This window comes from Peromyscus maniculatus, chromosome 4 (genome assembly GCF_049852395.1).
Source record: "Peromyscus maniculatus bairdii isolate BWxNUB_F1_BW_parent chromosome 4, HU_Pman_BW_mat_3.1, whole genome shotgun sequence".
In the NCBI taxonomy this organism is placed as follows: domain Eukaryota; kingdom Metazoa; phylum Chordata; class Mammalia; order Rodentia; family Cricetidae; genus Peromyscus; species Peromyscus maniculatus.
Window position 1 is genome coordinate 122,337,177 of NC_134855.1, and position 71,089 is coordinate 122,408,265.

At 45.1% G+C, this 71,089-nt stretch overlaps 2 protein-coding genes and 1 non-coding gene across 6 annotated transcripts; 1 reads left to right on the forward strand and 2 right to left on the reverse strand.

Annotated features, from left to right (window-relative positions):
• Positions 1-19,785: 19,785 nt before the first annotated feature.
• Positions 19,786-39,346, reverse strand: Snx5 (sorting nexin 5). The gene is made up of 14 exons (XM_006984461.4): positions 39,198-39,346; positions 38,879-38,961; positions 30,396-30,500; positions 29,672-29,782; positions 28,240-28,361; positions 27,263-27,386; positions 26,499-26,594; positions 24,804-24,909; positions 24,640-24,715; positions 24,044-24,083; positions 23,865-23,951; positions 22,837-22,996; positions 21,237-21,322; positions 19,786-20,474 (listed from the first exon to the last, which is right to left on the reverse strand). Exons 2-14 carry the CDS (start codon positions 38,927-38,929, stop codon positions 20,424-20,426), a joined length of 1,215 nt encoding a protein of 404 aa, XP_006984523.1. The 5' UTR covers positions 38,930-38,961; positions 39,198-39,346; the 3' UTR covers positions 19,786-20,423.
• On the reverse strand, positions 34,811-35,049 carry LOC121829238 (small nucleolar RNA SNORD17). The gene has a single exon (XR_006072020.1). It is a non-coding gene; the product is annotated as a small nucleolar RNA SNORD17 (small nucleolar RNA).
• Mgme1 (mitochondrial genome maintenance exonuclease 1) lies at positions 39,341-49,159 on the forward strand. 4 transcript variants are annotated; one of them, XM_006984462.4, is made up of 5 exons: positions 39,341-39,559; positions 40,383-40,950; positions 46,120-46,336; positions 47,409-47,541; positions 47,811-49,159. In XM_006984462.4, the coding sequence occupies exons 2-5, from the start codon at positions 40,446-40,448 to the stop codon at positions 47,970-47,972; spliced, it is 1,017 nt and encodes a 338-aa protein (XP_006984524.1). In that variant the 5' UTR covers positions 39,341-39,559; positions 40,383-40,445; the 3' UTR covers positions 47,973-49,159. The 4 variants fall into 4 exon arrangements, with proteins under 4 accessions (XP_006984524.1, XP_006984525.1, XP_015858449.1 ...); XM_006984463.4 differs by having other exon boundaries at positions 39,341-39,502; XM_016002963.3 differs by having other exon boundaries at positions 39,419-39,872.
• The last annotated feature ends 21,930 nt before the right edge of the window (positions 49,160-71,089 follow it).

Here is a 71,089-nt window from a genome sequence, read left to right on the forward strand (position 1 = left end):
CCCTTAAAAAAAATAAAAGTAGAAACATATACACAATATAACAAAAATAACCTGCCGGGCTGTGGTGGCGCACGCCTTTCATACCAGCACTCGGGAGGCAGAGCCAGGCGGATCTCTGTGAGTTTGAGGCCAGCCTCGGCTACCAAGTGAGTTCCAGGAAAGGCGCAAAGCTACACAGAGAAAGCCTGTCTTGAGAAAAGTAAATAAATAAATAACCTTAAATCTGTATCAAGATACAAAAATATCTTAAACAGAAGTAGAAACATATACACAGTATAACAAAAATGACCTTAAATTTGTATCAAGATATAAAAATATATTTTTTAAAATAAAAATATCTTAAACAGAAGTGGAAACATATACAGAGTAACAAAAATAACCTTAAATTTGTATCAAGATATAAAAATATCTTAAACAGAAGTAGAAACATACATACAGTATAACAAAAATGACCTCAAATTTATATAAATTTGCAGGGCGGTGGTGGCGCACACCTTTAATCCCAGCACTCGGGAGGCAGAGGCAGGCAGGTGGATCTCTGTGAGTTCAAGGCCAGCCTGGTCTACAGAGCTAGTCCAGGACAGGCTACAAAGCTACAGAGAAACCCTGTCTTGAAAAACCAAAAAAAAAAAAAAAAAAAAAGTATAAATTTACAAAAATCCATATCAATGTAATTTAAGACTAGTAGATGCTTTTTTAGTTTGAAAGTAGATTCAAATAATCTATTATTTAGAGAGTTTGACCTTTAACTAGGCATCCAACTCTTTTTTTTTTTTTTTTTGGTTTTTCGAGACAGGGTTTTTCTGTGTAGTTTTGGTGCCTGTCCTGGCTCTCACTCTGTAGCCCAGGCTGACCTCAAACTCACAGAGATCTGCCTGGCTCTGCCTCCCAAGGGCTGGGATTAAAGGCGTGCGCCGTCGTTGTTGTTGGTGTCGTCGTCGTCGTCGTCGTCGTCGTCGTCGCTGCCGCCGCCGCCGCCACCACCCAGCTTCCCCCACCCCACTTTTTATTTTTTATCATATCCAATAACAACTTGTAACCAACGCCCCCCTGAACGATGACAACCATAACCCAGTGAAAGACCAAAAACCATCCATCCCACCTCTTGGGAATGTGGGTGTCATATTCTTAAAATTGCTTCCTGCTGTCTGGGGGGTGATGGCATTTCTATGGGACCCTGAAAAAAGAAGTCCTGGGAGTGCTGGCTGTATTGTCAGTCTCTAAGTAATGGAAAAGCATAGGGCTTATCTGAAGTCCTGGCTGGAGAAGTGCATGAGGATGGACCATCTCAGCCAGCCACCTGAGCAGTTTGTAGTCCAAAGTCGATCTTTGGGTGGTGTTTATTGGCTTAGTGGCATATCAAAATCCAGATAGAATCATCATTGTGGGGTCCCATCATCTTTTAAGAGACTTCAGAGATTGATGTTAGGAATGTTTATTATTCACTATAGAAAACTTAAACATTAAATGTTATATGCTGTAAATTGTAAGGTTGTTAAAGGACCATGATCTATTAAATACATCTGGGATATTCTGGCTTAATTCCTAAATATCTGTTTAAACTCAAGCCTGAAATCATGTACAGGAAGCTAATGAAGCCCAAGATTAGAATTAGCTAGTACTTACCATCAATATCAAATCAGAAAGTTTAAATTTTGAGATAGTACTTATACCTTAAGAAAAGTTTTAAAGAGTCTACAGAACATTCCTCTAGTCTCAGTACTTTGGAGGCAGAGACAGGAGAATTGCAAGCTGGAAGCCAGCCTGGATAACATACTGAGACATTGGAAAAAAAAAATCTAAACATGTAATTTACATTTGACCCAGTGATTGCAACTGTACTTTTTTAATTATTCTATAGAATAAAAATTTATGTTCAGACATAAAATATACAGTAATATTAATTCAAAAAGCCTTAATTGGAAGAGACAAAATTAGAAACAAACCTATATCTTTTAAAAGGCAACTTGTTAGAGGAACAATGGTACATCCATGTCATGGAATACTACTCTGCAATACAGAGGAATGAATTCTTGATAACCTGATACACTCTCCAGAGAATTATACTAAATGGAAAAAAAATTGGGGGCTAGAGAGATAACTCAGTGTTTAAGAGCTCATGGTGATTTATCACAGCAATAGAAACCCTAAATGAGACAGAAATTGGTACCAGGAGCGGGGCATTTCCTTTACAGACCTGACCATGTTGTTTGGGGAGGACTGTGGAAGGACCTTCAACTTTGGGCTAGAAAAGCCACTGAATATTCAAAGCTTGGTGAACTATTCTGTGAGAGTTTGGGAGATAAGAATGCCAGAGCAATGCAGATGATGGATTGTGACGTTTCAGAGGGAAATTCGAGAGTCCCTTAAAGACTCTATCAGGGGCCATTGACTATTTTGAGTTAAGAATCTGTGGTTCCAGGGGCTGGAGCGATAGCTCAGCAGCTATGAGCACTGGCTGCTCTTCCAGAAGATCGGGATTCAATTCCCAGCACCCACATGGCAGCTCACCACTGTCTGTAAACTTGTTCCAGGGGATCGGACACCCTCACAGAGACATACATGCACATAAAATAAAAATAAATTATTAAAAAAACATTAGAAAAATTAATGGTGATTAAAAAGAGACCAGCACTTAGAAGGCAGAGGCAAGAGGATCTCTGTGAGTTCAAGGCCAGCCTGATCTACAAAGTGAGTTCCAGGACAGTCAGACTATGCAGTGAAAACCAGTCTTGAAAACCCAAGAGAGAGAGAGAGAGAGAGGGAGGGAGGGAGGGAGGGAGGGAGGGAGGGAGGGAGGGAGAGAGAGAGAGAGAGAGAGAGAGAGAGAGAGAGAGAGAGAGAGAGAGAGAGATGGGGAGAGAGAGAGAGAGCTGCATCATTGAGACAAAATCTTACAGGAAGTTTTTCCTCAGAGTCAGCACACAGAAGCTGTGTTCCAGATGTGGCCAAGACTGTGCCTGGTGCTGGCAGCCAAACTTAGCCATTTGTAAGCATCTCCTAAGGGTACTGGTTTTGAAGGCATGAAGGGGTTATGGAGAGCAGCTGAGGCTTGACACTGAGAGAGGACAGGAGAGGACATTAGTGAAAGTGCAGCCTTGGTGGCTGTTGAAGGCCTGGGACTGAAGGGATCACACCTCTAGAGAATAGAGGCTTGGCACCATGAAGAGAGCCTAGGAGAGGCTATCGGTGCAGAGGAAGGCCAGTTGCAGCAGGAGACCCCAGAGTTTTGGAGATGCCAGCACCGTGGTAGGAACGCAGTAACTATTGAGTGGAGCCAGCCGGAGTTTAGGAGACCAGCTGTGTGGGCTGCAGAGGATGGAGCCAGATGGTGACTCAGGCCCTTTGGAGGAGTGCACAAGATCATGAGTGGGTCCCAGATATGGGACACTGAGTTGTTTATGCTTTGGGAGTTTCATTTTGCTTTGTTCATGTTGTGACTTTGCCCTGCTTCTTCCTTCTTGAAATAAGAAAGTGTTTTTTTTATTTTATTTTACAGGAGTCCACAGTTGAGAGACTTTGAACTTTTTTTTTTTTTTTTTTTTTTTTGCTTTTCGAGACAGGGTTTCTCTATGTAGCCCCTGGCTGTCCTGGAACTTGCTCTGTAGACAAGGCTGGTCTCTGCCTGCCTCTGCCTCCTGAGTGCTGGAATTAAAGGTGTGTGCCACCACTGCCTGGCACCATTTTCTTTAAAAAGAAAGAAGAAAATGTTACCACTTCAGGAAGGAATACATAGGCCCACTGTGTATTGTTTCTTAGAACTAAATGTAAATGAAGTTTATCTATGTCAAAATAAAAATGTCAATTGAAAAAAAAAATCAAATGGAAGCATTAGAAACTAAAGAATATTTTTCAAAAGCAGATCTTCATGGGACTGGGGACCTGGCTCAAGGATTAAGCACACATACTGCTCTTACAGAGGACCTGAGCTTGTTTTCCAGCACCCACTTGGGGCAGCTCACAGTTACCTGTAACTCCAGCTCCAGGGAGATCTCATGTCGCTGGCTTCCATGGGCACTGCACTCATGTGCACACATAATTAAAAATAAAATAAGTATTTTTCAAAAAGTTACTAATAAAATTAATTTTTTAAAAGTAGAACATCAACAAAAACTATTTTTAAACAGATCAAAAAGAAAATATAAGCAGCCTCCATGGTATGGCACATGACTTTAATCCCAGCACTCAAGAGGCAGAGGCAGGTAGAGCACTGAGTTCAAGGCCAGCCTAATCTACAGTTCCAGGACAGCCTGGGCTATACAGAGAGCCCCTGTCTCAAAAATAAAAATAATAATAATTTTAAAAAAGCAAGATCCAGGCTGGAGAGATGGCTCAGAGGTTAAGAGCACTGACTGCTCTTCCAGAGGTCCTGAGTTCAATTCCCAGCAACCACATGGTGGCTCACAACCATCTGTAATGAGATCTGGTGCCCTCTTCTGGCCTGCAGTCATACATGTTGTATACATAATAAATAAATAAATCTTTAAAAAAAAAAAAAAAAAAAAGCAAGATCCAACATTAACCTAAGTGTTCTGACCTCTTTTTTTTTTTTTTTTTTTTTTTGGTTTTTGGAGACAGGGTTTCTCTGTGTAGCTTTTGCGCCTTTCCTGGAGCTCACTTGGTAGCCCAGGCTGGCCTTGAACTCACAGAGATCTGCCTGGCTCTGCCTCCCGAGTGCTGGGATTAAAGACGTGCGTCACCAACGCCCGGCTGTGTTCTGACCTCTTAAGAATCCTCATTACATGTCAGACTCACTGAGTGTGAGCTGCCGGGCGGGACAGCTGCTGTCAGATCATAATTACTTGGGGTTTCTGTATGTGATTAGCATTTACAAGTGGATTGGGTAAAGAGGTCACCTTCATCAATGCAGGTAGATGGACAAGGGATAAATTCACTGTCTATGTGTAAGGCAAGGCATTCAGTATCTGACCTTGGACACAAGAGAGGGTCCAGGAGAAATAAAGGGTGCAAAGGAGACTATTTCAGAATTTGGCAGAGACCAAGAGTCATCTAACCCAATTTTTACCCAAATCCGTAGGTTTGAGAAAAGCTCCATCCTATTTCTAGATCGTGGGAGAAGTCTTCTAGCTTGTCAGCACTTTACTTTCTTAGTTTGCAGAATGGGAGTGAGTGTCTGTAGTGGAACCATCAGTGCCTCCTAGCATGCTGCAGACCCTTCCCAGCCTGTGCACGACTTTGCCTTCATGCTCACAGGAAGGAAAGATTCAGCATGCTCCAGAGCATCACCAACCAGGGACCAAGAGGAGCTATGAAATAGACTCCTGGGGCTGGAGAGATGGCTCAGTGGTTAAGAACAGTGGCTGCTCTTCCAGAGGACCCAGGTTCAATTCCTAGCACCCACATGGCAGCTCATAACTGTCTGTAACTCCAGTTCCAGGGGATCCAACACCCTTATACTGATATACATTCAGGCAAAACACCAATGCACATAAAATTAAAAAAAAAAAATAGACTCCTGGACTCCCAAGGCCAAGCAGGTCAGAAAAGCTATCCACATGTCTCCCAGAGTTCGACAGTGAGCTTGAACTCCCATTGCTCATAGTGATAATGCCATCAGCTGTCCTCTGTCATGTTCCAATTCTCCGTGAACCTCTCCCCCTCCCATATTAAGTACTTGTGCCTGTATTCTTGTCACAGGGTCAACTTCTGGAACATCCCAAACCAAGAGACTTCCCTATGTTCTCAGAGTTTGGTTGAAGTCTTGGCATTGTTCCGTATGCAGGCAGAAGGAGGAGGCACCATTCTACGTGAGTGGGTATTCAGAAGCTTTTCCATCCATGATGCTTATGTAGAGACTTAGTAAGAGGGACATGCGCAATAAAACATGGAGACTGGGCACGTAACTCAGAGGTGGAGCCCTGGCTCCTGACTAGTTTAATGGCTCCCAACAGACCCATAAATTCAGCCTCTGACTTTCAAAGACCCAGCCCAATCCACCAAGCAGCAAAAGGATGTGCTGAGCAGCATTGAGGCAGAGTACCACATTCCCTGTCAAGTGAGTGATATGATCTGTAGCCTGGAGAGAATTATCTAAAAATGAACCAAGCAACACTGTAGCAAATCCTGGGGCATTGCCTGGAATTAGGAAAAGATGGAGTTTCTTGAAAGGATGCAGAAGCTCCAGAAGGCTCCCAATGGCTGGGGCTGAAGGAATATGAACAAGAAAATAAATGACAGCATCACACTGTGACCCATAGGATAAAATACATATCCATGAGTTCACACTGAGATACATTAATATTTGGTTAAATAAATTGCTGGAGAAGTGACAGCTCATCTTTGGGACGGAAATTCAATCAGTCAATATGGAAAGGATGGAGGGGAGGGGAAAATCGACATTAGGCAAATCACAGTGACTGGAAACAAGAAGGTTCGAGAAGAAAAGTGATTTGCAAAGCCTCAGGTTATCTCTTCCAGGAGACTGCTGACAACAGCGGCCAGAGCAAAGGGGAAGTAGAAACCCCAGCACAGAAGAAGCCCCTAAGAGACTCCCTTGGCCAGGAAACAAGGCTGTCATTACAGAAGGGTGACCCCAATGCCTTGTGGTCACAGTGCACATCCTGGCACAGTGACCAGGATGCACGACCTAATGAGAGACCCCAGCAGAGGGTATTCAGCAAGGCAGCCAGTCATTTCTCTCCAGGGTTGGGTCCTAAAGGTACCAAACGACAAAGGAAAGGCTGCAGATGGTGGACAGTAAAGACAAAAAAGTTAACTGTATTGCAAAGGTCGACTCTTGCATGGAGCCTGGTGAAGGAAAAGGACAGTAATGAGGAAACTGGTCCAAGGCTTGACTAAGGGTGCTGTGCCAAGGGTCATTTCCCAGATCTGATCATATTCCTGTGGTTTTGTGAGGTTAGGGGTAAAAGGAGGAATGTGGTGAAACACTGTACTGACCTTGTAACTTTTATTTTCTTTTGGTTTTTCAAGACAGGGTTTCTCTGTGTTAACAGCCCTGGATATCTCAATTTGTAGACTAGGCTAGTCTTGAATTCCACCTGCCTCTGCCTCCCGAGTGCTGGGACTAAAGCTGTGCACCGCCACACCTGGTTATTTTCTTTCTTTTTTTTTTTTAAAAAAAAGATGTGTGTGTGTGTGTGTGTGTGTGTGTGTGTGTGTGTGTGTGTGTGTGTGTACAATTTATGTTCCAGTGCCTCGGAGGCCAGAACAAGGCATCTGGTCCCTGAGCTAGAGTTACAGGCAGTTGTGAACCACCATGTAGGTGCTGAAAATACCCCAGGTTCCTGCAAGGACAGTAAACACTCCCAACCTCTGAACCATCCTCTAGCACCAAATTCTTGCAACTTTTCATTTCTTGTTTTGTTTTCTGTGTACCAGGATCAGAACCTGGGGTACTGTGCATGTCAGGCCAGTGCTGTGGGACAGTCTGTATGTCAAATTGCTCTGATTGGTCAATAAATAAAACACTGATTGGCCAGTGGCCAGGCAGGAAGTAGGTGGGACAAGGAGAGAGGAGAATTCTGGGAAGCGGAAGGCTGAGAGAGAGAGACACTGCAGCCGCCGCCATGACCAGCAGCATGTGAAGATGCCGGTAAGCCACCAGCCACGTGGCAAGGTATAGATTTATGGAAATGGACTAATTTAAGCTATAAGCACAGTTAGCAAGAAGCCTGCCACGGCCATACAGTTTGTAAGCAATATAAGTCTCTGTGTTTACTTGGTTGGGTCTGAGTGGCTGTGGGACTGGCGGGTGACAAAGATTTGTCCTGACTGTGGGCAAGGCGGAAAACTCTGGCTACAAATGGCGCCCAACGTGTTGGCAAGAGTTTCTACCTAAAACCTGAGAAAAGATTCTAAAATGGAGCTAAAAACAGCTTCCTAATTGTCTCTCTCTCAAAGGAGCGGCAGCTGCCGGTTTGAGCTACTGGCGGGTTCCTAGCGTGCGAGCTTGATCTGCAGTATGGCGGGAATGAGGCCTCTGCAAGTGGCACATTAAGCTGCGTGGTGGATTTAGCCTTTGCTAGTACAAAACAAAAAGAGGTTTCTGGGCTACAAGCTGCTTGCATAAAAGCATAGACCCACGATGGCTCCCAGAGCTGGCAGAAAACGTACCACCGCCATGTTGGGAAGCTGAAGTGGGCGGAGCCAGCAGCCGCAGCGCTGTTTCAGGTTTAAAAGGCTGAAGTTTAAAGCAATAGGCTCAAGGTAATATAAAAAATAAGCCATGTAAAGATGGCTACCACACAGAGAATCTGGATTATGTTCTCTTTGATATTTGTAACTGAAGAAAAACATTTGATTGCAAAAGCTGTTGAGTTATGCAAAAATGTGTATTTTAAAGGTACCTTAACTTCAAAATTTGGATGTAAGGATATGTTGCTTTGGAAAGGAGGCTCTGCTTTTGTTCTTACAGAAAGCCAGAGGCTATGGATTTGTTCCAGATTAAGATACATCAGGTTTGACCAGCCAAGACCACCTGAAAGATCTCTGATGACACCATGACCCAGATGATTCAACATCCAGAATCGTTTCAAGGCAACTGGCTCAGACAATACGGTCTCACGGACTACTCCATGATCCTAAAATTTTCTTTGTGTCCCCATAAGATACAGCACCCCCCTCCAGCAGGAAGTAGTAAGAGAAGCTACGCCCAAATTCCCAAATATACCAAACTGACTTTGGAGATGTGTAAAAGTTAAAACCTTCCTTTTAAAAAAAAGAAAGGGGAAGTGCTGTGGGACGGTCTGTATGTCAAATTGCTCTGATTGGTCAATAAATAAAACACTGATTGGCCAGTGGCCAGGCAGGAAGTAGGTGGGACAAGGAGAGAGGAGAATTCTGGGAAGCGGAAGGCTGAGAGAGAGAGACACTGCAGCCGCCGCCATGACCAGCTGCATGTGAAGATGCCGGTAAGCCACCAGCCACGTGGCAAGGTATAGATTTATGGAAATGGACTAATTTAAGCTATAAGCACAGTTAGCAAGAAGCCTGCCACAGCCATACAGTTTGTAAGCAATATAAGTCTCTGTGTTTACTTGGTTGGGTCTGAGTGGCTGTGGGACTGGCGGGTGACAAAGATTTGTCCTGACTGTGGGCAAGGCGGAAAACTCTGGCTACAGGCCAGGGTTCTACAACTGAGCTAATTCTCTAGCCTTCCTGTTACTTCTTCTACTACTATTTTTTTTTTTTTTTACCCCGAAGTACAAATTTAATAGAAACGAAGAGGGAGAACAATCCAGCAGCAGTGGCCCAGTTTTCCAGCCGCGGCTCACTGTTTGTGTTGAATGGCGCTTGACACCAGGGCAACAGAGCTCAAAATATTTTGAATGTGGGAGAGAAGAGGTCGGGCTCAAGCATTTTCTCTTTAAACTCGCTCCCTGAGCTTTGGAAGAGGCAAACTCACAAAATCCCAACTGACTAGCTGGGGCAGGAAAGACGCTGGGGTTTGGTCCGGGACCTGTCACTCACTGATGAACAGCATCCGTGACCCCACATTCTCGGGTCAGGCCCACATCCCCGCATCAGCCACCGCCAGGCTGTGACTCCCCCGAAGGTGAGGTGCACATCTGCTGTAAAGTGCAGGTCCCTCCCTGGCCGAAGCCTCTTTGCAGCTTGTTCAGAGTTGGATCCAGAGCTTGTGCCGAAGCCAGCAGTGTCTGGGGCTGTGAGGTGGATTCTGAGAACCTCTATTCTAGGCCGTATGACTAGAGCTGAGCTTCTCAAGCATTTTCCACTCACAACCTCTTTGGCTTGGAAAAAAAAATTTTTTTTTTGGCCTGAGAAATTTTTATAAGACCCTGGGTATATAAGTATATATATTCTATATGTGTTTATAAAATAGGTCTAAGTGGGGGTAGAGAGATGGCTCAGAGGTTAAGAGGGAGCATTGCTTCTTTAGAGGATCCAAGTTTAGTTCGCAGTGCCCACATCGGGTAGCTCCAGAGGAGCTGACGCCCTCTTCTGGCCTCCATGGACACTGCACTCATGTACACAAATCAGGTACCAACACACACACATACATATAAAATTTAAAAAATAAAATCTTTAAAATAGGTTTGCAAATCAAACATTTGCTGATAATAAATCATAAACAAGTTTACTTTAGGCCAGGCATGATGGTGCACTCCTTTAATCTTGGCTCTGAGGAGACACAGGCTAGTGGATCTGGGAGTTCGAGGCCAGCATTGCTTATATAATAAGACCCTGTCTCAAAATAAAAAGGCAGGGGTTGGGGTGGGGCTGGAGAGCTGGCTCAGCAGTTAAGATGCTTTCTGTGACCTCCAGAATTCTCGCATGCCCATGGTACACAGACACACACAGACACACACACATACACACACACACACACACACACACACTCAGGCACGCACATAAAATAAAATTAATAAATATTTTAAAATAATTTTATTTAAGAACTTATTTTTTTTAAAAATCCAGCAGCAGGTAGGCTCTATGAGTTTGACACTAACCTGGTTCCAGCCAAGACTACATGGTGAGACCCTGCACAAAAAAATAAAATAAAATAAAATAAGCTCTCCCAAGGCATCCAGTCCTAGTGGAAAGACAGGCTTGCTTTGAAGCCTCCCTGCAGAGAGTAGATAGCTCCTGCTCCACCCTAAAATGCCCAGCAGGAAGGAGTTGCAAGACAAGAAGGAAGGGCAGCCATGTCTGCCCCTGCCCTTTACACAAATATCAAGCTGTTTGAGGCCAGAAGAGAAATAAATATTGACAAAAGGATAAATAGCCGCTGGAAGGGACTGGATCCTGTAAAGGACATCCCAGGAGAGCCCAGGAGAAACTTGAGGCCCGAGCTGTCTTCCCCAGGGACCTCTCTCTTAACTGAGGCCTTCAGTGCCTTTGGATGAGTCTAGAGTCCCTGAGGATTTTGAGTCAGGCCTCCAGAATCTCTGGGGAGTGCCACCTTCTCTGGAGAGAAGGCCCTGGGCTAAATGTGTCCTGCTACAGCAGTGAGTGTGCCCCTCTATCCACAGACCCTGGCTCTCGAGGATGCCTGGGCTCAGCGCTCTCATCAGAGGCTCTGGGTTGCTGGGTTAGAAGGTCCCCACTCAATCTCTGCTCAACCTTGGGATGTACTCCAGAAGCAGTTTCTCAAACACCTCCTTGAATTGGAAGCTTTGAGGCCTAGAAGAGGAGGTCAGGGTACAGAGAGAGGACAGAATTTTCTATAGTTCCCCAAGCTCTGAGAGGCTCAGGACTAATGTCCCAACTTCCATGTGGCCTCACATAACCAGGACAACAGGAAGCAGGCAAGGCTGGGGAGCAAGCATGGGTACCCCAATCACGTGGGAGAAGTCTCCTTCCAGAGCAGGGAATGTGTCTTATCCATCCATAGAGTCTGAAGCCCCAGCTTCCTGCTCACCTAAGTGTGACTATCCACCAAGTCTGTCCCACCCCAGCACGGTGGCCAGCACACGACACAGAAGATGGAGGCAGGCCTACAGATTCTCTTTGGGATGTCAGGCCTGCCTTCCCTGCTCTGCAGCCCTGACAGCAGGAGCACATGCCCACAGTCCCTGCACAGGCTGCCTCTTCACGGCCTGCCGGGTGACATACCTTTCCAAGGAAAAATGCTTTGGGTCCGGCCAAGCGCTCTGACCAAAGCTGTGTGCAGAGGGTGAAATCAGGACCAGAAAGGCAGGGACTGGGAATAGAGGAGAGATATCCTGTGGGAGAATTAGGGTTTGTTATCTCCTCAAACAGGACAATGCCTGAGTCAGCTAACCCAGCCTTGGCCTACTTCAGGCCTCACACCTCTGCCCACCTCATAAGCCGGCCACTCTCACAACCAGAAAGCTCTCTGGAACCCAGTCAAAACTCGGCCTCTGTCCCATCTGCCGGGTTGTAACTCTGCCTCATTGTTCACGGATAACACCGAAGGTTTGTTGGCTGCTCTCACGACCCGTCAGCTAAGTCAAACCCCACCTACCTCCTGTTGGTGCGTAACTGGTCCTGCACTCTCCTTTCTTCATATATAGCGTATTTACACCAGAGGTTCCACGCCAGCTGCCTACCCAGCTGCAGGCACCTGGCCTTCCCCACATATGGAACATTCTCTTCTTGATTCCCCAATACATCCCCATTATCTACCATTCAAAACAATAGGCTGGGCTTGGTGGTGCCCGCCTTTAATCCCAGCACTCAGGAGGTATAGGCAAGTGGATCTTTGTGAGTTTGAAGCCAGCCTGGTCTATATTGAAAGATCCAGGGCACCCAGGGCTACAGAGAGAACAAGACAGCAAATGAAAGAAACTGTAATACACCTCCCCAAGCACGGAATCCCAGAAGGCAAGCTGCAGGTCAGGTCTCTGTCTTCCTCTGTGACCTTCAACGGAGGAGAGGTTTATTTTGGCTCCAGCTTTTGGAGGGCTCAGGCCCACCTCCTAGTCTCTCCCCTTCCCCATCTGCAGACAGGGATTTTACAGTGCACCTTACAGTGCCTTTCCAACTCCCCAGGAGGAGAGTCCACTCTGAGGTTTTTCATCTCAAACTTTGCATTGAGGCCTGACATGTCCCTAAGGCAGGGAGACACAAAGCCCTCCCCAGAATCAGAAGCCTCCGACGACCCTAGCTCCTGAGCACGCTGACTTTTATGTAGTTTTATGTAGAGCAGCCATAAGGACAGAAAAGAAAGGACGAGGCCTTGGGCCTTAGCCTCAGCCTGCCTCCCCTCAGACATGTGAGACCAAGGATGAGGCATAAGGAAGAGGGTCTGGATGCGAGGAAGACCGGAGTTAAGCTAACCTCACTCCCTTCTAGTGACCCTCTCGTCACAGCGTCAGGGGTTGCCTGGTTTGCGGTGTTCGCCGTCAGCGATCACTCTTGATGACACCTCAGACGTGTGGCCGCTCTGAAACCGTCGTTTACACTGTCATCTAGAATTGGGAGGCAGCCTTGCATAGCCAACGCGGTTGAAACCGCCTACCTTTAGGGGTGCGCAGAAGTCTAGCAAGTGAGATTTTGACCTCAGAGGCCCCAAACTCCACCCCAAAAGACTTCTCCAGCCCCTTATTTTCTGAACACACACACACTATGAAGAGTTGTGATGTCTGCCTTTACACACTCTCTCTCTCTCTCTCTCACACACACACACACACACACACACACATACACACAAAGGTTAAGACGGTCAGCTTGTCTAAAAATGTTTTGTTATCCATCCTTCTGAAATTATGTCCTTAAATCGAGCATGTTCATAAATGGGCCCAACGTCACATGACTATATAGAAGCTCCCAGAGTCAAATCTCCACTTCCTCTATTGGAGGGCACTACATTGAATTAACTGGGCAGATAGCTACCATCTCCCCCTTTCACATCTTGGCTGTACATGTTCTGGCTTTGTACTCACCAAGATGCAGTCCAGCACATTCAATAATCACCTAATACTAAATCTCCATCACTAGGCGTTGCTGGGGTGGCAGCCACAGCTGCTTCTTGTGTACTAGTGTTTCGCCTGCACGTGTGTCTGTGCTCCACGTGTGTGCTTGGTGCCTGGTGTCCACAGAGGCCAGGAAAGGGTGTTGGGTCCCCTGGATCTGTAGGTGCTGGGACTCCAAACCCAAGTCCTCTGGAAGAACAGACAGTGCTCTTAACGACGGAGCCATCTCTCCAGCCCCTGCTGGTGCTTCTTATGGATTATCTCCTTTGAAGTTCACAGCTCCTTCCTTCAGTGAGACAGATATCTATCCTCTCATCTGAGACAGGACCAATGGCCCAAGTGCCTCTCAGCAAGTCGGGACCAGACCTTCACACCCTGACACTCTCTATATTTAGAATACGGGAAGGGACAGATTCCACATGGCTCACTGGTGTCAGGGAGAGGGGCAGTGACAGGACCATAGGAAGTCTGGATGGTTTGAACACTGAGTACTTCCTGGAACCCTATTCTGCAGGAGGTGCCACACAGGCACAGGGAACACCGTGAGGAAAAGAAGTAAATGTTAAACCCCAATGTGAAGGCAGCAAGACAAGAAAGGGCAAAACCTAGGGGCAGCAATTCCACACACAGCTGGGGAGGCCATTTCCTTCTGCTCCCTTCTAGAAATACCCTGCTGCCCATTCCTTTTATGTCTCTGTAGTTCAAGGAGTAATTAAAAATGTACTTAAAGGGGCTGGGGATATGGCTTGGTGGTAGAGTACTTGCCAAGCGTGTGTGAGGGCTTGGGTTTCATGTCCAACACGGGGTGGAGGTACTTAAAACAGCATTTTGTGGGAACAGACAGTTGTCTCCTGCTCTTACCAATCTTACTTTTGGGCTTTACAAATGAGCCTCTCCATTGGACAGCCAGCAGCAGGAAAGCTGACCCTTCCTCGGGCCAGAGAGCAGCTTCCCAGGGATAAGAGACAGCTAAGGAGGCTATGAAATTAGAGACTAGCACTGAGTAGATTACAGAAATGAAGCTGCAGACCAGGAAGCCTGTCATTAACTCAGCCTGGAAAGAGGCCTGGCTAAGGGATGAAAGCCAAGGAAAAGGTTGTTATATACTTGGGATTGAGCGGAGGTTACTGGAGTCCCTCCAAAGCCTAGGGGTCCATAGCCTTCAGGTCAGAGCCTGTCCCTTCACTGCTGGAACTGGAGTCCCAGATACATCTGGGGTCTTGGGCACCTGGCCTAGTCCCCACACCTCATCTTCCTCAGCTGTAAAATGGAGCTGACAAATCTCAACGCACAGATGACATTGAACGCACCAAGTGGTCCCAGCCCTGGCCTTGGCTCACGAGAGCATGCATACCAACCCACTAGCCATACTGGTGCCCATCTGTAATCCCAGCACTCAGACAAGGAGGTGAAAGCCTACGTGGGCTACAAAGTGAAACTCTGTCTCAAAAACACCAAATTAAAAACAACCAACTACAGTGGTAGAGGGGTCTCCTCTACCACCAAAATCTAGGTGAGAAGGATTGGAGTGGGGGCCCTGAGACTGGCTAAATGGAGTGTGGGTGGAGCAGACAGTGTTGAGGACTTCCAATTACACTTGCTAAGAAGCCCTGAGCACCAGGTGCACAAAACTGGCACCGTTTCATCATGACAAGACCTGGATGGAGGCCAGACAGGGCTGAGCAGAATGGTTTGTCCATGTTACTCAATGTTGGGGGCTTCAGTTAAGAAAATATGAACATCACAGGATTTAGCTGTGCCTGGATCTGGGGCTGGCAATCTATCTCAATGGTGGGGCATATGCTCCACAAGCATGAGGTCCTGGGTTTCTAATCCCTGGTACACACATGTGAACATACATATGCATGCTCATCAATGTGCATGTGCACACACATACTCGAGCAATGTACGTGCCCCTAAATTAAAATGCAAGTAAATTTAAAATGAAATTTAAACTTTTGCTCATTTGCACTAGCTACAATTCCTTAGTATAGAATTGCCAGACTCATCAAATATATATATATATATATATATATATATATATATTTCCCAGTAAAAATTTACATCTCAGAACAAAAAATGTCAAATACTACATGTAATATATTACACTAAATACTCTGTGTGTTACCTGGAATTCAAATCTGACAGGGTGTTTTGCATTTTACCTAAAACCCAGCATTCCCTCTCACAGCAAGAGGCTCTGCTATGGAGACCTCATCACTCACTCAGGATGACCTGAAAGCCAGGACTCAGCAGGAGACAGGCCTTACCCACACGTGGTTGCCTCCTCACTGGGTTCTAAGAGGAAATAACCCCAAACGACTTTCTCTGCTCTGAACTTGGGAGTTGCCCCCCAGCATCCCTTCATGGCTTGCATTCACGTCCCCAGAGCAGACTCAGATTCTAGAGTAGGCAACAGTGGGGTCTGGAAGGTTACTTGGACTGACTGAACCCAGCCCTAGGCTAGGCTGATTTAAGACTCCAGCCAAGTTGTTGATGGAGAAGTTGGTATGATCCCACTTCCCCTTGAGCTCACCCCAACAAGGACCCTTCCAAGTAGCAAAGTGTGCTCAGCCCTCACGCCTAACTCTGAGACAAGTGGCTGGCAGTTTCAATTCTCCTGCTGCCGCTGACATTTTTCAGACTATGTGCAAGGAAGCCAGACACCACGCAGACTTTGGACAGATACAGAGGCCTTCTGGAATTCAGCGCAAACTTGCATTCTTCTCCAGCATTCAAGGAACAGGCCAAACTCTGCTTCACCTGACTATGTGGTCTTTTTACACAGCCTGTGCACACTCTCACTGGCCCCTTCCCCATCTCTATGGGATACTTTTCAGATAGTCTCCCACTTCCCAGCCAGGATCCTGCTATCATCAAATCCAAGAAGCCTAGAGACCTGTGGTGGCTGGAGCTGGATCCAGCCTGACTTGTAAAAACCAGCTCTAGCTTGGTGTTCCCACTCTCCAGTAAGGCACTAAACCACTCTGCATGACCTCCCTGAGCTAATAAGCAGGGCAAGGCAGACATGAAGTAGGACTTATACGAACTATGCCGAGAAGCTTTGGGCCTGGGTCACTGACACACTACCTGACCAGGAAGCAGATGGCATTTGCTGCTCTGGACTCTTCGTTTTGGGGTTATCCATCAAGAGGGCAAATTGTTCCCTCCTATGGTTTTGCCAACATGAAGGACCCAGGCCAACCAGCAAACACACAGCCCTAGGCCATTTCTGATCCCACCTAAATTATAGGAAAGACCTGAGACAAGTTTGAGGTCAACAGTCCCAACAAACAGCCATGCACTCACATTACCTTCACAGCATGTTAGGTGGAAGCCGGAACTCTCTAAATCACCCCCCCCCCACACACACACACTATAAACCCCTCAAAAAGGTGCTTTGTTCTATTCACCAGATGAATTACTGCATGAGGGCAGGAACTGGAACCCAACATCAGGACTACATAGACTTTTTCACCGAAACTAAAATCCAATAAACTAACAAACTTTTCCTTTGTAGATCAGGCTGGTCTCAAACTCAGACATCCACCTGCTTCTTAAAGGTGTGTGCTACCGCTGCCCAGAAACTAACAAACTAACAAAAGGAGGGTTGAGTAAGGGGAGTAGATGAGCTGCTAAGAGTGCTTTTGGGACAAGCCTGGCAACTTCCCTTCAGTTTCCCAGAAAGGAAGGACATCTGACATCCCAAGAGTTGTCCTTTGACTTGTGACAAGTGCCCAGGTCCACACAATAATATTCAAAGTTTCCTAGGCCTTTGGAGACATTCTGGGGATTACTCCAAGGGGAGAGGGGTTGGGACAGAGCTCAGTGGTAGACCTAGTTTATACAATACCCTGGGTTTGATCCCCACCTTTCTCCCCAAAATGCCCTCTATTCCATACTGAGAGAATAGTTTTTAACATCTAGAAACTATGCTGTGTGGTGATATTGTGTTTCCCAAAATATCGTGTACCTTAATAAACTTATCTGGGGTCAGAGAACAAAAAAGCCACTAGTTAGGCAGTGATAGTACACACCTTTAATCCTAGCATTCCAGAGATAGAAATCCCTCTGAATCTCTGAGTTCAAGGCCACATTGGAAAAAGCCAAGCATGGTGACACACGCCTTTAATCCCAGAAAGCCAGCCTTTAATGCCAGAGAGTGGTGGTAGAAAGCAGAAAGATATATAAGGCATGAGGACCAGAAACTAGAAGCATGTGGCTGGTTAAGCTTCAGGCTTTCCAGCAGCAGTTCAGCTGAGAGCCATTGGGATGAGGACACAGAAGCTTCCAGTCTGAGGAAACAGGACCAGCTGAGGAACTGGCAAGGTGAGGTAGCTGTGGCTTGTTCTGTCTCTCTGATCTACCAGCATTGACCCCAATAACTGGCCTCGGGTTTGATTTTATTAATAAGAACTTTTAAGATTCCTGCTACAATGCTGGACCATCATGGACCATTTCTGCCCAAGGTGTGTATATGGATAGAAAAGAAATCTGTAAATATTTGACTGCAAACAGGTCTTTTTCATTGTTCTGTACTGTCCCAATCAAATATGTACTTTTGTGGTTCACCAAGGCAAAGGTTAACCAAATCTGCAGTCAACACTGGACAACCCACCCACTACTCAATACATATGCATTGAGGTATACTGGGCAGGTGAGAATGTCCCTGGACCTATCATTTCCAGCTGTGCTTCCCCCAGACAGGCCACATGGCCTGGCTTTGAATCCCTATTACCTCACAGCTGCTTGATGAGTTCCAGAACATAAGGGCCTTAGCCAGGAAGGCTCTTGACTAGGAACCTCAGGCTCCCTGGCCTGGTTAGACAGCATACCCTGTACTAGTGGAGGGGTCAGGTGATTGGGCATTTCCTTTCCTGTCATGATTGACATTTTAGTTACATGAGCTGAAAAGCTTTGGAGACCAAGACCACCCAGCCCTGAACTAGGCTTTGCCTACCGTCTATAGGCAGAAAACTGAACATGGAAGCCTTGCTTAACTCTTCCTCTGCTGGAAATATTCCAGTGAATATGACCCTTTACAGAAGAGTGGGACAGGTAACTCAAATGAATCTCCAATGCACAGCGAGGAAAGACTAATATAGAACTCAAGCTCAATTGAGTGCAAAGCAAAACTTACCCTTTTAAATTGGTGTGTGAAGCTTCATGTATCACAAGCATACAGTTGCCAGTCTAATCCAGAACTGGGATATAGGTAGTGTGCAAGCTGCCTGATGCACTGTACTTTTTCCCTTTGGTTTCTTGAGACAGGGTTTCTCTGTGTAGCTTTGGTGCTTTTCCTGGAACTCACTCTAGACCAGGCTGGCCGCAAACTCAAGAGATTTGCCTGTCTCTACCTCCCCAGTGCTGGGATCAAAGGTGTGCGCCACCACCACCCTGCTTCATTTTCTCTCAACTTCCTGACCATGGTGTTTGACCCCTGTAACCAGACAATCTTCTTGTCTGCTGTTTGTACAACTTGAGCATTCTGGGAATTTCCATAACATTCCAAGTGGCCCACCTCCAAAATCATTTCCTGTCACCACTTTGGGAGGAGGTCTAGTCAGTCTATAATCCCAGCACTCAGGGGGTGGAAAGGATAAGAAGACTACCTTACTCTAATTTAAAAAAAAAAAAAAAAAAAAACCCTCACTGTATGTCCATGAGAGAGCAGTTCTCAAGGTGTGCCCAAAGCCCACCTGTACTCTTGGCTTGCTTCAGGATGCTGGTAAGTCTTTTTTTCTGTTACTTCACTTAGTTCCCAAGCACCTTGAGAACCCACCCAATGACAGCCTTAGTCGTATACTTGTCTCAGGTCTAAAGTTTCCATTCTATCTGTTCCTGCCAGGATCAACCAAAAGGGCACTGAATAAGTACACAAGGCTTCAATTGACTTACAGCAACTCTAGTTCATCTAACATCCAGGTAGCTTGGCAGTGACTGCATACCAGGCAGGAAGCAGAACTAGGACTCTATCATACATGCATCTTAGTCGTCCTGTCTGAGGAAAATATATGATCGCATAGCTACTACTCATGTAGCTGTGGTCTAGGTACCCACTACCACCCACAATAGAGAACTGCTTAGCAAAGCTCTGAAGGTATCAGTCACAGCAAAGAGCCAAGCTGCACAGTACTCCAAACTGAGACTAAGCCAGACTTGCTGGTACACCATAATGGCAGAACTCTGGAGACTGAGCTGAGGCAGTGGAATCCTGCATTCAAAAACAAAACAAACATTGCTCATGGTAAGGCAGCACACAGCTTGCTTGAAGCCCTGGGCTCAGTCCACAGAGAAGACAGGTAAAGATTACAGATTGAGCAGACAATAAAGCCTTTCCACCTGTGGAAAACCCAATAGCATGCTCGAGACGCACTCTAGTCTTGTGTTTTGCAAAAACACTCCATATGGTAACATGATTATTTTATTATATACTTTATATAAAAACACCCCAAGTCCAAACACACATGCCCCACCATCAGGGAGTGTCAGAACCCCAGATTCTCCTTTTCCCTCAAGCATTTATATCCCAGTCACAAAAATGGAGCTGTGAAGGGTGTATAAAGACAAATGAGATCTTGCTTGTTACTGTACAAGCATCTGAAATGACCTTGACAAGAGGAGCAAAATCTACCTAGTTAAAGAACATTGCCTGAACCTGCCAACAAGCAGTTACTATTTCTTGTAATTGGCACCTGACATGTCTGTAAGGGCACAGGAAATGTTGAGACAGACACGAGCCAGGCTATTGCTTCTCAGAAGGCACACATCTCCATACCATTTATTAGTAATTCCTGACAATCTATAGGAGAATCTGTGAGATTCTACCTACTTTGAGGTATTAAATGCATAAGAAAAAGATTAGTTATGTCCAAGTAACATGCAATGAAAATTTAAACCAACATGGTTAAATGTTAAGATTTTTAGAAATCAAAATATTTATTCACATGATTTTTAGACTAGTCAAAGCTATTCTTCTGCAGTAATGGTTTAAGTGCAAGTGACGCTGGCTTTCACATTGGCATTCTTCAGAGTGGAGACAGGTCAGTTGTTCTTGAATAAGTCAATGCAGCTCTGCAAGAGGGAGACATTGTTCTAGGGGGAAAAAAGTATGTGTAAGTTAAGGAAATAAACCCTCTTGAAATCTGAATCTGAAGTAGCCAATCCAGCTGACCCTTTCCTCCAGGACAGGTTGCCCCAGACTAACCACAGTATCCCTGAAAAGTCCAGTAAGGATTGCTGTTAGTGGAGACCAAATCTATGCCCTTCATTATTGCTAGGGCACTGATCTGCCACTGAGCCCAACCCAAACCCAATTGTAATTTAAATACAGGTGTCAAAATTCTTTAACCCATAATTCAAGTAAGACCCCAGAGTTTCTCTGCTGAGTTACCAAGTACATGACAGGCCAATGACTTTTTTTTAGTAGGTGAATCTGTGAGCTCCACACCAGCTGCCAAGGCTATAAACAAAGCAAGTTCCAAACCATAGCTATAGTTCAAAAGTCTCAAACAGAAAATGAAACTCAAGATACCAAAATGCCCCCCTTTTGGTATGTGTGATTGAATGGCAGTATTTCACTACATAGTCCAAGTTGTCCTCAAACTTGAAATTCTCTTGCTGTTATCAGCCTTACTACTACTCAAGAGACTTTAAGGTCTGTGCTACCACACATGGTTCAGAAAGAGCTTACTAATAAAAATCATGGCAGGAACTGACAAAGTGGCCTGTCAGGTCTGTGAGAAGAAGGCAAAAAAGAATACTCTAAACCTCAAGTCAACCCATCTCCGCAGCAGAGGGAGTATCAGCTGGCAAATGAGCAAGTCCCTAAAATGTTGGGTTAACAAAGGGACTCACTCTGGCATGCTTTATTTCCAGTTCAGACATTTCAATTAGGTTCTTTCTAAACGCTGCCACTCTCTTCCGTTTGAAGTTTATCAGTTCTGTGGGAATAAAGAGTTAAAATTACCAAACTCTAAGAAAGCTCAAGTTCCCCACTCATAGCTTCCAAATAGCCCCTTTCACAAATGACCTCCAGCACTTCCTTACACAGCCATTCAAGACACTAAACACCACACAGCACACTGCCTGCACGTGGGTCAGCATGCCTTGGTTAAAGAACTGGTAGCCCAGGATTGCCCAAATTTGGGATAATCCTTTCCTCCACTTCCTGTACATCCTTGGTAGGATTCTAGGCATGGATCACTATAAGGTAGGTAAACCTTATGAAAACTTGAGGGATAAGGATGAATCAAATCCACTGTCCTATCATAGCTACAAGTATGCATCTAAGGAGGTAGATACAGTCTAGTACTTAACACTGGTTTTGTTTCATGCCCATCAAGACAAGATACATACATGAGAGCCTCCCAGACCATACCTTGTATTCAAGCCTCTTTCTCAGACAGTGCTGGTGAGCTCCAGGCTAACACACATCTTTAGGCCAATCTCATCTGGGAGTGTGCTAACAAAGGGGATAGACCCTACCTTATGCCTCACTGACCGATTTCTACTTTCATAAAACCCACTATTACTGTCTCTTAGTGTTGAGGTATGAACTTTCCTCAACCCCTACCATGTTGTTGCTTCTTATTCCACGGTGATAATTCTAACACATCCCTATAATAACTAATACACTCCCCATTCCCCAATAATCTCAATGTTCTGCTGCGGAACAATCTTTCTGTACACTGTAAATATGTATTACTATCACTGGTTAATAAAAACTGACTGGCCAATAGCTAGGCAGCAAAAGGTTAGGTGAGACTTGTGGACCAAGAGTGCAGGGAAGAAGGGTGCAGTCACGGGGAGTCACCAGGAAGCAGAGAAGCAAGATGAACATGCTGTGCTAAAAATAGGTACTACAACATGGCAGATCGTAGATAAGAAACATGGGCTAATTAGATGTTAAAAAGCTAGTTAGTAACAAGCCTAACGTATCAGCCGAACATTTATTGTTAATATTAAGTCTCTGTGTGATTATTTGGGGAGCTGGCCAGCAGGACAGAAAAACTATTCCATCTACAATGTCCTTTCATAATTATTTACTTAGTTATCTTCTGAGTCTTGTCTGCATGTATGTGTGTTCATCATATTCATGCCTGGTGCGCACTGAGATTGGGATTGGAAGCGGGTAATCAGTTCCCGATGGAGATGCAGATGGCTATCAGCCACCATGTGGGTGCTGAGAATTGAACTCTGATACTCTACAAGAGCAGCTAGTGCTCTTAGCTACTGAGCCAACTTTCTTGCACCTCCACAACCTAACAGAAACAGCCAAGTTTTCTTTAGTATTAAAACTCATCTTTCTTGTGTTACTGGGGACAAGCCCATAGCCTCAAAACATGAGGCTGTCTACCAGAACTGCACACCAGCCCTGTGGGGATGGGGGGTTACTTCTGCATAATTTGTAATATTTGTTTCCAAATAAAAATTGAATACAGAAGAAATGCTCAACCTTCTTTTGCAGATTCAGAAAGTTGTTCAAACTTCTGGCAGCATTCCTGCTGGTGAGTCTCAGCCAACTTGACATCTTTGCTTTTTAACCGAGCCTTGTCCAAAGCTTTGTTTGAATTCTCATAGTCAATTAGGGCTTTTGTGCGTCTGTATAAGAGATCCTGGGAAGCAAATTAATAGCCATGATGTAATCTCCAGAGAACAAAAGAAAAACATCATGTGTTGAAAATGAGTGTCTAGACACGCACACAAAGTCTAAAAAGTAGACTAAAAGCACCAACACTTTAAAATGGCAAAAGGTAAGGCTGTAGCCCATTTCTCTATCTAGCACTAAGGCTTTATTTTTGTTGCTATGTGTTAAGTACCTGCACACACGAGTCTGAAGGCACCAGATCCCTAGAGTTAGAGGTACAGGCAGTTGGTTCTAAATCACCTGACATGGGTGCAGGATATCGAACTGCTAGACCACCACTCTAGCCCTTCATCCAGCATAATCTTAAACCTTCACAAGGGATTGAGGATGTAGCTTAGTGGTACAGTGTTGCCTAGCATACTCTAAGTTTGATCCTTAGCAGCACCAGAAGGGAAGGGGGAGTGGAGACAAACAAACTCCATCTCTAAAATGAGGGTGCCCAATTCCCAACATTTTTTGAAAATCTTTGATGAAAACTTCCTTCTTGTTAAATCAATAACTGAGGTTGTATCAGAAAATGGAGCACAGCATATCAAACATGTCTATTTACTGCTAAGTAAGTCAAAGAGAATGCCACCTGACCCTCAAACTGAAAATCAGCACTAGGAACCCACCTAACTTGAAATAAAAGCATGGGTCTAATACCATGAAACCTATTGTTTGAGTTCTAGGCCAGTAAGAGGCCCTGTTTAAAAGAGGGTAAAAAGTATCTCACCGCAGGCAAAATTCCACATGTTTATTCTCAGGACTTCACATACATGCATGCACACACAGTCACAAAATAGACATCTTAAGCATTAAATTTCTGGTTGGGCAAGATTAATGGGCCACCTTACCTTTGCAGCCTCTATGTTGAGCATGTAGTATCGGAGGAGCTCTGTCAGTTTTAAATCTTCATCTGATGAGACTCGACCTTCCACTTTCTGGTTTAAACAAGTAAAGGTCACCAGTCAGGCAGAAATCAAATCTAGGGACCTTAACTAAATATTACCAAGACCAACACAAAACTTCTTACCCTCAGTTTTTCAAATAGCTCTGCAACCTTCAATAGGTACCTGAAAGTATACAGAAGGTCACAGTTCTCTATGACATACAGAAAGTTATCAATACTTAAAACTACCAGTCAAGAATCATACACAAGGTTAGCAGAATGGTGGTGGTGCACATTCTTAGTATGGGCATTTGGGAGAGACGCAGGCAGAACTTGGAGTTTGAGGGCCAGCCTGGTCTACAGTGTGAGTTCCAATGAACAAGGGAAAGGCATTTAAGACTTGGATGCTGGAAACAACATTTGATCAGACTATGTTCCGGGACAGAACTGAAACCAGCATTAATACTTGAGGGGTTTTTTGTTGTTGTTGTTGTTCTGTTTTGTTTTGCCAAAGACAGGGTCTCACATAGCTCAGACTTGCCTCAAGATCACTATAACTGAGCGTCACTGATCCTCCTAACTGAGTGGTGGAAGTACAGGCATGTGGCACCAACCAGGGCTTTGTGAATGCTAGACCTGCCCTGGACTCCTTTCCATTGTACCTCACTGTAACATTTAATGAGGTCTATGGACTGAACTAAGTAAGGCCCTTGCATAAGCTAGGGAATCACTTTGCTTACTTTTTGATGACTGTGGGTTCTTCTAAGGCGAGGCTATGCAAGCAGGCTGCAGTGTGGATGTAGTCATCAGCAACATCTGGAGAAAGAAGCACAGACCTTGTTATCTGAGAAGACCATAGACAGCAGAGCTGTAAGTGGCCAAGCAGAGAGGGAAAGGTATTTACTTTTGTGACATCTGGTCATCTTGTCGGCTTTAGCACAGGAATCCTTGATCCTGTTGTAATAGTTAATAAGGAAGTTCTTCTCTTGTTCAAAGAAGTCATCCACCTCCTAAAAAGGAGGAAAAAGGAACTTAGTTAAGAAGAGGAATATGTTTTGTATTAGAGAAAATATGGGCAATCCAGCACATTGGTAGCTGAGGTCCAACCACCACTGAAATGAGTCTAGCTTGGACTGTACAGTGAGAACCTGCCTCCAAACCAAAGCGGTTATTAACAATCGTAATTTTAACCAGTACATACTAGATTATCACAAGACTTACATACTTACAATTCCCAAGACTGGTAAAAATAATCAAACACTAACAGGTTGCATTAGCAGAGAATCATTTTGAAAAGCAACTTTGTGAATGGCCAATAAATACTGATATCCTCCACAACCCAATTCTTGTGCTGCAGCTCTTGGGTGGGACACTGCCACCTAGCCTTGAATATCATTTGTATTTGTGTAGGTTTGTATCCATGTTTTTGTTTTTTATTTGGCTGATTTCAGACCGACAATTTTGGTGCCTGACAGCCCTTGCCAGGAACAGCAACCGACCCACAATGCATATGCATAAAACCCACACCATGTTGTCTAAGACACTCCATTTCCAATCTTCCCCTTCTCTCAGTACCTGTGTCCTATGCTCCCTTCTCAAGCCCTGGAGAGGCAAAGCCAGGTACCAGATAATAACTGTCAAGATCATTATTTACAAAGAACAGGAAGGCACTAGGTGTGAAGAAATTAAGGCATGCATGAACAAGAATGGGAATTTGTCATTATCTTCTAAAGCAGCCCTGCTGGTTCCACAAACAAAAAGCCAAGCAGACAATGTTAATTGTAATCTTGACACAATCTAAAAACAGTCATTTCAACATATAGCAACGTTAGTAAACACATCTTCCTCTTGTACTAAGTACGTAAAATCTAGTATCTGTAAAATTTAAAATCTAGTTTCCACAAGGTCTGGTGGCAAACACTTTTTATCTCAGCAGTTGTGAGGAAAAGGGCAGGTGGAGCCAGGCCATTCGAGGCTGCAAAGTTGAGTCCCTGTCTCAAGGGAGAGAGAGAAAACACTAGTTCCTTGTGTCCAGCTAAGCTACATGTTTTCACTCTCACCTATGGCTGGCACCAACGCACTCTGCGGTTCTTGAATAGTGGCTTCCATGCACACTAGGAAGTGATGCAGCACCACAGAGCAGCCATCCTTATTTTCAGACAGGGTCATGCCATGTTCCACAGGCTGGTCTACCTCCATACTAGGTTCTTATTCCTGTCATAGCATGTTCACAGCTTACTTTCTTTTACAATTGAGAAACTGACATCCTTCCCCAGAAGACTCAAGAATGGAAAAGTTAACGTTGGAGAAAGAGTATTCTGAGGAAATAAATTAAAGTTAAGCTGCCAGACATGGTGGCCCATCTTTAACCCAGCACCCAGGAGGCAGAGGCTAGCAGACAAGTCCCTGGGTTCGAGGCCAGGCTGGTCTAGGACAGCCAGGACAACACAGAAACCTCGTCTTGAAAAATCTGAAAAAGTAAAGAAACCATTTCCTAAGAAATGTTTAACACCTGATTAATAAACACTCCCCTTCTCCAAAGAAAACTCATATACTCCCACGAAACCAAGACTTTTCTGAAACAGCCTAAGCTTCTTACCTTCACTCCAGAAAAAAGGACTTCATCAGCACTCTTCACCACACTTTTAAAAAAGCCACCAAACATCTCTTTGGTATTTTTCCGCCTAACACTTAGCTAAAGGAAGGAAATTCCAAAAGGACAGTTTATGATATGGCATGTTTCTGTTACTATTTTAGTAATCACACAAGTAACACGTTTTACTAGCATAAACACACCCAAGGTACTTTAATCCTTTCTCAAACAAAATCTAAAACATTAAGTTATCTATTCTCAAAGGCTAACCTAACATTTCTGAACCATGGAGGCCCCGAGTCCTAGAGGCTTTTCAATTGTTGGTAGAACTACTATTTGATACTATTGCTATCAGGCTTCAAGAATTTAAAGATATTTTTTCCCCCTTTAAGACAGTGTCTCACTATGCAGTCTCAGCTCTCCTAGAACTCACTATATGTACAGACTCACTGGTCTCCAACTCACAGAAATCTGCTGGGATTAGAGGCTGCATAACCTAGGCTTGCTTAATATAAGTAAAGAAACATGCTTTAAAAAATAACAAAATAAAGGTATAATCAATTTCAATTCTTCCAATATTAAAAGGAGGAAAATTATTCTAAGGGAGAAGCCGTTCTCTTTCAGTGGGTTTTTAAAAAGTGACCTCTATAATGGATAAGCAGGAAGAGAAAACATTGTTTCTCCACACTTTTTCTGTATTGATAAATTCAAACTCAAGAAGCTCCTATTTTAGAAGTATTTCAACTATGGAAATGGAAAAATTGCCTTACATCCTGATCGTATTCCAGGAAAACATGAAAGTTTCGGTCTTTACTGAGAACAGGGTGAGAAGAAAGCCGCTGAAGAAAGACTTCATGGGAAGACACAGTCTTCTTAAAGACAGCGAGATACTCACTGAAAAAACATGTGCACAAAGAATTCAGTTAGCATTGCTCAGTTCCTGCTCAATACAGCTCGCTCCTTACCTCCACTCTTTTGCTCATGATCACTAAGGAAAATAATGCAACTAGACTCGACCTAAACATTATGATTCAATTCAGTAGCTAATTAAATAAGGCAGCTGCCATTCTGGAATTCGTAGACTGAACTAAAGAAGGTAAAAAGTGCTGCAGTGGTAGCTGAATTTGTTGTATCCAGTCTGAGACTCCAAGCTTACATGCAATTACTGCTGTAATCAGCAAGAACAAGATCTTATTCCTGTCTTTAAAGATTGAAACCTCTTTCATTCTGCAGGGACATGAGTACCACTGTTAGTGCAGGCCTGATAATAAAGAGTTGTCGAAATAGGCTAATGGTGGAAGGGAGTGCTTCTGAGTCAAGATAAAGAAATCCAAGACAGACAGACAGACAGACAGACAGACAGACAGACAGACACACACACACACACACACACACACACACACACACACACGCAGAGATTTAAGGGAAAAAAGCACACAGTACTTCTAACGTTTCAGGCACACTTGCTGGCTCATAACTAGCTGGTTTGTGTGCAAACTTTAAGGTGTTATAATCTGTGAACCTGGCCTCCTCTTTCAAGGCAACTATGTGGTCATTCAGAAGATTCTGCAACAAACAGTATTTGCTACCATCTAGCAAAGTTCCAGAAGTACATCATATAACCTGTCAAAATCTACAAAATGTAGTTTAGAAAATGGCAATAGGCAACACATAGATCTATTTTGAACATCAGTCCTTCCCATTTGGTTCCCGTGCACTTCTTACGAGAGCAAGAAAATTCACTTACGCTTCCAGTTCTTGCTTCATCTTTGCAAATTCTTCTTTTGTCATAGATCCTTCCCCTTCTCCCAGTTTCTGCATCTTCTCTCGAGGGCCATCAAAATCGGGCTTTGTAGGAGCAGGAGGGATCTGTAGCAGAGGCAGGTAATCTTACCCCAGTGGCCATATATGGGGTACTGTCATCTCATCAGCTCTGCCAATACAGATGGCCACCCCAGTCAAGCTAGCTAAAAATCAGCTCCCATTTCATACAAACTTTATTCTTTCTAATCCTTTGAAAAAGAATTAGCCGGGCGGTGGTGGCGCACACCTTTAATCCCAGCACTCGGGAGGCAGAGCCAGGCGGATCTCTGTGAGTTCGAGGCCAGCCTGGGTTACCAAGTGAGCTCCAGGAAAGGCGCAAAGCTATGCAGAGATAGTTCTAGGATAGCCAGGATATATAGAAAAACTGTCTAAGAAACAGAAACAAAACTCCTCCTCACAGTAGAGCATTGATTGCTCTTTTCAGTCTTAGACAGCTGGCAAAGCACCACAGCACACACACGCTGTTCCACTGTCAGCTCACAACAGGCACAATTAATGCTAACAACTAACCATTAAGAACGAGGCTTCCTCACACCAAAAGGAATTCCTCCATTCTCAAAGATTCTCATTTTGGTGCTGGAGATCTAACTCAGGGGTAGAGTTCCTACCTAGTTTATTTAATACTCCATATCACAAAACCAAGTTTATTATGTTTTAATTAACAGAACATTCTGAGCAAATATCAAATATCAACCTAATTCAATGTAAAAAAGTTTCAGCCAGCTACGGTATAAAGCACCTCAGAGCAGAGACAGGACTTAAGAATTCCAGTTCCTCTTAGGCTATGAAATCCACTGTCAAAGAATCAGAGAGAAATCACTACTGGGCAGATTCTTCATTCTGCCCAGTTGGACAGGACACCTATTTCAATTCATTTAAAAACTACCCATAAGCTCTGCCAACTGTCTCCATCACTGTAAGCACCACTAAGGAATTTTACTGTATGCTAATGCTCAGGTTTCTTGGAAATAAATCCTACTGGTACTTGGTGTGGCTGTGGAGGGGAGACAGAGGGCTGGAGAGATGGCTCAGTGGTTATGTTCAATTCACAGCACTCATGTACTTACACCCACCATGAACTCCCAGCTCTAGGGGAAAAGACACTTTCTGACCTGTGGGCATCCACACTCGTACTCACACAGACACATTTACACATAACTAGAGAAAAACCAAAAATAAAGTTAGATAAGACTTTGTTCTACAATATACCAGCATAGACCTCTGTGCTCATCTCACCACTCCTGTACTAGCACATTTTTAAATGTTGCCAACAACAGTTAATAGACAAAAAATAAATGAAAAATAGGCAGAAGAAATGAGACTTTTTACAAACCACTGCAAGACACAGAACTCACAATAAGTCCGGCATAATCTGTTGTTTCAGTAAGAGTGTCGTGCAGCCACACGAAGTCTTCATGTTGCCTTGTAACAGAAAACTCTGGGCTCTGAAATGTGGGCAGTGTGGTCTGTAAAGAGAGGGAGGAAGTAAGTGGTAACCCACCATCTGATTAAAAAAAAAAGGCTTTAGATCTCCTAGGCTGCACTATGGGAGTATCACGATCAGTATCACAAACCTAGGTAGCTCAAGTCTCATTCATCTCTAGGAAATTCTTTTCACAAGCCCTTTTGAAGCTCGCTGTGTGTGAAACAGCAAAGATTAGTAAAAGTTCTAAGAAGTTAATAATTTCCACAATGAACCCTCCCCTAGTCATAAAAACAAAACAGCAAGCATATTAATGTTAAATGTCTTCACTACAGTTTACTATGGCTCTGGAAATTGTCCTTGGCTTCCTTTTCCAATGATTTACCTCATATGCAAATGAAAACCAAAAGGGAGAGTCAAAGCTGTGGAAGCATCTGTGCCTACACATTTGCTTATTAAGGGCTCCACCCTAGCAGAAAGGAAGCAACAGTACAACACTGAGCCCTCAACAGGCAAGACAGAAGCTCATGTTTTCAGGAGTTTGCCACACTGCCCCTAAAAGCAACCATTTCAATCAACTCATGAACTCTCTTTGCACTCTTCTGAAAACTCAACCCAGTACTAGCAGTTACTGCTAAGGTTATTCTGTCACTTACCTTGGTGTGTACTGTAAATTTGACCTTATCTCTCTCACTGAGTGCATCAGGTATGTCGATCTGAAGCGAAGGGTCAACATTCAGGTCCACAGACACAGATCTCAGCTGAAATACATTTTAATTATTAGACTTCCTACCGGTAGAGGGAGCCAGCAAGCATTCTTTTTAATGATGTGATCTATGGTAGGCTGCCCACAGGCCAGACCATCCCAAGATCTAAAAGGTCTACACAGATCTCTGTGAGTTCAAAGCCAGCCTGGTCTACATGGTGAGACTGTCCCCACCCTCCATTACCCAGTAAAACGGTCCACACTAGCTCAGACTGGCATAGTCGGAGATGGCACTCTCAGGTGTAAGGATCCTGAGTAGAAAGGTAACTAGACCTCTACTTCAATCTGGGAACTGAACCTCCCTCCAGTACCACCATAACACAAAACAATAAACATAACACAAACCCTAATGAAACAAAGCAAACTCTTTCAAGAAATAGATTCACTAGATCCAGCTGTTTTTCTTCTTTGCACAGAAGCGAGTTTGGCAGGCCCCACTCGCAAGATCAGCTGGGCAACACAAACTGGACTTGATGCAGGAAGAGAAAAAAATCTCAAAGTTGGGTACAGGAAGAGATGGGAGGGTGGTTATAGAAGGATCTGGTATGTATGAATATGTTCAAAATATACTGTATGAAATATAGTTTTAGAAAGCATTTTCAAAAACCAGGTGTTTAGAAATGTATTTAACTACCCAGCGGTGGTGGCCCATGCCTTTAATCCCAGCACTAAGGAGCCAGAGGCAGGTACATCTGTTGAGTTCAAGGCCAGTCTGCTCTACAGAGTGAGTTCCAGGACAGCCAGGGCTACAGAGAAACCTTGTCTTGGAAACAACAACAACAACAACAACAACAACAACAACAACAACAACAAAAACTTTATACAAATGCTACCATATCATCATACCCAAACAGTCCTGACATCTTAGCATAAGCACTTTTGTTTTCTCAACTACTCTGTTCAGTTTCTTACATGCCCATTTGAGATCCCTGTAGACAGTCTTTAGCTAAGCAACATGCATATTTATGACATAATATAGAATAAGCGTACCTACGGAACATGAGTTTTATTCTATAATCAGAGTATGTCAAGAGGTTAGACATATTTAAAAGCCTGAAGGCCAAGGGACTTTTTAATCACAATTTTGCTTAGTTCTGACATTTCTGATAAGCAACCTTCCTTCTGAAAGTTAGTTACTATTAAGTAGACACAGCCTCCAAAAATCATCAACATATAAACTTCAAAGGCAAACTGTCATTCCATCTTTCATGACTGTTATGGTCAGGTGGGATCTTAGGCCTTAGAAATGGCAGCACTAGTAGGTATACAAGGGCAGCCAATCTCTGGGACATTTTCTAGAACTCAGCAACAATGTCCATACTTCTGAGTAATTTCCTTATTCTCTCCCTTTTTTTTGAGACATGGTTTCATGTGGGGCCCTGGTTGGCCTGGCCTTGAACTCAGAGATCTGCCTGCCTCTGCTTCCCAAATGCTGGGATTAAAGGCATGAGCTGCCACCACACCAGGCTCATTTCCTTATTCTTTAAAAAAAAAAAAAGTCAGAAACCTCGGTTACTAAAGAGTTAACATGCTTTTCAGTGGTTGTCAACTTAGTTTCTTATGCTGCATGACCCAAAGAATAAAATTATTGTAGCTACTTCATAACTGTAATTTTGCTTCTGTTATGAATTGTAATGTAAAAATCTGGTATGCAACCCCCAAAGGCTGAGAACCGCTGTAAATGTTGACAAATCCTTAACCTTTGCTCATGAGTCTAGCAAACTCAGAAGCCTAAAAAACTCATTGGACTACCTTTGACACTATGGTAGAAGGACCCAGGGGGGTAAGTGATCAAGTAAATAGGGTTTAAGTACTATAGGCAAAGTGACAATGGAGTCCACCACGGAGTAACTATCATCTGGTTCTATCTTCTTACACTGACATCACAAAGGGGTATATAGCTCCTACCACTTACATCCACACACATCAGTAAAAAGTTGTGCAATGCTCAGAACTAAGTCAGCACTTGTATCCTCATTCCAGAACCACCAAGCAGATTAAAACATTAGCATTCCTGTTTATGCTTAGCTAGCAAAACCAACACCCAGTAGTCCAAAACCAGACAGCATTTGCTAAATAAACCATGCCCAAGGGTAGAAGGGTGGCAACCTTCTTGTCACCTACTTCATCAATCTTTGAAAACTATAATGCAGTTAATTATACCACACCCCTCCACTTCCTTCCTTCAAACATTCCCATATACTCCTCATTCTTCAAATCCATGGTCTCCTCTTTCAATGGTTACTTACAAACACATACATGCTCCTAAATACACAGGTACACCTCACTCAGTCTATGTTACATGTGTGTTTTCCTAGGAGACACAATCCCACAGTAAACTTCCTGTTGCTTAGGCTCTTAGAATCTTCCTGTCCCCTCCTCTTCTGCAATGATCCCTGAGCCTTACAGATACAGCAGTTGGGACTGGCCTCCATAACTACATTTTGATTGGTTGTGATTGTTCTATAATGGTCTGTCTATTGTAAAGATTAGTTCCTTAATGAGGGATGAGAGCTACACATACCTGTAGTTACAAGGAGAAATGTTTAGAATGTAGTTAGGAATTACGCTGGTTTAGTTAACTGTCTGTGCTAGGTTCTCCGCCAAACTCATGACTTCATTAGGCTTGGTCTCCAATATCAGGTATTAGGATCCCTAGAGGGGATCCTAAGTTTAACTAGAGCTGTTGGTGAGAAAGGCACCAATATACTGCACTCTTAGGGTTATAGTGCCGTGCTGGTCATAATTGTTTGTAGTTCACAGACACCAGTTAGGTAGGAATGTTGACTGCTTCCCTCCTTGAAACTTGCACAGCACCTCCTGGTACCAGGAAAGCTAGTCCTCAAAGAAGTCTTTCCTATCAGGTCAGTTTTCCAGCTCACAGGGCCTCGGTCTGAAGTGTATGGTGTCTTCAGCAATAGTATGGACTTTCCACCCCTGGAAGAACCAAGGGCAATACCAATAGCCTATATTTTGGGGAGTCTCTTAGACTGTCACTGACTCTTGGGGGTACTGTCAGCCTAGACCCCGTGAATCTTCTAAAGAAAAATTAATTTTAGTGTGTGTGTGTCTGTTCCCTTGTTGCTGAGGCCGCATGAGATCCCCTGGAGCTAGTGTCACAGGCATGAGCTGCTGACATGTGTACTGGGAGCTTAACTGCTAGACTCTAAAAGCAAGCCCCATTCAAGGCTGAGATAGTCCCTCCCTTTCCCTGAATCTTGAAGCATGAAGGTACTGGTTATTCACAGTATTGGCCAATTATGGGCCTAATTTGGGGCAAATGCCTTGGGGATAGAAGGGAAAATTCATTTACATCAGAAGAGAGAAGATAACCATGTGGTAAGCATACTTCAGAACCAAACCCAACCTTGGGCAACCCAGATTTTTAATCAGTTACCTCTTGCTGAGACCCCTTAAGCTATTTGTAAATCAAATCTAAAACAATGCCCACCCTCACATAAACTTTGTACTTCCCTATATTTACCCACTTCACAGAGGTCAAGAATCACTGTTAATTATTGCTGAAGGCCTGGTGCTCGATATGTAGACCAGGCTGGCCTTGAACTCAAGATCTGCCTGCCTCTGCTGGGATTCAAGATTAAAGTATTGCTTATTGGTCAAGCAGCTTTAAAACTGTTTCAAGTACAGGTCACCAACGGTAACTGCTCAGGTTGTCACAACACTTGCACGTTCTCCTTTAGACCAGTGTCCCTCACTCAGAATGCTTTGTTAATCTAGCCCCATTTAGTACAGTGTTAAGTCATACAGAGCCAAGCAGTGCATGTGGATGTGTTAAGAGGCCAGCCTGGTCTGAGCAAGTTCCAGGACATCTGGGGCTACACAAAGTAATCCTGGGGTGAGGGTGGGGGAGCCATATACAGTGTCATTTCCTATTATTTCCATTTTATTTTATCATTAAAAAGAAATTTATTACAAAAAACTACTTGTTTATATTTAAATTATTTTTCTATTTCCCATTTCTAATGCAGAAAAATATACATACCACAGGAAGAACAGTCCTAAATTCAAATGTTGATATTAAGTGAATCAAGTTATCAGTCCTACTGTTTACTCCTACCCTGAAGCTAACTAACTTTATGTAATTCATCTGTCTGTATGTATTCTATCAATACTGTGGTCCTAGCGCACAAAAAGCAACTGAAGTATCCACAAGCACTATACCAACTCTCCCTTTAAACGGCTCAGCCAGCCAGGCCACTCTCCTCTCACCTCCACAAGTGGGAGATGCATACTCACGCAATTAATGTAATAACTTATAAATATGAACTAGAAGGGCTGCAGGAAGTGATCAGATTTGCACCACTCATCTTAGTGAGATGGAACCCAGAGAGACCCATCCCTGCTGACACTAGCCACTCTTACCAGTGTAGTCTACCATCACACAAGCAATCCACAGTAGAACACTGCAGACAGCAGGGCATTTGGAGGCTACTCAGCCCTAAGTCCCCAGAACAGGAACTAAGGCTGGGAAGAAGGTCAGTGCAGCGTACTCAGCGAATGGATAAACAGAATCATCATTTCACAAGGCTGCAAGCCCAGTTCTAGTCAGAATATGCCAAATTGCTGCCTTAGGTAATTCCCGTCAAGAGATCTTAGCTATTTGGACTATTTTCAAATAATCACAAAAGATTCCATTTTCCTCTTTTAGAAGAAGAATCTTCAATGGCTTACTGGAAATAGGTGCCAGGGCCAGCACGAAGGCACTTGTGGCCAAGCCTGATCATCCAAGCTTGATGCCCAGGACCCACACGGGGGGGGGGGGGGGGGGGGGGGGGGACAAACTCCCACAAGTGTCCTCTGACTTGTGTCCACAAACATAAAAAATAAAAAGGGGGAGGGAGGGTACATGTTGGCAATGAAGGCACTTTTGGAAAGTTAGTGCATACAGAAAATTTTCCCAATTTAGGTATTACTTAAGTAAGCTTACCACAAGATGTCTGCCCTGTAGTTCCCTCCCGATTACAAAGAATGAAACTGTTTCCTCAAAAAAAAAAAAAAAAAAAAAAAAAAAAAAAAAAAAGCTATCCCAGCACTCCGGAAACAGAAACAAACTCGAGTTTGAGGCCAGCTTGGTCTACAGTTCCAGGACAGCCAGGGCACAGAGAAACCCTCTCTCAAAAAATAACAAAATTACAAGATTGTAACCACACTACATTTTTGAACTCTTGATAATTGAAGACATTCAGGTTTCTACCTACAAAACTGTTCTCACTTAACTGCTCAACATAATGCCCAAACAGCATAATTTTAAAGTGTGTGTGCTTGCTACTATTCTACTAGGCAGTCTATGCAGACCAATATCCTGGATCCTCTAGCTTAAGCTTCCTGAGTAGTATGCTAGGGTTGCAGGTATGGTTAGCCACATTCAGCAACAGTAAGACCAATCAGCAATCCATTTCTAGGTGAAGTGGAATTCTGGCCCACAATGTTTTGTGAGGGCTGTAGCAAAAGAACCTCAGGTTCCCCAAATACAAACCTAGCATACACATCACTCACAAATAGAGTGAACACAGCTGTACTGTTGACATGCTAAATTAAATGCAGAGAACTTGTTAAAGTTCCTCATAATATCTGGAAAAGGTCTCCAATGCTCAACAATCCAAGTTTAATGTAGTATTAAACCTTCACAACCCATCAACCATACATTTAAACCCTTGCAATAAACTGGCAAACTTCACCCTTCTCATCACATCATTTTAGAAAGCTAGTTTAACCTCAGGATTGCTTCTCAACTAAGGGTAAATTTGCTCAGTGCCAAAGGACATCTGACAATGCTGACAGATAGACAGGTGACTACTGTCATCTCTAGCCATCTACTATGGAAAAGACAGGCTCCCAAAACACAATTTCACTAGTGCTTAGGTTTCATAGAAAGCCCGACTTATAAGCACTAGATCACAGTAAGTCAAACCCAGAAAAATTCTCTAAAAGCTGGCAGACTTCTTTCTGCAGCCAAAACCTGAACACCATAACCGGCTGAAGTATACACAAATGGGACACTAAGACACCATGTGCAAGTTGCTGATCCAGAACTAAGGCGTGGGCAGCTTTGAGAAGCCACACTTCCTGAGTCATATGACTACAGTGTGAAACTTGACTGCACAAAATTGATAAATTTAGACTTGCTACGGTACTGATCAAAGTTCAAGACTGTCTATAACTAACAATCACAGTTAATTGAAGTATCTATAGAGAAACAGCAGCAGCAGTTAAACTTACAAATTTGTCACTACGTACATCTAAGCAAATGTCCTTCATTAAGTACGTTAGTGCAAGTTCCAGTCAAAATTGTTATAGGCACTAAGGATTGGCTTCAGGGCATTGCTCATGTTAGACGAACAAGCTACCACTGCTACATTCCCAGCCCTCTCTAACAAGGAGAATCCCTAGTTAAAAATGGCAGCAGAATACAAAGTGCTAAAATAGGCTCAACTTTCAATCTCATTTCAGAGTTTTCCTTTTTTGGGACAGATCTCCATACAGCCCCACTATCTACCAGGCTGGTCTCCAGAGATCCTCCTGCCTCTGCCTCCCAAATGCTGGAATTAAAGGCATGGGATCCCACACCCTTTCAGAGTTTTCTTCTTCGGAGGCAATGGGTCACTATCTAGTCCAGGCTGGCCTTGAGGGAGCCTTCTGCCTTAGCAAAATGGAATTACAGGCCATCTAGTCAAAATTGAATACCCAGGGACAATCACAACACCCCAACACAATGCTGCTGCACTTGATTTACCCTAATTTAGACGGATCCCACCAATACACACAATGAATCTACTATGATGTCAAATACTTAATGACTTTCTGTAACTGGAAGCCTGACAAGAAAGGTGTGCCAGGTGGTGGTGGTGCACACCTTTAATCCCAGCACTCAGGTGACAGAGGCAGGTGGACTTCTGAGTTCGAGGACACCTTGGTCCACAGAGCGAGTTCCAGGACAGGCTCCAAAGCTACAGAGAAACCTTGTCTCCAAAAACAAAAAAGCTAAGTAATTAGAGTACTTAAAATTGTAAAATATATTAGTTGACAAAATTTGCCCAACTTGGACTCCAGTTCCATCTTGACACTTGCCAAATTTCCTTCAGATAACTCCTGCCATCTAGACCAGATCTGCCACTGCCTAGTACGGTTCAGGCGACAAAAATGAAACCACGTGCTAAAAGCAGTAATTTATCTCAGTATTTCTCTAACTCAAAACGAGAAGGAAGCAAAAGCTGTGTAATTTCCTCCACTGTAGGTATGTGCTTGGCTTGCACTCACTAAACCCTTAATCTCCAGTTTTGCTGGATCAGGGTGATGGTGAACGCACTTTTAAAATCTATTAGCAATTAATATACGTCATTTTACATAGCTGATTCTGCTCCAAGCTACAAGGAAACAGGTATCAGAAAACGAGAAAAAACAGCCATCAAAATCCCACCCAGCACCTGTTATAATAAATGATAGGAGAAAGAAAAGTTGCTAATTCTTCTAATGTAAAAGAAATAAAACATCACCTACCAAGCTCTATCTCAATACAGTACCCTTGTTCCAACAATACCGTTGTTGGGTCAATCCAACTGGTGCTCCAGACTGGCATTTACTTACTAGATGAAAGTTTGTCCATTCAAAGATACGTAAGAACTCCTAATATTTTTCTAGGATTCCTTTTAAGCTCATTTGTTGGGAAAACTATACTGACGATTCTGCACACAAAATCTTGACCCATAACCTATTTGCGCAATGAAAAATTCAAATTTAAAGAACCAATAAAAGTGGGATCTTTAACTGTCTATATAGTAATCTCCGTTTATGGCATCAGACCTCAGGCTATTTGCAGCCCGGGGCTTACATCAACACACAGGATTTACTAAAAATTACAACTCCCACAAGGACACAAATAGCTTTTTTAAGTTGCAAGAAAGATGCTACAGATTCTTGATGGAATTTTCCCACTTGCTTAAAGGAAAAGGCCCCGTTTTCTTAAAAGGGGGTAGGAATCGCCAGCGAACCTCCGATTCACTTTCCAATGACCAAGGAGTTAAGTTTTAGGAGCCTTTAAACGCGCTCCTAAGGTCTTCGGGCACCAGCCGCACTCGAATGACTGGCAGAGGCTCAACACCAAGAGCAGAAGAATCAGGGTCCTGTCCGTCTGGTTCTCCTTGGTCAGAGAATGAGGGTGCACTGAGACCCCACAGGGAAGCACTTATAAAGGGGCCGTTGGGAATGGGTGGAGGGGAGCTCCGGGTCTCGCAAGTGCTTGAAATCTTGCAGATTTCGCTTGCGAGGACCGCCCGAACCCGGGAGAAGGAACAGCCGGCCCCGGGAGGCCGGAGGGACCTCCGACTTTCGGTAGCGAAGCAGGGAGGATCTCACCTTGCTGCGGTCCTCATCCTGCTGCTCCAGCAACTCGGGAACCGCGGCCATGGCGACGCGGGCCTCGAGCAAGGGCTGTCTGGCTGTGCGAGGAAAGAAGAGGCTGGGCCGCCGCCGGGGCGCCTTTCAGGGGCGGCCGCGGCCCCGCCTCCGCCGGCCTCCCTGCCGGACGGCGGCTGGAGGCCGCCGGACTCCGCCACCATCCCAGCAGCCCCGGGCGCAGGCCAGCGGCACGCCACGTGCTTCCCCCAGAGCAGGCCTCCCCCGTCCCCGCTGCCGTCCATCTTGGAGCCGGGCAAAGAAGCAACGCGGGGCCTACCCTCGCTCCGCGCCACGCGGACACCAGCACCGCAAGGCCGGGACGGGGACGCGAGATCCGAGCCCCTCTCCCGGGGAAGGCGCGCCTCGAGAAAGGGCGCGAGCCACCGCCGGGGGGATTTATGGCCCGGCCAGAGTCCAAGATGGCGGCGGGCGGTGACGTGCGCAAGATCCCGCGAGAGCGGAGGCGCGAGGCCTGGAGGCGCCCAGGCCTCCGCTTCGGGGGAGGAGGAGCGCGTGAGGCGCGAGCGGCGCGGGGCATGCTGGGGACGCCTCTCTCTCGGGAAAAGCGCGGGACGCACAAAAGTACGGGTCCCGGGAGGTTGGTCGCGCCCCGGGCTCCCAGACGCGGTGGTGGCTCAGGTACCGACGGGGCCCTGCAGGAGGCCGAGCGTCCATGTAAATAGTCGCTTCCCTGAGCACCGGGGGCCACAGTTCCCCGCCTCCCACCCCCCTGCGCCACGTGACCTGCAGGGGTTCCCGTCCCAAGTCCGGTACCACGGGGTCATAGTAGCCCCCACTTTAAAGGGTGTGGGGAATTAACGAGAAATGCCCATGCAGAGGGGTTAATAAAGAGTTTGGCCCCGGCGGTGGTGGCGCGCGCCTTTAATCCCAGCTCGCGTGGAGGCAGAGGCAGGCGGATCTCGGTGAGTTCGAGGCCAGCCTGGGCTACCAAGTGAGTTCCAGGACTACACAGAGAAACCCTGTCTCGAAAAACAAAACAACAACAAAGTTTTGTATATAGGTGCCGGTGTTTAAGTGTAGAGTAAGATTTGTGAATTTGGTTTTGGGGTGTGTGTGTGTGTGTGTGTGTGTGTGGTGGGCGGGGGTGGGGTGGGGTGGGGTTGGTTTTGTTTTTTGAGACAAAGCTAAGCTAACCTGAAACTCACAGTCATCCTTTCTCCACCTCACAGGTACTAAGTTTCCTGGCCAGTGCCACCAGGCCTGGTCACATGACTTCAGATTAAAGGTTTAGGGTGTCTTGTCCCCAACGGCCAGCACAGTGACATTTAGCGAATGCTGGTTCTTGTAATTTTGGTGAATCTTTCTTGGAAACGATTTTTCTCCAAATGTCAGAAGTTTAGTGTGTGCACTTTTGATGTTTGTTCTTGTGTGATTCTTCACTTTGATGGTTTGGATATATAAGACAGCTCGAATCTAACACCACTTTCTTTTTCTTTTTTAGATAAGAATACAGCATGCTTTTAAACGTTACAGACTAGAGAAAGTGAGGGGGGGAAGTCTAAACATGAAGCCATTTCTGACCACGTGCAGGTTACTTAGAAGTTTAAACGGAGTTTCCGTAAAACCAAGCCCTCTTGTGAGTCTCTCCACTTCCTCTTGTTTGTGTGGCCAGAAGAAAAAGAACTCTTATGAAGCAGTAGACCAGGCCAAGTACTCTCGTTTAGTACGGTCCGTCTTGTCCAGAGCCCCGGTCCAGACCCCGGAGTCATTGTTCGAGGAAGACGATGTACTCTATGGTCCTGTCAGTAAGCGTAAGGCTCCAGGGCAAGAGCAGCAGGCAAGAGTTCCACAGAACTGGTTTCCTATCTTCAATGAAGAGAGAAATGTGAAGCCACACACAAGTGTTTCTTCAGGTCCTTTGAAGATCCCTTTGCAAAGAGATGCGCTACCCAGCGTGACACGCATCCTTCAGCAGACCATGACACCAGAACAGAGTTTCTTTTTGGAGAGGTGGAAACAACGGATGGTTCTGGAGCTGGGAGAAGATGGATTTGCAGAATATACTTCAAGTAATTCTTTTATTTCTGGTTATGTGTGGTCACTGGTTTCTAGAATATAGAGCATTCCTGTCCAAAAAAATATGAAGCTTAAAAAACAACTTAACTGAAGGACTACTTTGAAATAGCATTAAATAGCATTTCATGTCTGAAAGGAAGAGTATCAGCTCAGGACTCCTAAGGCCAAGTTCTCAGCGCAGAGGAGATTCATTTGCCCCAGAGGGACAGAGGACAGAGAATAAGAGACAAACACAGGAGGAAGGGAAGGGGCAGGAATGTTTGTCCAGGAAGGACAAAGGACTGCCTCTGGATAGAGAGCAGACAGACGTGGCACATAAGAAAATGGCAGTTTATAAAGGTACGGGGCAAACCCTGCGTTTAATTTTAATTGGGCACGTTAATTAGGGAAGCCAAAGGGGGCTTTTGATTGCTAGACCTCCCATACTTTGATAGCTGGACCTTGGTGGCTAGCTTTAGGGATGTAATCTAATGGGAGAGAAGAGCAAGGCCTGCCAGAACCATGCCCACCATGTCTACTAAATCACTTAATCCCTCTTAGCTGCTATTAACTGCATTTACAGAAAAGAAAAAAAAATGGAAATATAGAGGTCAAGTTACTTGACAAACTTACATAAAAATGCATTTGATTTGTAAACAAACTATCATTTTTTTCCATCTCTTGACAAAAGTCTACTTTTTTAATAATTTTTTTTTCTCAGAATCTAATTCTTACCCATTGTTCTACTTAAAGACTGGCTACAATCCAGAACACATGATCCCCACTTACATTGGACTGATCAAATGTTCTTGACTTGAAATTGGTTAAATAAACTTAAGCCTTCGGCTTTCTTTCTTTCTTTTTTTTTTTTTTAAACTTTGTGTTGGTCACAACGGTTTTGTTTTGTTTTGTTTTAAAGATTTTATTTTTTTTATTATTATGTATACAGCATGTATGCCTGCAGGCCAGAAGAGGGCAGCAGATCTCATTACAGATGGTTGTGAGCCACCATGTGATTGCTGGGAATTGAACTCAGGACCTCTGGAAGAGCAGTCAGTGCTCTTAACCTCTGAGCCATCTCTCCAGCCCGCCTTCAGCTTTCTTATTTTTAAATTTTTTACTAGTTCTTAGAGATGTTTGTGCAATGTGTTTTGGTCATATTAAGCAGCCTTGGACTCTTCACTTATTAGACAAGTGAGGGTGGCTTCCTTAAAGCAGGTTCTTTTAAGCCAGACATAGTGGCACATACCTTTAATCCCAGCATAGGGTGGTAGAGGCAGGCAGATAGACCTCTGTGAATCAGCCTGGTCTACAGAGTAAGTTCCAAAGCAGAGTAGTGAGACCCTGTCTGGAAACAAAGAAAGCAGATTCTTTTAAAAATTGAATTTTGAGTCAGACATGATGGTGCACGCCTATAGTCTGTTTCCTCGGGAGACTGAAGTAAAATCACATGTTCAGGCCAGTCTGGACTACATAAGGAGACACTGCTGGTGGTGGAGCTGGGAGTTGGGAGCAAACCATTGACAGGAGAATGAGCTGGTCTCATAAGGATTATATAAATGTCTTTGGTTAAAACTGGGGCTTACATAAACATTCCTTAGCCTTTGTTTCCCCAAGAATATTATATGTACCCTAGTGACATGAGCACTTTTAAGATTATTGTCTTTATTTTTAGGTCTTTAGGGAAAAAATACCAAAATAGTGTAAGCATATAATTATATAGGTGGTACCTGGATATGACAAAAGTGACTAAGGTGGGGCTGGGGGGATGGTTCAGTGGTTAGAGCACTGGCTGCTCTTACAGAGGACCCAGGTTCAATTCCCAGCACCCACATGGCAGCTGACAACTGTCTGTAACTCCAGTTCCAGAGTATCCAACACCCTCATACGGACATAAATGCAGGCAAAAACACAGTGCACATGAAATAAATATTTTTTAAAGTGACTAAGGCTTTCCTTTATAACATTCTTCAGCTGTGAGGGGCAAGGATTATATGCCAGGAGTACCTTCTTTTTTTTGTTTTTTTGTTTTGTTTTGTTTTGTTTTTTTTGTTTTTCGAGACAGGGTTCCTCTGTGTAGCTTTGCGCCTTTCCTGGAACTCACTTGGTAGCCCAGGCTGGCCTCGAACTCACAGAGATTCGCCTGGCTCTGCCCCCGAGTGCTGGGATTAAAGGCGTGCGCCACCACCGCCCAGCCAGGTGTACCTTCTTCATGGTTAATGATAACCACTAAACTCTTCTCTGCTTTCTAAACAAGCAAAATGGAAACCTTGTAACAACATTCTAAGTTTTTTATTTGTGCCACTAGAATTTAGAGTTGATAATTTCCTCATGATAAATTGTTTTGGTTTTCCTTACACTAAGAATGGCTTAGTTGTCAGGACTCCTAAAACTATTAGTAAGAAATGTAAAGGCAGCATTAGCAAATGGCTTCACAGGTGAGAAGGCACTTGCTGCCAAGCCCGAGGACCAGCGCTGCATCCCCAGAATTCTCACTGTAGAGAGAACCATTTCCAGCAGGAGGTTATCCTCCGAGCTCCACACAGGAGTGCACACACACACACACACACACACACACACACACACTCTCTCTCTCTCTCTCTCTCTCTCTAAATTAATTAGTTAATGTTTTTAGGAAATGAAAGACAAACTGCTGGGTCGTATAGATAGGCCTTGACAGAGTAAAGGAACACACTGGTGACCTGCTTGGTGAGGGAGAAGGCTTCTATTTGGAACTGGCTGAACTCACTCTCCAGTTGGACAATTTCCTAGTCAGCGGTAGACTAAGGCTCTGCTGTGTTTCTCTGTTAACTTAATACGGACTTTAAGCACTGAGCAAATTCACTTCAAGTAAGGGGGTACTCATGTGGGTTCATGCAGTGGTTGGAGAAAGGAAGTTGACCTTAATCTTGGGATCCTCCTCCCAACTGCGGGGATCACAGGCACACACCATGCCCAGCTAACCTATTTTTTTAAAATGTTGTTAAATTTTATAAGTTGAGTCTTGTTAATGTTTTCTGAGCCTAAAATTCATGGGATCCTCAGATCTAGATGTTCATGGTTACATATATGTGAAGAATCTAGCCAGGATAGGTCTGTAGCTGGGAATGACCTATTTGCATGGCAATGGATGAAGTAATTTTGTATTGTTTGATAGTGCTGATGGTTAAACTCATGGCCTTGTGCTCTGCTACTTAACTGGTTGTCTTCTGATTCATTAAGTAGTGTGTAGGCTAACACTGCATCTTTTTAAATTTTAATTCCATCAGGGTTAAATTTCTTGTAGGCCTTTCACATGCAGATAATTTCACCAGGGCCAAGGATATGTGGAGTTAGAATAGTTTACCTCCTAAACTGAATTCCATTTAACTTTCTGGTAAATTCCCAGAAGCAATTTTAATTTTTGCTTTTGTAGAACTAGCCTTTCAAAGTCTGTAAACTTGACAAAAATAGTATGGTTTACTATGACCCCGTTTGAATGAGATTGTTTCCTCTTTCTGTGGGTCTGTCTGCAAGCTTGTGCCTCTGTGTGTATCTAAATAATACTCCCTGAACTTACTTAGCTCCTTGCTCTGCTAGGAAGAGTCTTGTGCCAGGGTCCTCTTGCTTTGGGTAAACAGGACAGCCTAGGCTAGTGGAGGAGCACATTTCATTCTCTTGCTGAGTTGTATGCAAATTCAGTAGTGCCTGAAAGCACCAAGCCACTACCCAGCCTGACGGTGCACCCTCTTTTTCCTCCTCCTTTACCAACGATCAAGTGACAACATAGCATTCCTTGTGTTTATTAAATGTTTGTGTTTCCTTTTTTTTAACTTAAAAGAATGTAAAGAAGGCTAGGGAGATGGCTTAGCTGTGCCTGCTAGGCAAACATTGTAACTGTAGCCTTAATCAGGGCTCCATAAAGGTCTACTGAGTGAAAGCTATTTCCTTCTGCTCAAGAGTATGAAATCTCCCTCCGGCCTGGGTGGAAACCTAGTATTACAACCTACACAAAACAGAAGAATTTATTCAGCTGGACTGGTCAGTCAGCTTGACTAAGGGACCACTCCCCGGGAAGGTATAGTCACCCAATACTATGCTAAGAAATGGAAGGAATAATTATCCCCTTAATGAAATAATGTATTTTTTCTTCCCAGAAGCCCATGGTCTCCATGCAGTCTCCACTGAGCTGCTATGAGGCTCTGTGAGATCTGCCACCTTCATGAATTCTGACTCAAAATTTTAGATTTTCCCCTTGTGTGTGTGTGTGTGTGTGTGTGTGTGTGTGTGTGTGTGTGTGTATGTGTGTGTGTGTGTGTGTTGTGTGTTGGACACTGACCAGAGACTATGTATGCTTTTTTTCTGGTACTTTTGGCTATTTCACTCTTTCCACATGGCTGCTTGCCAAACCTCCCTGGCTATCTCAGAAAGGAATGGCTGTCCCTCTTCCTCTTCCTCTCCCTCCCTCCTCTGGGCAGTAGCCAAGATTTACAGCTTGGGTACTGGAGAGATGCTTAGTGTTTTAGAGGACTTGCTCTTCCAGGGGACCCAGGTTGGATTCTCAACACCCATGTGATGGCTCACAACCACCTGTAACTCCAATCCCAGGAGTTCCAGTGCCCTTTTCTGGCCTCCATGGGCAACAGGCACACATATGTGGTACACAGATATTAAGGCAAAACATTCTTACACATTAAAAAAGGGAAGAAAGAAATTTACAGCTTGCCTGCCCTGTGGTTTTTCTTTTAAACTCTTTCAAAAAAAAAAATTTTAAAGGTAAAGATAAGCCAGACATAGTAGCACATTCCTTTAATTCCAGCACTTTCTCTGTGAGTTCAAGGCTAGCCTGGTCTACAGAGTGAGTTCCAGGACAGCCAGAGCTATATAGTGAGACCCTGTCTTGAGGAGGGGAGGGAGGAGGGAGAGTGCATTCTTGGATTTCACAGGAAACTGAATTTTGCCGGTCATAGTTATATATACCAATGCATGATGCTTAAGTAAGGATCGCACGTTGAAGGCTAGCCTATAGTACAAACAAGACCCTGCCTACAAAAACCAAAGACGATGAATTTTGTGTCTAAGGGGTTGCCATTTAAAGATAACTTGTGTATAATATATATATTTATTATATGTATATATTTTAATCTTGCTTTGGTTTGGTTTTGGTTGGTTCAGTTTCTATTTTTCCTTGACTTTCTTTTTAGATATCTTTTTACAAGGCAAACAGTTCCATGAAGCCTTGGAAAGCATACTTTCACCCCAGGAGAACCTAAAAGGGAGAGAAGAGCACCTCCAGTGTGGCTATATCAAAAGTGTCCAGCATATTTTGAACGAAATCAGTGGTGTGCAAGCTCTGGAGAGTGCTGTCAAGCACGAGGCCTTGAAGTATGCAGGGCTGCTGGACTGTGTGGCTGAGTACCAGTAAGTACAAGAGTGTCTCCTTCAGTGGGCAGTGTAGTGATGTCCACTGGAAGATGTGCCTGAGGAATTGTGGCCTCCACCTTTTTAAAGTAAAAAAGAAGTGAGAACAGGGCAGGAGCTGGGAGGGATGCAGCAGGGAAAGCCGCATGCTCTGTGCCGTGTGAAAATCAAAGTGGTGAGGGAAAGGTGTGTTTTCAGTAGCCCCAGCCTGGCCTATCTTCCCGCCTGTCCCCTCTCCCTTCTCCTCAAGAAAGATGCCAGCTGCAAGACCCGATTGGTTCCTGCATGCTCTTTTCTGGCTTCCCTTTTAATCAGTGTTGTTTTCTTTTGGTTTCCTACCCCTCCCCACCTTTTTTTCCTGTTTTCCCGAAGATTGGACAGTGATCTGTGGCCCTGAACATGTACTCTTCCTGGCTCCCAGGCAGTGGCTGATATGATAAGGATTCTGAACCGGCTACAGTTTCTAAGTTGCTGCTGTTACTGATTTCCCCCAGTCATTCCAGATTCCAAGGGTGGCTATCTTCTACAGATACCCCATTCCAAATAAAGCATGTGAGCAATAACAGGATGTGGGGGAAAGAGTGTAGAATCTGTGTGTGTGGCATTTGAACCTCTGATTACATAGTTTTTTGAGGCAAGGTTCTCATTATATAACTCTTGCTTGTCCTGGAACTCACTATTTAGAACAAGATGGCCTCGAACTCACAGAGATCCACCTGCTTCTGCCTCCTGAGTGCTAGGATTAAAGGTGTGCACCATTACCCCCAGCTTCAGGGGATTTTTAAATTACATTTTATTTACTTATTTTTATTTATTTGTTTATTTAATTTGTCGTGTGTGTGTGTGCGTGTGTGTGTGTGTGTGTGTGTGTGTGTGTGTGTGTGTGTGTGTGTGTATACACATGTGCACTCCCACACCATGGTGTGCATGTGGAGATCTGAGAACAACCTTGGGAGTTTGCTCTCCTACCATGCTCTCCCAGGCATTGAACTTGGGTTGTCAGACTTGGCAGCAAGGCGCCGTTTTCAATTTGAATTGTTACTTACAAAGACTTCCTCTGGATTCTCCTTAGAGGCAAGCTGTGTGTGATCGATTGGAAGACATCAGAAAAACCAAAACCTTTTATTCGAAATACGTACGACAATCCACTACAAGTTGTGGCATATATGGGTGCTGTAAACCACGATTCCCACTACAGTTTTCAGGTCAGAACCTTGAGCTCCTGCTTGGTGAGCTTTGTGTGTGTGTGTTTGGGGGTCTACTCCACTCACCTGTAGAGCACTCCTTCCCTTCCTCGACTGTTCGCCACCCCCATTCTTCAGTGTCTTATCTGCCATCTTTGTGTTCTCTGTGTCCTGGTGAAATCTTTAACTAGCCCATATTAGAAACTGATGTGGAGATACTATTGCTTAGCACTGGATAGTTTGCCCTGGAACAAGAGGAAATACTGAAGCTGTGCTGTGTTTCTTTCTAGGTTCAGTGTGGCTTAATTGTGGTAGCCTATAAAGACGGGTCCCCTGCCCACCCTCACTTCATGGATGAAGAGCTCTGTTCCAAGTATTGGGCCAAGTGGCTTCTTCGACTAGAAGAATATGCAGAAAAACAAAAGAATCAGAGTATTCCAGAGCCAGACTAGAGGCCAGGATATTACTTGGGAACATTCAGTGAATCTGAGAGTTATGTTAACACAAACTGAAGATGTAATTTGTTGGGATGTATTGCTACTGAGAAGCCAGAAAGTCCAGAAGTCAGCACTGGACCAGCTGTCGTACCTCTGACTGCTACCTACCTGAGAAGAGGGCACACAGGATTGGCAGTCACCTTGGTGACTCCTGGACTCTCTTGCAAATCTTTTTGTGTCCCTGGCAGAATGCCTAGTCTTTGAATTGAGATCAGAAGGCAGTGAAGCTTCATGTGCCAAGCATGCCCCTGGGGTTCTCAGGGTGAGGAGGGGTCACGCACTGCCAGGTGTGTGGACGGAGAGCACATCGGCCATCACCACTGTAAGGTGCTTTATACAGTAGGACTCCTATATCATGAGGGGAAAGCGGCTTCTTAGCATTGAATTCATTCACATGTGATTGGCCCAGAGTAAACCTGGCTGCCTAGAAAGCTGGAACACTCAGCACATCATTGGCCAGATCCTTTTCCATACACATAAGCCCCAGCAGTGGTCACCATTGTTAGGGTTTTAGTACCCTGTTTCTGATGTCAGTCAGCAGGCCATGTACTAGAAAAAAAAATACTGTTGTGGATTTTCCAACTAAGAGCAACAATGATAATCCACTTTTTTTCCCCTGTGTTTGTTAGGTAATCATTGGTTGTCTTTGAATTTGGGAAAGTTAAATAAATGCCATTATTTCCCTGTTAGAGGGTTTTCTGTTTTATAAAGTAAACCTCGTAGAGTTTAAGTTACACTACTAATTTAAAATTAAGGTTCTGTAATCACATTTACTTTTCATTAGTCATAAAAAAAATAAATAAAAGGTATTTAGCTGACTCAGCAGTTAAATGCTTCCTAGTCTCTCAGAGGACCAGAGTTTGGTTCCCAGTGCCCATGTCTGGCAGCTCACAACTGCCTGTAACTGCAGTTCCAGGGGATCTAGCACCCTCCCCTGGACTCTGAGGACACCCGTACTCATATGCATACACACACACATACACATAAATAATGAGCTTTTTGTTTTGTTTTCTGAGACAGGGTTTCTTTGTGTACCTCTGGCTGTCCTGGAATTCACTCTGTAGACCAGGCTAGTCTTGAATAATAAGCTTTTTTTAAAGAAAAAAATAATAGTAAGTAATAAAATGCTTTGTTTGTTTTTATTTAAATGTGTCTTTATGGGGTAATTTCATGGCCTGAAAATGGTTTTCACTTTGCTTTCATTTATTGACCTATGTTTTGTGGTGCTGAGGATCACATGTGCCCCACTATTGTGTCTAATCCTTGCACTTTGGTTTTAAGTCCACAACTTTGCCACCAGCCAGGTAGCCTACTGAGTTCTATGTAAATGCATAAAAGAAGGCGTCCTAAGTGAGCTCTCAACCCTAGTTACCTGACAAAGTCAGTAAGATGTAGATAGAAAAATGTGTTAGGTTTACTAGAGGAAGTGAACCAAGAAAATCTAATAAGATTTATTGGGGCTGGAGAGATGGCTCAGAGGTTAAGAGCACTGCCTGTTCTTCCAGAGGTCCGAGTTCAATTCCCAGCAACCACATGGTGGCTCACAACCATCTATAATGAGATCTGGTGCCCTCTTCTGGTGTGCAGGCATGCATGCAGATAGAACACTATACAAAAATAAATCTTAAAAAAATTTTTTTTATTAGCTTGACTTAAACTGTAGGGCTCTGTATTCCAACAGTGATCCTTGCCAGAGGGCCAGAAAGCACAGTAGCTGCTCCCTGGGGAGTTACTGGTGTTGAGTTCTATTTGAAGGCTGACTTGGAAAATGCTAATGTCGGTATAAGTACTGTGAAAGCACAGCTCCAAGGCAGAATTCCTTCCTTAAGGGCTCATAGCTTGTCCACAGTATTGATACTCATTCAACATCGGTTGAAGTCTCAATCTGATGAAAGAGATGCGGACATGTTAAAGATGTGTTAAAATTATTATTTATCTGTATGAGTATATGTCTCTGTGTGTGCCCTGTCTACAGAGGCCAGAAGGGGACAGCAGATCCTCCGGATGGACCTGACCTGGAGTGACAGGCAGCTGTGAGCTGCCAGACATGGGCACTGGGGCCCTTTAACTTCCTGCATCTCTCCAGCCCCAAATGCACATCTTTAAAAGATGGGGAGGGGTGTTGGAGAAGTGATCGATGGCTGAGAGCAGCGGCTGGCCTCTCTTCCAGAGGACCCAGGCTGGGTTCCCAGTGTCCACACGGCGCTCACAGTAGTCTAACTGCAGATCCAGGGAGTCTGATGCATGCTTCTGGCCTCCGAGGGCACCAGTACTCACATCTACATACTCACACACATGGGCATTTTCTTTTAAATTTTTAATTGGACATGGTATCACATCTACAGTCCTGCTGGCTCTGAAGGCTGAGGCAGGAAGACATCTTGAACCCAAAAGGTGAGGGCCAGCGTGGGAAAATAGTGAGACTCAAGAAGAAATAAATGATCACTGTTAAAGGCATAGAGCAATAAAGCCAAACTTGAGTGACAATATTACTCATTTTGGGATGCCTCCTTTCCCTCTAAATGATCTATATTAAAATCCAGTGGAGTGAGTTTCATATATTAAAGTTCTTATTTTATTTTGAGATGGGGTCTGGCCTCACTGCGTAGCCAGCCCAGTCTTGCCTTGGGTATTCTATACAGCTGTACCTAGTTGAGCCACGGCAATCCCCCTGTTTCAGCTTCCTGGGAGCTGAGAGTACAGGTGTGCACTACCATAGCACACTTATTGAAGGTTTTAAAACGGTTTACCCTTTGAAAACATTTGTCATGCTGTGTATGTGCAGGTGCACACTTAGAAACAAAGGATGTGTATGTGCAGGTGCACACTTAGAAGTAAAGGATGTGTATGTGCGGGTACACACTTATGGTAAAAGACGTGTATGTGCGGGTGCACACTTAGAAGTAAAGGACGTGTATGTGTGGGTGCACACTTAGAAGTAAAGGACGTGTATGTGCGGGTGCACACTTACAAGGACGTGTATGTGCGGGTGCACACTTACAGGTAAAGGACATGTGTGTGCGGGTGCACACAAGTAAAAGACGTGTATGTGCGGGTGCACACTTACAAGTAAAGAACGTGTATGTGCAGGTGCACACAAGTAAAGGATGTGTATGTGCAGGTGCACACTTACAAGTAAAGGACATATGTATGTGTGGGTGCACACTTACAAGTAAAGGACATGTATGTGCGGGTGCACACTTACAAGTAAAGGACGTGTGTGCGGGTGCACACCTACAGTTAAAGGACATGTGTATGTGTGGGTGCACACTTAGAAGTAAAAGACGTGTATGTGCGGGTGCACACCTACAGGTAAAGGACATGTGTATGTGCGGGTGCACACTTAGAAGTAAAGGACGTGTATGTGCGGGTGCACACTTAGAAGTAAAGGACGTGTGTGTGCGGGTGCACACTTAGAAGTAAAGAACGTGTGTGTGTGTGGGTGGGTGCACACTTAGAAGTAAAAGACGTGTATGTGCGGGTGCACACCTACAGGTAAAGGCCATGTGTATGTGTGCGTGCACACTTAGAAGTAAAGGACGTGTATGTGTGGGTGCACACTTACAGGTAAAGGACGTGTATGTGCGGGTGCTCACTTAGAAGTAAAGGACGTGTATGTGTGGGTGCACACTCACAGGTAAAGGACGTGTATGTGCGGGTGCACACTTACAAGTAAAGGACGTGTATGTGCAGGTGAACACTCACAGGTAAAGGCCATGTGTATGTGCGGGTGCACACTTACAAGTAAAGGACGTGTATGTGTGGGTGCACACTTAGAAGTAAAGGACGCGTATGTGCGGGTGCACACTTACAAGTAAAGGACGTGTATGTGCAGGTGCACACTTACAAGTAAAGGACGAGTATGTGCGGGTGCACACTTGAAATCAAGGACGTGTGTGTGTGGGTGCACACTTAGAGGTAAAGGACGTGTATGTGCGAGTGCACACTTACAAGTAAAGGACGTGTATGTGCAGGTGCACACTTACAGGTAAAGGACGTGTGTGCGGGTGCACGCTTATAGGTAAAGGACACGTGTGTGCAGGTGCACACTTAGAGGTAAAGGACATGTGTATGTGCGGGTGCACACTTACAAGTAAAGGACATGTATGTGCGGGTGCTCACTTAGTAGTAAAGGATGTGTATGTGCAGGTGCACACTTACAGGTAAAGAATGTGTGTATGTGTGGGTGCACATTTAGAAGTAAAGGACGTGTATGTGCAGGTGCACACTCACCGGTAAAGGACATGTGTATGTGCGGGTGCACACTTAGAAGTAAAGGACATGGATGTGCAGGTGCATACCTACAGGTAAAGGACGTGTATGTGCAGGTGCACACTTGAAATAAAGGACGTGTGTGTGCGAGTGCACACTTACAGGTAAAGGACGTGTATGTGCAGGTGCACACTTAGAGGTAAAGGACATGTGTGTGGGGGGGTACACACTTACAGGTAAAGGACGTGTGTGTGCGGGTGCACACTTAGAGGTAAAGGATGTTTATGTGCGAGTGCACACTCACAGGTAAAGGACGTGTATGTGCGGGTACACACTTACAGGTAAAGGACGTGTATGTGCAGGTGCACACTTGAAATAAAGGACGTGTGTGCGGGTACACACTTACAGGGAAAGGACGTGTGTGTGCAGGTGCACACTTAGAGGTAAAGGACATGTGTATGTGTGGGTGCACACTTACAGGTAAAGGACATGTATGTGCGGGTGCACACTTACAGGTAAAGGACGCGTGTGTGCGGGTGCACACTTGAAATAAAGGACAGCTTTCTGGCCTTGGTTCTCTTTCCACCACATGGGGCCTGGGAAGTTTGTTCTTTTTGAAAAGTTGATTTTACAGGGCTGAAGAGATGGCACAGTGCTTAAGGGCACTTGCTACTCTTCCAGAGACGCAAGTTTTGTTTCCTGGAACCCACATGGTGGTTCACAACCATCTGTAACTCGGTTCCAGGGGATCTGCTGCCCTCTTCTGACCTCCACCGGCACCAGACACGCATGTGGCACACATACATACATTTAGGCCAAACACATAGAAAAGAATCTAATAAGAATATTTGGAGAGAGAGGGGGAGAGAGAGGGGGGGGGGGAGAGAGAGAGAGAGAGAGAGAGAGAGAGAGAGAGAGAGAGAGAGAGAGAGAGAGAGAGAGAGAGAATGTGTGTGTGTGTGTGTGTGTGTGTGTGTGTGTGTGTGTGTGTGTGTGCGCACTGAGTCTAGAAGAGGATATCAGATAGCCTGGATCTGAAGTTACAGGTGGTTGTAAACCCATGTGGGTTCTAGAAACTGAACCTGGGTCCTCCACAAGAACAGTAAGTACTCTTAACTGCTGAGCCACCTCTCCAGCCCCAGTTCTGGGAATCTTAGGTTGTCTGGCTTGATAGTGAGTGTCTTTGCTCACTGAGCCATCCCGGCTTCCTTACAGGACTATAAGATATGATTTGGTAGTTCTTAGTTTTTGAGACAAAGCTTACTATATTCTCTTTTCCACTATAATTCAGGGCTGGTGATATAGTTCCATAGTGGAGCATGTACAAGGGCACAGGGTTAGCCCCAGGACTACAGCAACAGCCTGATGTAACTACCCATTCGCTGCTTTAGAACGGGGGAGGCACTGACAATAAAGAACAATTTCAATTTAACACAAAATTACCCTCCCTTCAGACCTGACCCCTTCATTGCAGCCATTAGCCTGTGACGGTCTGAGAACATTAACCTCTAAGAGCCTATTTTTAAGTTATAGGGAAACTTGTCAGCATGTGACCCTGTGGTTTTATGTGTTGACCTTGGCAAATACAGGAAGAAGGTTGGTTAGTGAGACTGTGTTTCTAGGTAACCAATTTGCCTACCAGCTTTAAGAGGCGCTAGAAGGGGGTAATTTGTTCTAATCACTGCAGCTTTCCACCTGAGCAATTAACATCTGATTACAACTTCCCCTGCCCTCCCCCAGATGCTGAAGAGTGAAGCAGGGGAAGAGCCCAACGTCTATTTTTAAAGAAACGCTTAATGTGTTTTGAGCTGGTACCTAAAGGAGCCATTCCAAAGCAATCAGCCCTAAGCACAGGGCAGAACTGATCTCCTTCTGCCCCCCTCCCCACCCCCACAAGCCCCATAAATATAAAAGGACGTTCTGGCTTGGGCTTTGAGGTTCTCCCATTTTGCTTAAGAGCTATAGACAGATGGGAAATAGGAAGTAAGAACACTAACAGATGAGTCCACTCTGTTTGTTTCCCTGATTCCCCTCCTCAGTGAGACAAACATCAGTATGTTTGGATCTTTCTAACGTATACTTTTATAGATTTAGGACATGAACTGGTCTCCATAAGGAAGTTTTACTTTATGTTTTTAGTACTTAGATTTTTTTTTAAAATCTTTTCTCAGTACTGGGAATTAAACAGGGCCTTTCACGTTCTGTACAAGTGCTGTGCCCTGCCCCTCAGTAATTTGTTTTCGAGACCTATCCAGGTTGATCACATGTGGATATGGTGCATTTATTATTATTATTATTATTGTTATTATTTTGAGACAGTGTCTCTACATATCCCTGCCTGTTCTGGAACTCACAACATAGACCAGGCCGGCCTTAAACTCACAGAAATCTTCCTGCCTCTGCCTCTCAAAGGCTGGGGTTAAAGATGCATGCCACGGCCAGCATTGGCATTAATTTTAACTACTCTGTGGCATTCCCTCACGATTTACTGCCGTGCTAATGAGTTATAAAGTTAACTTTTGAGAGCCGACAGCCCTTCAGTGAACACTTCTCTACATGCTTTCCAGTATGTGCAAAGCACATGCAATCCAGTGCAAAGTAGAACATAGTCGTGACTCTCATTTACTAGGGCTGTGACCTTGGACAAGTTACCCAGGAACTTATTTAGGAACATATGTAAATAAATATATATTATATGTAAATATAACATGTTATATGTAACATATTTATATGTACATTAACAAAAATTAATGAAAAAAGAGTCCATGAATTTGAAGGAGAGTAAGGAGGGTATACAGAAGGGTTTGGAGGGAGGAAAGGGAAGGGGGAAATAATGTAAATATATTCTAAAACAATAAAAGAAATAATTAAAATATTTCTCTTCAAAATGGCATTATCAACTTAAACACCTACAAGCAGTGTCTAGTTTTCTGATTTTTCCATATCCTCATCAACAGAAAAGTTGCAAGACTTTCCCCCAGCCTGATAGGTTGAGAATAATCCATTCAAAGTACTAGCTAGTCCTAATCGCTTGCATGAAATCCACTTTAGAACTGGATTGCCATCTAGTGGTACCAGGTTGCACTGCAATTATGATGCAGGAGCCAGAAATTTGTAGGCCTTCCGTTATCTCTGGGTAATTAGGTGGACAATATAGGTCTGGTTTGATTTTGTTTACTGTTTTGTTTTGGTCTCAGAGTTTTTCAAGCTAGCCTCATACTACTGATCTTCCTGCCTCAAACTCCTGTGTCTACCACAAGGACCAGTTCTCTGATTGGAAGAGATGGACTAAATGAGTTTTCCATCATCTAGTCTCTATTTTTTTTTTTTGGTTTTTCGAGACAGGGTTTCTCTGTGTAGCTTTGCGCCTTTTCCTGGAACTCACTTGGTAGCCCAGGCTGGCCTCGAACTCACAGAGATCCGCCTGGCTCTGCCTTCCGAGTGCTGGGATTAAAGGCGTGCGCCACCACCGCCCGGCTAGTCTCTATTTTTTTAAGCAGCTGTACTTCTCATTTTTCTACCATGGTGGCAGGAAGCCTTTCCTCTAAGTCCCAGACGAGAGAAGTCCTGTCTGCAAACCCAGTCAGGCCTCTTTCAAATGAATGCATCTGGGTCACAGCTCAGACCAAGGATAAATTAGGAATGAGGCTATTTACCAAGCCAGCAGGAGACTGCAGCTCCCACCAGGGTGGGCTGTCACTGAGCACCCCTAACCTGCAAATGGGGGGTTGCCAGTAGGGTACAACTCAGTGCTGGCCCAGAGAGCCTCACAGAGGCCTGAGCTGTGTTCCCAGAGAATCCTGGGTCACATCCTTCCAAATCAGCCCTAGCCTATCTGCTGTGAACACTTCATGTCATAGTTTGAAAGGGTCTGGGAGTGCTTAAAATGCTAGGCAATGATCAGAGGCACAGTACGGTTTACATTATTCATGTCTTCTGTGTTATGTATGCACCTGCATGCCATGGCACACGTGGAGGTCAGAGAACAACTTTCAGGAGTCAGTTCTCTCTCCTTCCACTGTGTGGGTCCTGGAGATCCAACTCATTTTTTCAGCCTTTCCTACGGGCACCTTTTCCCACTGAGCCATCTTGTTAGCCCATAGATACATTTTTTTTTTTTTAAAGATCTATACAAAAATGTTCATGGAAAGTAAGGTGTCAAAAGTGATATTGCCAAAATTCATGTAACATAGCTTTAAATTCTGTGGCTAAATTAATGGGATGTTAGAAGATTGAGAAGAGAAAAAGGATCCACAGCAATTTAGAACCATTTGTAATTAGAAACATCCAATCCCGCCAGTCTGAACATCTCGCTGCTAGGCTTATGACCAAAGCCTTTTTTTTTTTCTGTGTATGAGTGTTTGTATGTATTTACGTGCATGTCTGGTATCATTGGAGGCCAGGAGACTTCAGATCCCCACACTGGAGTCATAGAGGTGGTTGTGAGCCGCCATGTGGGTTCTGGGAATCAAACCCAGGTCCTCTGCGAGAGCAGCCAGTGCTCTTAACCACTGAGCCACCTCTCCAGCCCCTGGACTTGTGCCTTAACCCAGAATAACTTCCTTCTTACCTTTCTCCAGCCACATCTGGACTGTGTAAGTATGGTGTAAGTGGGTCCAAACCCCAGTCTTTCTTCTGCTCCGCTGGAAACATGATGGTGGAGAACAGAAAGGACAGACAGACAGAGGCTCAAATCCCAGCCCTGTAATGGCGGGTTGCTTCTCCGCTCAGTGCCTGCCTTCTCATTGGTGGTTTAGGTAGATTCTGACCTCAGCATTGCTGGAAATTTAACATGGGAAGATGAACACTGGGGAAACTATTTGTCCCTTTCTTCTTGGAACTGGCTCAAGCCCTCACTGAACTCCAGTGGCGCCGCTGTTTTCACACTGTTTGTGTGCCCTGCCCTCTGTCCCTGTCCCGTTGCAGGTGTCTGGCCTCCCAGAGCATGGGAAATGCCGACAGGTCTGGATAAATGTATAGCTTTAGTACATACATATTGTTTGCAGTATGAACCACACATTTTATAATCTGTGTGTGTGTGTGTGTGTGTGTGTGTGTGTGTGTGTGTTCTAAAACTTGAATAATGAACAAGTGAGATGACTTGTTTTTGGACTTCAACCTCCAGAACCATTCACAAGGTAGAAGGAGAGAGCTGACACCACAAAATTGTCCTCTGGCCTCCACACGTGAACTGTGACACACGCGCATGCCCTATACTAAATAAGTAAGTAAATAAGTGTAAAAAATAAAATGAAACGTGACTAACTACAAAATGTGTTGCAGGAGACAGGTGGTCATAAATCGAAAGACTTGGGTATATTTTGAGTTCAAAGTCAAGTAAATAATAGACATAGTCAAAGCCACATAGAACAGTGTCTCAAGAGAAGGATAAAAAGGGCTGGAGAGGAGGCTCAGCGCTTGAGAGCACCAGCTTCTCTTCCAGAGGACCTAGCTTTGATTCCCATCACCCATTTGGAGCTCACAACCATCTGTAACTCCAGTCCCTGGGGATCAGATGCCCTCGGCCGGCCTCTGAGGGCACCAGGCATGCACATCATGAGCAGACATACATGCAGATAAAACATCCATATGTATAAAATAAGCTCTTACAAACGTAAGAGATTAGAAAGGGGACACACAGCACAGGAGACATCAGGGAAAGGTCTGTAGGCCAGAATGTCACCAGAGATGGTGTATTTAATGCTGGTCAGTACTTGGGAGAGGCTGTGAATGAATTCATTGCCAACACAGAGATGTATACGTTATGTGCAGCACCAGAGACATCAGACAGTGAGTAAGGATGTGGTGCGGGAAGTCGTAGTGCTGTGAGTTACATAGGGAACTAGTCATGAGTTGCCAGAGTGACAGAATCAATAGGATGTGTAGACAGATACGAAAGGATTTAGTAGGGGAATTTGCTCACATGACTTTGGAGGTTAAGAAATCTCATAGTATGCCAACTTGAGCTAGAGAACCAGAGAAGCAGAACTATGGCTTAGCCCAAGAGTCCGGAGAGACAGGGAAGCTCGGCCTGAGGCTGAGGGTCTGAAACCCAGGGGAACAGGTATTAATCCTACAGTCCAAGGCCAGAGAGCCTAGAGTGCTAATGTAGGACAGAAACTGGTCTTCCAACTCCGGGAAAGACAGTGAATTTACCTGTCCTCTGCCTTTTGTTCTGTGCTGACCATCCAGACATCTAGACGGTGCTTCCTACATCCAGCAATCCCACCCCCCCCCCACACACACACACAATCTATGCCCTTATATACACATACACCCCACATCTATTCACCACACACATGTGGACACACAATGGGTAAAGGCGGAACATCCTTAGTTCACTGATTCAAATGCGATACCCCACGACACCCCTACACAAAGCAATGCTTTACTAGCAATCACCAATCCAAATATCAGCCTCTTACCACAAACCCAAGAATTTCCACCTCTAGGTCTTTTTCTGGGTACAGGTAAGGCCAAGGTGCTATGGAGTTAGCACACCTGGCCAGATCTTTATGTTGTTGTTGACTTATTTTGACACAGCCCTGGCTGGCCTAGAGCTTGCTAGGTAGATACAGCTGGCCCTAAATTCATAAAGATCTGTCTGCCTCAGCCTTTGAAGTGGCTTTTTGTTTTCTAATTTGTGTGTGTGTGTGTGTTTTACTTGTGTGGGAGTTTTGCCTGCCTGTATGTGTGTGCGCCTGCCACATGTGTGTCTAGTGCCTGCAAGGGGCCAGAAGCGGGTGTTGGATTCTCTGGCACTGGAGTTACAGTTATGAGCTCTCAAGTGGGTGCTGGGAATCAAACCTGGGTCCTCTGGAAGAGCAGTAAGTTCTCTCAACTACAGAGCCATCTTTCAAGCCCCATTTCCCCCCCTGTCTTTTTAATTTTTATTTTATTGTTTTGCAAGTATGAGTGTTTTGCCTGTATTTATGTCTGTGTACCATATTCATGCAGTGTCCAAGGAGACTAGGAGGAATTGGAACCTCTGGAACTGAAGTTACAGACAGGTACGAGCCACCATGTGGTTACTGGGAGTCAAACCCAGGTCCTCTGGAGGAGCAATCGATGCTCTTAATTGCTGAGCCACCTCTGTTGCCCACCTGGGCAATTTTTTTTTTTGAGACAGGGTTTCTCTGTGTAGCTTTGCGCCTTTCCTGGAACTCACTCTGTAGCCCAGGCGGCTTTGCACTCATAGAGATCTGCCTGCCTCTGCTTTCCGAGTGCTGGGATTAAAGGTGTGCGCCACCACTGCCCAACCTGGGCAAATTTTTAACCAGTGAAAATTGGGAAACAGTAACTCAGACTAGACCAAACCAACTTTGGGCCATGTTCTTTCTGTAGTCACCCAGAGGTGCCCACAGCAATGACCTGCTCATTAGCCACTGGCTGTGGCCTTGTCTTCTCTTGTGACAGTGCCTGGGACCAGACAAATGACTGTATCAGGTCAGCTTTGGGGAACCTGGAATTAATACAATGGGGTGGTGACAGCGCTGATGTGTGGATGAGTGTGGCTCACAGTAAAGAACTAAGCCAGCCCACCGGCTGTCCCCTACCACACACGGATGCTCCCACAGCGTGTCTAGACTCCGCAGGAGCACGTGCACAGACAACAGTTCTAGCACAGGAAAAAGCACTTCTCAGCTGGCCCCGCCATCCTGCTATTTGTCATTCCATCCATCTGCTGTCCCCGAGAAACACTCACCCACGTCAGCTAAAATGGTACACTGGGCTTGGAACTGGCTAAGGAAATGTCAGGCTGGCAGAAGAGAGAAGAAAACCAAAATAGCAATTGTGTGGACAGTGGTGGCAACACAGATCTGCCCTTCTGGGTAGGGCAGAGTGAGCACAGGGGGCCTCTCATGGGGCTGTGTGGAGGCCTTGGAGTGAGCTTTGGGAACCTAGCTGCTGGCTCCAGGCCTTCCCACCGTCTCCTGCCCGGCACCTGGGCACTCTTTCCTGGAACCAGCCCTGTACATCAGTTACTGCTTCTTATCCCTCCCTCCACAAGAGCAGGGGCTTTGACAGAGAGAAAGAAGTAGGTTTCTCTTTCTTTCTTTCTTTCTTTCTTTCTTTCTTTCTTTCTTTCTTTCTTTCTTTCTTTCTTTCTTTCTTTCTCTCTCTCTCTCTCTCTCTCTCTCTCTCTCTCTCTCTCTCTCTTTCTTTCTTTCTTTCTTTCTTTCTTTCTTTCTTTTCTTCCTTTTTAAGCTTTTTCAAGACAGGGTTTCTCTGTGTGGCCCTGGCTGTCCTGGAACTCACTCGGTAGACCAGGCTGGCCTCAAATTCAGAGATCCGCCTGCCTCTGCCTTCCGAGTCTGGCTGAACTAGGTTTCTTTAAGGTTGATGTTGACTTGTTTATAATCCCAGCACCCGGGAGGCAGAGGCAGGAGGATGGTGGGTTTAAAACTAGACTGGGTTACATAGTAAGACCTTATCTCTCCAAAACTAAGTAACTAGCTGCTGTCTGTTTACCTGTTGGTTTTCCAGTCTTCCTTGAGGAACAAAGGAAGTTTGTTTTTGTTCAACAAAAAAAATTTGTGAATTCTCAACTTGAGGTGAGTTGTAAGAGGTGCCCCCAGGTCAGTGTGTTCCCACTCCGAGTGCTGGAAATCTGGTGTTTATCTCTCCAAGGGAAAGAGTCATTCTAAACACACAGCTGTTTGGAGCTTAGGCTAGATAATTATGCATTCATTTCATTCAACAAATATTTACTGAGTTCATTTTGAGCTAGATATTATTCAGGGCCCCAGCGATAAGGCAGTGAGCAAAATACACTAAACTTCCTACCATCTGGGAGCTCCCAGTCCAGCAGGGAGACATACGGCAGTTGACAGGTACAGCTACAGATGTAAGGCCATTGAAAATGCTCCGAAGAAAGGCAAAGCTGGGTGTGGCTCAGTCAGTAGAGCGCTTGACTCGAATGCACAAGGCCCTGGGTTCAACGCCCAGCATGACATACTCAGATATCTTCAGCTCCATAGCAGCCTGGGCTGCATGAGACCACGCCTTGCTTTAGAAAGAAGGGAAGAAAAGGGAAGTAGTTAGAGGGAAGGAGGAAGGAAGAGAATAGGGAGAGGAGCCTGCTGTGGTCAGAGACCTGACTTCCTGTTGTGGTGCATGACAAGCCGTCTGAGTGTAACAGCTGGGTTACATCTCAGGATTCCACAGAGTAACTGGGCTCAGGTGGCTCTTTGGTTCCTTGAGGGCTCCCGTCACCTGGGTCTTAATTGGCAATCCACTCTCCTCTGAGGTCTTGGCAGAGATGGCTGGAAAGTAGCTCAGCCAGGGTTTGCAGACCACTGCACTGCCTTCCATGTAGTCCTGGGCCTCCTTCCCTGTAGTCTCAGGGTGTTCCCCTTCCCTCGGGGCCAGTCTCTGTGGCTCTCTAGCAGGGTAGGCAGACTTCCATGTGAGTGAGTATGTGTGTGTGTAGGCAGGATCTCACTACATAGACCAAGCTGGCTTCACACTCACAATCTTCTTGCGTCAGCCTTCCAAGTGCCAGGATTGTAGGCATGGATAGCCGCATCTGGCTAGACTTCCTATCTAGTAGCTCAGAGTTCCCGAAAGTCAAAGCTTCCAAGACTCTGGAGACTTAGCCTGGCGTTGCCTTTTGCAGTATTCTGTGGGTTAAACTGAGTTACGGGGCTACATTAGAGTTTGTATGGAGAAACAACCACACAAGGCAGGGAATGCTAGCAGGCATGGCTCACTCTGTACCAGCCATCCAGAAAGCCTCACTGTGTGTACAGAGGTCAGAATAAGGAGGAAAGCCACTAAGAGGCTGTGAAGAGGGCCTGAGCCGAGGGTGTGGGAGGGAAGAGTAGAGAGTGAGCAAAGGCTAGAGAGGCTGGAGATGAGGTCAGCAGGCAGCCAGGAGCTGGAGCGCCGTGGCCCCACAAGCCATGGAAAGGGATACCAGAGTTACTGTTAGTGTGGCAGTGAGGGGGTGGGACTTAATCTGCTGTTGTCACCCTACAAACCATGGAAGGGATGCTACTCTTAGTGTGGCAGGAAGCGGGTAGGGAGCTTCATCCAGTATTATCACCCTTACTGCTGGCTTGAGTTTGGGTTAGAGCTGCGCATGGACCTCTCATCATAAAGACCTCCCGAGGCCACCTGCAGCCTACTTTTGGAATTTTCCACACTGCTCTGCTTGAAGCGTTCCCTCTGGCATGTGGTATGGACTTCATATGGTAAGGATTTGTCTTGATGACTGTCCTTCCCCTCTAAAATGTAAACTCCAAGTAGTCAAGGGTCTTTGTCTGCTTCAGCTGTGGGCCCACGACGAATGATGGACTGATGAACTGGTCAGTCCACCTCTGCAGGCCTAGCTGAGTCTGTCACAATGTCTGGTGCATGCAAGGGCCTCAGCGAATCATGAATGTCTCTCTTTGCTCAGCAGCACAGTGGCTTTTAGAGTTCTGCTCAGCTTGTACAGAAGTCACTTTCCAGCAAGCAATTATGCAGGGCGAAAGAAAAAGAGAGAAAAGGCAGGCCTTGGAAGCAGTCCACACAGTGACTAAAGGTCACGGGACAAACCCTCATTCACCTGATTCAGGCACACTTGATAAGCTGGCTACCTAACAACGTAGCCTGGAAAGCCCTCGTTGACGGAGGAGGGGCCAGGACAAGAAGGAAAACACCAGCTGCCAGCCAATGGAGAGCTGAGAACCAAAATGGGACCAGGAGGCACTGTTTCCAAGCGGACCAGTACCTAGCTGCACAGTGGGGCAAGCGACTGGCCTGGGAACCTGAGCCGCTCCAAGGCTGGGCCTGCAAACGAACAACAGTTAATATCTGTGACAGTCATCACATCCATTTGTTCGTTTGCTCGTTGTTTGTTCGGTTTTTAGACTGGATTCAATACGTAGCCCAGGCTGGCCTTAAACTCACTATGTATTCCAGGCTAACCTCAAACTCAGAATCCTCCTGCCTCAACCCCTGGAGTGCTAGAGGTATGCACCACCACCCGGATTCATTGCATTAAGTGCAATCACACATAAAATAATACATTTTTAAATTTGCATTTTATGTAAATGAATGGCTGCGTATATGTAGGTACACCATCTGTGTATCTGATGCCCAGAAGCGGGAACTGAACCCTAGTCTTCTTTGAGAGCAGCAAGTGCTCTTAACAGCTGAGCCATCTCTCTAGCCTCCATTGTGTTCAGGGTTCTCAGTTTAAGATGAGGACAGGCACCACATATTTAAGGAGAAGAAAGTATTTGAAACAAAGAGATACTAGCTCTGTGAATAGGCACTTACTCTCTTGTAGATAAGATCGTTAACTATATGACATCCCTGTCCTGTTTTTTTTTTTTTTTTTAAGGTTTATTATTTATTATGTATACAGCATGTATGACTGCAGGTCAGAAGAGGGCACCAGATCGCATTACAGATGGTTGTGAGCCACCATGTGGTTGCTGGGAATTGAACTCAGGACCTCTGGAAGAGCTGTCAGTGCTCTTAACCTCTGAGCCACCTCTCCAGCCCCCCTGGTTGTTTTTTTGTGAACTTGACACAAACTAGAGTTATCTGGGAAGAGAACCTTCATCTGACTGCTTTTCAGTAAGTTGTAGGGCTCTTTCTCTCTTTCTTTCTTTCTTTCTTTCTTTCTTTCTTTCTTTCTTTCTTTCTTTCTTTCTTTCTTTCTTTCTTTCTTTCTTTCCTTTCTTTCTTCTTCTTCTTCTTCTTCTTCTTCTTCTTCTTCTTCTTCTTCTTCTTCTTCTTCTTCTTCTTCTTCTTCTTCTTCTTCTTTCTTTCTTTCTCCCTCCCTCCCTCCCTCCCTTCCTCCCTTCCTTTCTTCCTTTCTTCTTCCTTCCTTCCTTCCTTTTTTTTTTTTTTTTTTTTTTTTGAGATAGGGTTTCTCTGTGTAGTCCTGACTGTCCTGGAACTCACTCTATAAACCAGGCTGGCCTCGAACTCAGAGATCCACTTACCTCTTCCTCCCCAGTGCCAGGATTAAAGGTGTGCACCACCATGCCCAGATTGACTTCTTCTTAACTAAAGATTGGTATGGGAGGGCACAAGCCCATTGTGGGTGGTACCACCCCTGGGAAGATGGTCTTGAGCTGTATAAGAAAGCAGGCTGAACAAGCCAGTAATTATGTTCCTTCATGGTCCCTGCTTCAGTTCCTGCTTACAGGTTCCTGCCTCGACTTCCACGGATGATGGACTCTAACCCGTAAACCAAAAAACCCTTTTGCCCCCAAGTTGCTTTTAGTCATGGCCTTTATTACTGAAATAGGAAGCAGGCTAGGACAGTCCTCTACCAAATCCTACCACTCCCCCTCCTCATCTGCAGCAGCTCTATCTTATGGTCACTGGGAGTCCAAAAAAGGCCCATTACGATTGGAGAATGGTCTCCAAGGCTGTTGTTTTGGAGAGTGGAACCTCTAAGAGATGGGCCTTAGTAGAGGTCTTTAGGTCATGGAGACATGCCCTTGGAAGGGAGTGTGGAGCCCACAGATTGTGCCTCTGATTTCCTACTTGGTGACATGACCCATATACACACTTCCTCCTGCTGATGTGACAGAGCTGAGAGAGGGCTCCCTCCAGGTGAAAGGAGACGCTAACATCATGATCTTGAGCTAAAGGGGCATGGTGGCGCATTCCTTTAACCCCAGCGCCCTGAAGGCAGAAGCAGGCAGATCCCTGGGAGTTCAAGGCCAGCCTGGTCTACAGAGTGAGTTCCAGGACAGCCAGGGCTGTTATACAAAGAAACCCTGTCTTGAAAAACCATAAATAAGCCGGGCGGTGGTGGCGCACGCCTTTAATCCCAGCACTCGGGAGGCAGAGGCAGGCGGATCTCTGTGAGTTCGAGGCCAGCCTGGGCTACCAAGTGAGTTCCAGGAAAGGCACAAAGCTACACAGAGAAACCCTGTCTCAAAAAAAAAAAAAAAAAAAAAAAAAAAAAAAAAAAAAAGAAAAACCATAAATAAATAAGTCAGACTTCTAGCTAAATAACCCTCTTTAGCATAAGTAGCCTGTGATCATTAGTCTTGATTGTCTGAAATCAACAAAGAGTCAGTCAGGCATCTGGGTAGGTCTGTGAGGACATTTCCAGAAAGGTTAACTGAAAGAAGACCCTCCCTCAGTGTGGGAGGCACCTTCCCATGACCACCCGAGACACAGAGATCTGAGTATAAGCAGTGATTGCTTTTCCTTGAGTGAGTGAATCTGTCCCTGCTTGTTGCTACTGCCTTCAGCAGAATCCAGCTTTGGCTTCCAGGGTGGACTGAAAACGAGAATCTTCCAGGCCTTCAGGGCCAAACTGGGACTGTTAAGGCCTCCAGCTTCACTGACAGAGCAGCTGCTGTGTTCTATAGTGTACAGCCATTGTTGGGCTACCCAGCCTCTCATGGAAGTCACCTGAGTGATCCCCCTTTATAATACATATATACTCAATGGCTCTGCTCCCATCAAGAACCCTATCTAGCCAGGCGGTGGCGGCGGCGCTGCCGCACGCTTTTAATCCCAGTACTCGGGAGGCAGAGCCAGGAGGATCTCTGTGAGTTCCAGGCCAGCCTGGGCTACAGAGTGAGTTCCAGGAAAGGCGCAAAACTACACAGAGAAACCCTGTCTCGAAAAAACAAAAAAGAACCCTATCTAATACATGATCTATGACGACAGATATTTTACTGCAGCAACAAAAAGCAGACATTGCCCTTAACTGAGTCCGCATTAACCTTCAGCTTCTGCATAGTGTGCTGTGCGCTCTTCTCACCCTGGTGTGAGAGTGCCCAGCTTCATGGCATCATACTGTTTATGCAGCACCCAGAGTCCTCTCTCCCCTTAGACTCCTGCCCTGGACTCTACCACCTGCTCAATGTGCCTTTGTGCTTATGAGGCACATTAGCAACTTGAAAAGATCTGAGCCCCGAGCTGATTCAGGACCTCGGTTAACGCAGCTTCCCTCAGGGTCATCCCATCTCGGGTTGTGCTGCCTCCTATTCCCAGGGTAGCTTCCAGGGGAAGGCCAAAGCGTTGGAGTCGTTTTGGAGTTCTCTCTTCTTCTCACAACCAGGGTAGCCACACAATTACATAAACCAGAACTGCCCCCGGACAAATAAAGATGTATGGTCTATCCATTAACCCACATTCAAGCCATCAGCAAACGCAGCTAGTTCTATTTTTAAAAATGTAGCCAGCATCCGGCCATCCCTCACCACCTCCTCCACCGTCCTCCTAGTCCAAGCATTCATTGTGTCCTGCTTTATTTTTGCAAAGGCTCTTTAATTGGTCTCCCCACTTCCACCCTTGCCTCCCACCCCCAAATCTGTTCTCTCAGCATCCAGAGCAAGTCCCCTAAAACACAAACAAGAACATGTTGGCCCTCTGCTCAGAGCTCTCCATGGTTTTGGCTCTAGTTTGAATTAGTGTTCCCTGAAGGCTCATCTAGAAGAAGAAGAAGAAGAAAAAGAAGACTTGGTCCCCAAGGTGGTACTGTGGGCCTTTATGAGGTGGAGCATTGGGGGAAGTCCTTAGGTCCTTGGAGCTGTGCCCTGGAGAGGACTTGTGGGACCCTGCTGGTCTTCTTTCTAGTTTCTGGCTGTGAGGTGAGCTATTTGCTCTGTCCTGTGCTTTTCATACTTGCCACCCAGCACCCCATACAAGGCCCAGCTAAATGGGTCCACCTGATCTTGGACTATGCACTGCCTATCCTCACCATCACCTGCTCCCGACCCTGAAACCTATGATGTAGCCCAGGCAAGCCTCGACTCCCTTGGCCTCCCAAGTGCTAAGATTGCAAGACTGACCTACCATGCCAGGCAAAGCTTTTCTCCTTTGTAGGTTAAGTATCTCGGGAATTTCCTTATGGTAATGTGAAGATGATTAATAGTTTCCTGATTCATTCAGAAGGAAAGCTGAAGTCTGCCTATAGCAGTAATCTGCTCCCCACCCCACCCCCATCTCCCGTTCCCATCTGTCTGCATGCTCCCCGTTTCTTCTCACTCTACACACGCTACACTCAGCCTCGATGGATGTGTCAAGCACACCCCCACTGTGTCTGTCTGTCTGTCTGTCTGTCTTCCCGGCCTGTGTCTTCTTCGTTCCCTCTGACTGGAGCTCTTCCCCAGGTAGCCACAAGGCTTCTTCCCTCGTTTCTCTCAGGTCAGATATCCCTGTCCCCCTAACCTCCAGTATATGCCAGGCCCTCTTTGCCTTCAGGTGGCAAACCATGTTTTACAAAAATGGCCATAAGCTCTTCAAGAACCATTCCCCCGATTCAAAAGGGGATGTGAGCTTCCTCCCTTAGAACATGGACTGCCCGGTGACATGGCAGCCTTGTCAGGCTTGGTGGCACACGCCTTCACTCTCAGCACTCAAAGGCAGAGCCAGGGAGCTCTCCGTGAGTTCCAGGCCAGCCTGGGCTACAGAGTGAGAGCCTGTCTCAAAGAGAGAGAGAGAAAGAGAGAGAGAGAGAGAGAGAGAGAGAGAGAGAGAGAGAGAGAGAGAGAGAGAGAGAAATGGCAGTGGAGATGCCAGTGCCACAGGACTGGCAAACTAGAGTAGCCTGTAATCCAGTCTCTGCCTCAAGCAGCTTCTCCTTCAGAACTTACCCCATCAAGCTGGGTGTGGTGGCTCACACTTGTCATCCCAGCACTAGGCTAAGGCTGGAGTATAAACTCGAGGCCAGCCTGGGTTGAGAGTAAGACCTTCCTGTCTCAAGTTTACCACGTCATGCGATACAGATCACAGGGACCACAAGGGGTGGTGCATAAGGAAAGGAATGGGAGATGCCATCCAGCAGCCAGCCTGGCCCACCAGGTGGGTGATGAGAGCCTGCAGACAACGCCAGGGTCCAGCCTTGGAGTCTCCCAGCTGAGGCCCCAGACATCTGAAGGACAGAGAAAAGCATGCCTTGTCCACACCCAGACCCACAATCCATAAATTTTGGACTGGCTCATTACATGGTCACAGGAACTGATCGAGGCGGTCAGTTTCTCTACAGCATCCAGTGTGAGATGTACTGACCTACTTGTTCGTCCGTTGTCTGTCTCCACCTTAGAGAACCAGGGACTATCCTGGCATGGTGGTTCACGTCTACAGTTCCAGCCACTGGGAGGCCAAGACAGGAGGACTGGCACAAGTTCAAGGCTAGCCTCAGCTACATAGTGACTTCCAGACTAGCAGGGGGAAGAAAAACTAAGACTGTACCTCCACACAAGCAAACAAAGCACAATAAATGAAAGGACACTGGTCTATTTTGTCTAGCCTTAGTATCTAGAAAAGTCCCCAGCATACCATGGGGACTTGAGAAATATTTGTTGAACAAATGAATCCATGCTAATTAAAGAAAACTGCTCCTTACTATAATTCGCACACCTTCTGCTGAGGCATGTGACCTTTTCCCGAAGAAAGTGTTCTCTGGTGTGTTTTGGACTAGCTCCCTGTTAAAAAATATCTCTTGTCAGCCATCTGGAAAATGATAAAGTTGGATCCATACCTCCCACTATACCCCAGGAAATAGTCCAAACAGATCAAAGATTTATATGCGATAAAATGAAGCCGTTACAGTCCCAGAAAAATGCATGGCAGAATTCCGATGTAACCTTGGAGTCAAAAGGCCTTCCCCCCTATGACTTGACCCCCAGCAGCAGCCACAGAAGAAAAAGATGGCTCAACTCACACTAAATAAAACTTCTGCAAAGGGAAAAAAATTCATGAGGGAAAGTCAAAAGCTAAATGACAATCTAGGAGGAAAAGAATCCTTAAACCACGAAGGACTGAACTTCCTGGTACAATCAAGCATGTGAGTAAACAAAACACTCTAAGAAATCAAACAGAAGAGGGACCAAGAAATTAGGCAGTGACTGGACGTTAGACTGCTCCCTGGAACAGCTATAAACGGTTCTTGACAAGACAAGACAGCCAGCCTTCCTCTCACACACAGTGACAAATGTCAAATAAAACGACACTGAAAAACTATTTCTCTCCTATCAGATGGGCAGAGAGTCAAAACCACAGCAATACAATGTTGGCACCGTGGCGAGGGCATGGGTACACTCACAAACTGCAGACTAGCACCATCGCCTTGTAGGGTAATTGAGCCCTATCTCCAATGTTAGAACACCCAGCAACTTACCCCACCAAGGGCCAGCCTTCTTTATATAAACACACACACACACACACACACACACACACACACACACACACACACACTTTTTTAAACAAGATCTGTACAATTCCTAGAAGTTCAGTGGAGAGGCTTGGGTTGTAGCACCGTGATAGTGTTTGTCTATTGTAGGCAAGGTCCTGGGTTCCATCCACACAGCACAGGAAACGGAAGTGGAGAAGGCAGAAAAACAGACTAGTAACCTGTGGAAAATGGACATTCAAGCAGTTCACAGAAAAGAGAACTACAAATTGCCCTTAATGTATGAAGCTGTGAACACTGACAATTGCATTTCTGGAATTGCAATTTCTGGAATCCGAAGACAGAATTGCATTTATGTGAAATGACACACATATAAAGTTACTCACTGTCGTCTTCTCTACATAGTAGCAAAACATTGGAAGCCTCATAAATGTCTATCACTGGAAAACTGATAACCTAAAGTATGGTACATCCACACAACACTAGACAGGGTTTATATTTTATTATAGTCATTCATTCATTGGAGTGTGTGTGTGTGTGTGTGTGTGTGTGTGTGTGTGTGTGTGTGTGTGTGTGTGTTCACATGCCACACCATGCCCGTGGAGGTCAGAGAACAACTTGAGGGAGTCAGTTCTCTTCTCTTATCACGTGGGTACCAGGGACTGAGCTCAGCTGATCAGATTTGGTGCGAGAGCCTTCACATGCTGAGCCACCCTGCTGGCCCAGGTATGCACTGGAAGAAGAATTCTGGGCTTGGAGAGGTGGCACAGCAGTTAAGAATGTGTACTGCTCTTGCACAGGACCCAAGTTTGATTCCCAACACACATGTCAGCTGGCTCACTCCAGCTCCAGGGGATCCAACACCCTCTTCTGGCTCTTCAGGCACCCGCACACATGTGACACACACACACACACACACACACACACACACACACACGTACACACACATATGAATAAAATTTTTTTAAAAAAATATGCACATTAATGTTTGCCAAAAAACACAGAAAAGTTATACAAAAAGCCAATAGTATTTACATCCTATTAGAATTCTGTCTATCTTGTAAAATAAAATCCTCTGTCTTGTAGGGGAGAAAACATTGGCTAACTATGGAGGAGAGCCTGGGCAGACGAGGGACCAATTTGGAGGCACCACATTTCTCCACATATATTATTATATATATTTTAAAAACAACTTCTTTGAATGCCACATAATTTGCAATAACTGATATCCTTTAATTCTAAAAGTAGGTTCTTTATCAGAATGTGTGCATTCTGAGTAGGGTCAGAACCTGTGGACTTCAGCCATTTTTTTTTTTTTTTTAAAGCTCTGAGAATCCATCAGTCTGGTCCCATTGTCCCACCCTGGACACCTCTGTGTGAACCACATTGGTTACAAGAATTCACAGCTGCTATTACTGAAAAGGCCCAGAGGTCATGCCCTCTGTGTCAGTCACATGGGATAACTGGTCCCTTGTTCCAGGTAGCACTTCTGGGTGCCGTTCACACTCCAGGACCCCTTCTACGGGACTGTAGCTGGATTTCTGAGGAACCCAGATCTTCATCTTTTGTTTCTGCCTCTTCAGGCCTTGTTACCCTCACTTCCTTATTGGTTCCTCCCATAGCAGCCTTCAGTAAGTCACCTGTCCCAGAAGCCCTGTTCTAGCCTGTGCTTCTAGGAGCCAGCCTATGACATCCATAAGATGCACTGCTGGACCCAGAAGTTAGATTCCTTTCTCCAGAATAAACTCCCAGGAGG

Bases quoted from the DNA above. Each gene is read 5' to 3' on its own strand.
- Snx5 (XM_006984461.4), bottom strand. From the start codon at position 38,929: ATGGCCGCGGTTCCCGAGTTGCTGGAGCAGCAGGATGAGGACCGCAGC. The intron at 24,910-26,498 runs GTAAGAAGCTTA...CCTCCTTTTTAG, and splicing joins TCCTTTTTTCTGGAGTGAAG to GAGGTGGATGACTTCTTTGA. The intron at 24,716-24,803 runs GTAAATACCTTT...TTCTTTCTCCAG, and splicing joins GATGACCAGATGTCACAAAA to ATGTTGCTGATGACTACATC.
- Mgme1 (XM_006984462.4), top strand. From the start codon at position 40,446: ATGAAGCCATTTCTGACCACGTGCAGGTTACTTAGAAGTTTAAACGGA. The intron at 40,951-46,119 runs GTAATTCTTTTA...CTTTCTTTTTAG, and splicing joins ATTTGCAGAATATACTTCAA to ATATCTTTTTACAAGGCAAA. The intron at 47,542-47,810 runs GTCAGAACCTTG...GTTTCTTTCTAG, and splicing joins ATTCCCACTACAGTTTTCAG to GTTCAGTGTGGCTTAATTGT.